The 72089-nt window shown below is 37.7% G+C and overlaps 1 protein-coding gene across 1 annotated transcript; it reads left to right on the forward strand.

Moving 5' to 3' along the window:
• Window positions 1–39089: 39089 nt before the first annotated feature.
• On the forward strand, window positions 39090–40491 carry LOC103450083 (protein transport protein Sec61 subunit beta-like). Its single transcript, XM_008389404.4, has 2 exons — window positions 39090–39273; window positions 40100–40491. The coding sequence occupies exon 2, from the start codon at window positions 40103–40105 to the stop codon at window positions 40352–40354; it is 252 nt and encodes an 83-aa protein (XP_008387626.1). The 5' UTR covers window positions 39090–39273; window positions 40100–40102; the 3' UTR covers window positions 40355–40491.
• Window positions 40492–72089: the final 31598 nt, after the last annotated feature.

The following is a 72089-nucleotide window of genomic DNA, read 5'->3' on the forward strand; positions in this document are numbered from 1 at the left end:
AAGGCGGAAACATGCTTGCATGCACTCAAAAACAAAACATTACCCATGAAATTCAAAGCCTAGTAGATTGGTGAACCAAGACTCAACTCAAAACAAAGTGAGTTGAGATTTATACCTTTGTAGATGAAGGATTTATTTTGAAAAACATGTTCATTTGAGCAACATCATATAGCATGCAATTAACAATTAAAAGGCGGAATCATGCTTGCATGCACTCAAAAACAAAACATTACCATGAAATTCAAAGCCTAGTAGATTGGTGAACCAATAATCAACTCAAAACAAAGTGAGTTGAAATTAATACCTTTGTAGATTCCTCTTTGCATAAGCAAAGGCTAATCACCCAAAGAGATAGGGCCTTCATTCCTTGCTTCTTAGATCCATGGATTTGGATGGAAGAATAGGTTTCTCCAAGTTCCCAAAATAGGGAACCTCTAAGTCTCTTCACCAAGGTTTGATTGTAGAAGAAATGAGTGACCTTGGAGTAGTAGGATTGCTAGATGTACCCTCCAAGGTGTTGGCCTCTTTAGAGAGAAAATGGAGAGACAATTCTCACCAATTTTCCCCCAAAATAAACCCTTTTTCACTTAATGAATATTTGGCTATAAAGTCATTTATATAGTCACTTCCTTAAGTGACCTAAACAACCAAAACCCTAATTCATACACATATGGCCGGCCATTTAGGGATTTATGGGCTTTTGGGCTTTAATGAATCTTTATTCATTAAATTGTCATACAACTTAAGTTAATGGGCTTGACGTTCGAAGCCCATTGGGCCTTAAGGTCCAAAACTATCCCGAAGTCTTTAACGAACTAATTCGTTTGATTAATTAACATATTAATTAATCCTTGCCATAAATAAATGATTAAACCATTTAATCATTCTTACTCATTTCCGTTTAATCTTCAATCTCTACCTTTTATGGTGTGCGATCCATTAGGTTCCTTTTAGCGAGGCAGTGGGCGATTAAAACAATTTTACATCGATTGTGAATTGAAACAATTTTCAATTCTCCCTTTAGTGGTTATACACGTATAGGGCTTCCACAAACCATGGTTGACGCCTAGCAGCATGTCATGGTTACCCAAGCTAATCAGAAGAGGTTAGAGAACCTATTCAGTTCGGGATTACAAATGCAATACGGTCCTTCTCTAATCTAATACTCTTGACCACATTGTTTGGTATGATAGTTTATTTACTCATGTCTACTATCCAATGTGAATCGTTTGCTTATATGATTTCCTTGAATGTGATTTGGAACGCATTCCCCAATCTCATTCATACTCTGGCCAGAGATTCCAAATCATATCATAGAGTATTCTCCCTCAACTGTTTGAAGGTTAGAGATCCCTTGTTGCGCATTTACTTGTCTCCATAGCTAAGTGGCTTAACCCCAACGATGCCGTGACACCCCTAGGGGGTGAATTAGACATAATCAAAGATTAAGGACTTAACCACAAGACAACTGTGATGCCTCAGGTCAAATGACTACTTTGCATTATCCCAACCATGAGTTCTCATGTGACATGGAATATAAGAACTCTTCGTTGATCACGTTCAGTGAACTCATTCTCTTATTGAGCACCTACGTACTTGTCTTGATGTCACACACACCAATGACTCGAGACTAGTCACTCTCCCTGAGAGAAGACACAGTACGTACTGATCTTAACGGACTGTCAATGCCCAATTGGTAATCCTATGATCAGGAACATTTAGGATGTGTCCACGAAAGAATGGTCTCATTAATCTAACTTCATTAGATTGCATTCTCCCAATCACATATTCCTTGGACTTTATCGTTTAAGCATATAACATTTATATGAGACGGCTCAAACAATAATCTTTGCCCTTTATATGTTAAACTAGATTAGTTTAACATGTGAAATGTCCGTAAAGTATCATCATATGATTGGCTTTAGAGCACATTTCCAACAATCTCCCACTTGCACTAGAGCCAATCAGCTTGGTCATCAGTATGATACCTCTTCTGTAGTCATTTCATAAATGGCTGAATAGTAGGCCTAGACAGTGGATATCTATATGTGTTATCCACAGAAGCAACCTTGAGAATAACGACGTCACCATTATACATGATTCTCAATCATGTGGTTCAGTCTCTCATTTGTGTTCGGATCTTGATGAGACCTTGATTCCCAGGCTTGAGCTATCGCCCCATTAGTGTCATACACTTTCTGGTTGGAATCGAATAGAGAGTTCATAAATGAACTTTCCCATCCAAACAACATTGTTGTAAACTTCTATATGGCAATATATCTTGCATTCATAATGGAACACACTAAAGTCATTACTTTAATGTTTCCATCCAAATATCTCTTTAGTCATAATAAAGAGATATTTGTTTATCTCTTCATTCATAATGAAGAAACATCCAATGATGAATTAGATTCATAATCTAATACATTTACGCTTCCATTACGTTACTCTAATTCTTCCTCATTCTTTGAGGAATCTATCCTTAAGTATTTCTTAAATACTTAAGGACTCACTTGACAGTTGCCACGGTTCTGATCCTGGGCTTGCACTGATATCGTCTTGTACCGTTCTAGGTACAACTCATATCAATGTTTTTCATACAATATGAAATACATAAATCACCTTTCTGCTTATGCATAAAGGATTCAATTTACGCATTATTTCTATGGGAGTCAAAGGGTACGTTCCCTTTGAGAAGGGCAACTTGCTAGTCTCACTAGAATCGTCCTTCTTATTGAAGTTTATCATCATATGAGAAACTTCCTAGCATCCATTGTCTATTATTAGGGATTGATATAATCCAATTATATCATGAAATATATCATTATAGATTTCCATCCCATGTATATAGACTATATCTCCCATATACATTCTATCTTCATATAATGTATTAAAGTCATAACTTTAATGAAGAAGTATTCTTTTCATTTCCAAAATTAATATATCATATATACTTAAATTTTAGGAACATGATTAACTCCCACTAATCTTTTGTAAAACTCGTAAACAAAAGATTCATTTACATCTTGATGAGAAATCAAACGATTTGATCCTTTTTCCTCATAAAATGCAAATAGCTCCCACTAACTTGCTAAGATCCATGATGGATGGATCTCTACAACTTACATGTCTTGTGATTTATAGTTTTGGACATATATTATCAAGACTATCTTAATAATGGTTTCGGAAACCCACATTATGTCAAAACATTGAATCACCATTTTAGTTGTAGCTAGCAATCTTCGAATTAATTGAAACCAAGCCTATATCAAAGATGGTTTCTTCAAAGTCAACCATTCTCTTTGATTGTAGTTACCTTAAGCTACCAATTAGCTATGAAGGTTTCATTATTTCGAGTCAAATGGTACTTTACCATTTCCTTGAGTATATATCGTATATGCACTCAATGTAGTCATAAGGATTTTCATTCTTATCGACTACCTTGGAGCTTGTGGTATAGGAACTAGGTTGTTATATTTGTTGATTACTATCTTGTCTCTCAAAGAACCCATTCTTTGAGTTCTATCTCTCGTTCATTTGCTTTTAGGCAAATCACATTGTAGAATTACAATGAACTACCCAACAAAACAACATTTGTTAGTTGGTTTATAGAAGCGGTATCCAAAAGTTATTTTAAGGATATCCTACAAGATTGTTATCAAACAAATATTGCTTATTAGCACACAACCCCAAATCTTTAACATGCTTAAGATTTGTCTTTCTTTTCCAACTACATCTTATGGAGTCATGAAAATATTGGAAGATCTTCTCATTGACAATCATATTGTTTTAGAAGTATATATCCTATATATGGGTAATAGATAACATTTAACGAACTAAATCTTATTCAAGTTCGTTCTTCTCCTAATGGAGAAATACATTATCTTATGATGCTATTTTCCTTGATATCTTTCAAGGAAACTTATCTAAAGTGTTACCTTTCTTTGGATCAAATCTAAGGAGGTAAATACTTTAGATATCTTACTCATCTATTTACATTTCTTGAATTCTTTGAAACCTTTTGCAAAGTATTCGGACTTGTGTTTATTCAAAATAAACTATAGTCCAACCGAGAGTGATCTTCGGTGAATGTCATATAACATGAGTAGTATTATGTTGTGGACAAGTGCCACTAACATCTAAGTGAATTAACCTCAACAACTTTGTGATTCTTTCTTCTTTCCAAAAGAATAAAGATTCGAACATTTCGCCTCTATACAATTTTAACAAGAAGGTATTGGATCCGGATCTATTGATCCAAAACATCCTTGTTTCACCAACTCGTAACTTATGTTTTAGAGGTATCACAATTTAGTTGGGATTAGTCACTACCTTGCAACCTTTTGGGTTTTAAGCATCATTATATTCTAAACAGTTAACACTACCATATCATCTCTACTATAGAGACAATTAATTAGATTACTATAATCCAATTTCTTTGGTAGTTCATATGAGGAAGTAAGTACTATCTGCTTTCGCAGAGATCTATATCTTATTCACGTTCCGTATGTGAAGCACCTTTTCTTCTCTCATATATCTTCTACTTCTTATTAGTCACACTTTTACAACGATTTGTAAAACATAGTTACTAATACGGAATCATACATTCAAGTAGAAGAACCAACTGTTTTGAACTATTCAAGAATAATTTACAACACCTTCGAAAGGTGTGTTCTTGACACTTGCAAGACATTTCTTGCAAATACCCCTTCCAATGTCCATCCTTTCATAAAGAAAGTTTGTTCCCTTGGAGTTATTTATCTTCTTTATTTGACTTTCACCTTTGACTACATTAGTCATGGTCCCTAAACTCCCACTATCTCTCTTGAAACCTTTTTCAATTGTGTTATACACATCAAACAATTTGGAGAGTATGTGGTTATTGTTCACTACATAGTTTACCATAAACTTAGTGAACCATTAGGATAGGGAAACAAAGGTAAAGTCCTTGCCTAGTTTCCGTCTCGTTAAGTGGTTTAACACTTCAACACTCAATGATTCAAAATCATCATAAGTCCATGTTAATGGACTATTTTTGTCAACCAACCATTATGTTCTAAACATAATTACAAACTTTCAAGAGTTGTACAAGGCAACTCTCATTTCTTCATACAACATTTGGAAGTGAAGAATCATGGCACATTAAGTGTCCAAGCCTTTGTGCTTTCTTCTCAAGTTCCTTGTTCATGTAACAAAGAAACAAGCACTAAGTGTTTGCATTGATTAAGGGTTGTTCAAAGCAACTCTTATTTCTTCATACAACAATTTGTAATTGAAGAATTATGACATTAAAAGTGTTGTCCTCTTTATAATAGACCTTTTCTAACATATTCTTCTAATGATACATTATCAATAGGAAGATTGTGAGAATGAGACTACTTAGGTACATTTACAAGCCATTAAAGACAATCTATGGTTTTGTAGTACCAAGTCCGTAAACTAAACGTTCGGCTTTTATTTGTCAAGTGTTGGATAGCGTTTGCAAATATATTGGTAAACAAATACATAACGTATATAAATTGATTGATTTTAAGCCATTTGATTCGGGTCTTTAAATCAAATAGCATCACCCACTATTTTTGGCAAATTCCATATCCCTCATTGGAATTCGAGAGTTTTGGATGAAACTCTTAGTAGGTTATGGGAGGCTCACTATTACCAAGCCCACCTCACAATGATATGATATTGGCTAGCATTAATAATAATGAGAGAGTACGCTTACTCATTTGCAACTAATGCAAGTACCCATCTTATTTGGCCTCTAGAGAATGTAACCTCACAATGATATGATATTGGTTCCATTGCACTTAGTTAAGTTCTTCCCACCATGCTTAGTGCGTGAAGGGGTTCAAGAATAGCCTCACGATGATACGATATATAGCTATCCTCGTTGCCTACACTCACCTCATCATATGTATATGGATTCCTCCTGAGGATAAGCATGCACTTTGTACTCCCCCATGATAGGGTGAAGCCGGTGTACAAGTCATAAACGATTGGATCCCACCACGGTGGAAGGCCACGAAGAGATATTCTAAACATCTCTCGCTTATCAACTTAATATTGGTTTGGTTGAGGGTTTTTAGGTCTCATCACATTTCAATATACATTTTAATCTCTATTAAAACAATTTTGGTCCTATTACAACTATTGGTCCATATGATTGTTTTAGTTGTACATAATACTCCCACTATACTTTTAAAACGGTTTTTAAAGCAAGAGTATATGTTACTACTAACATTAGGTTTGCATTCATTTGATGGACTATATAGTTGCCTTAGGGCCTTAGGATGACTATGAACCTTTGTTTAGATTCAACACGAGCCTTGTGTTGAATCTCGGTCTAGGGATGGAGATTGATTTTAGTTACGCGTTTAATCACATTAAGGCGTGTTGTCATAGAGGCGTTGGACCCAATTACTTCATTTTCATGCATATCATATAAAGCAAGAAAGAAATACTTCAAAGTAAAGGATGAGCTTATGCTCATTACAACATTTGCATAAAACAAATTACCTTAAAGTAAAGAAGGACTTATGCCCTTTTACAACATTTGATCAAATCAAATTACAACCAAAATCTAATCTACACATTCCCATGGTTCAAACAAATTTGAAACGCCTTTCACATAGCTCAATTATATTAGGCTTAGGTTCATAATCATCCTTTAATTAATTAACGCTTTAACTAATTAATTGAATGCAACATTTTCATTTGGTTTTTGTATCCATAAAATTGATTTAAGTGGAGCTAAACAAAATGAAAATCCAATTCTCATTTAAAGAGACAAAACAATTTTGTTCTCATCCTATTTGGGCCATCATGCAATAACCACAACTTTTTGGGCCATATTGCGAAAACATAAACTTTTGGGGTCACTTTGTAAAAACACAAAAGTCACTACTTCATGTAAATACAACTAGAACCCAAAATTTAAATAAATTCAAAAACTTCATTAAAGGAGCAAAACAATTTGTCCTTTAGCGTTTTTAGGCCTTAACGTCAAAACGTAAACTTTCGGGTCAAAGTACAAATACACAAAAGTATCAAAACTTTATGTAATTGCATAAAAGCCCCAAAAATACCCTATTTTATTAGGGTGGCCGGTTTTTAGGGATAAAAATGAGTGATGGGTGTTTTGATTTATTAGTTTTGTCAAAAACAATCAAGTAGTGCTTTCACCTTTCATAAAAATAATATATGTTTTGATGATTGATGTTTCCATCATCATTTATACAAATATTTAACACTTTAAATACTTTCATAAAATTAATATATGTTTTGATGATTGATGTTTCCATCATCATTTATTCAAATATTTAACACTTTAAATACTTTCATAAAATTGATATATGTTTTGATGATTGATGTTTCCATCATCATTTATTCAAATATTTAACACTTTAAATACATGATAAATCATTTGTAAAACATATAACATAAACTTTATGAAATATTCAAAACTTTGAATCAAAACACAAAACCTTTTTGTTCTTGGCAAGAACATCAAGAACAATGAAGAACATCCATGAAAACCCATAAGAGCTCCATGAATGTTTTCAAGCCATAAAACTCAAATTTTCACCATTCAAAATGGTGTTAACATCCTAGGGTACTTAGGGGTTCCAAAAGTCACCTTAAAACATTTTTAACAAGACAAACATGAACCCAAAAAATCACCCTTTGGATTTGGCCGAAAATCCCCAAAATCATGGCACCAAATTTTAGCTCCAATATTCATCCTCATATGAACTACATCTACAACATTTGAGATGGCAAATTTTCAAACAAAATTTACATTCAAAGAAACAAGAATAAAGCTTGTAACAATTACAACTTTTAAATCATAAACTTATGAACTACAAAACCCAAAAGGATTCACCAACTACTAGACCTAGGCTCTTGATACCACTTGAAGGATTTATTTTGAAAAACATGTTCATTTGAGCAACATCATATAGCATGCAATTAACAATTAAAAGGCGGAATCATGCTTGCATGCACTCAAAAACAAAACATTACCATGAAATTCAAAGCCTAGTAGATTGGTGAACCAATAATCAACTCAAAACAAAGTGAGTTGAAATTAATACCTTTGTAGATTCCTCTTTGCATAAGCAAAGGCTAATCACCCAAAGAGATAGGGCCTTCATTCCTTGCTTCTTAGATCCATGGATTTGGATGGAAGAATAGGTTTCTCCAAGTTCCCAAAATAGGGAACCTCTAAGTCTCTTCACCAAGGTTTGATTGTAGAAGAAATGAGTGACCTTGGAGTAGTAGGATTGCTAGATGTACCCTCCAAGGTGTTGGCCTCTTTAGAGAGAAAATGGAGAGACAATTCTCACCAATTTTCCCCCAAAATAAACCCTTTTTCACTTAATGAATATTTGGCTATAAAGTCATTTATATAGTCACTTCCTTAAGTGACCTAAACAACCAAAACCCTAATTCATACACATATGGCCGGCCATTTAGGGATTTATGGGCTTTTGGGCTTTAATGAATCTTTATTCATTAAATTGTCATACAACTTAAGTTAATGGGCTTGACGTTCGAAGCCCATTGGGCCTTAAGGTCCAAAACTATCCCGAAGTCTTTAACGAACTAATTCGTTTGATTAATTAACATATTAATTAATCCTTGCCATAAATAAATGATTAAACCATTTAATCATTCTTACTCATTTCCGTTTAATCTTCAATCTCTACCTTTTATGGTGTGCGATCCATTAGGTTCCTTTTAGCGAGGCAGTGGGCGATTAAAACAATTTTACATCGATTGTGAATTGAAACAATTTTCAATTCTCCCTTTAGTGGTTATACACGTATAGGGCTTCCACAAACCATGGTTGACGCCTAGCAGCATGTCATGGTTACCCAAGCTAATCAGAAGAAGTTAGAGAACCTATTCAGTTCGGGATTACAAATGCAATACGGTCCTTCTCTAATCTAATACTCTTGACCACATTGTTTGGTATGATAGTTTATTTACTCATGTCTACTATCCAATGTGAATCGTTTGCTTATATGATTTCCTTGAATGTGATTTGGAACGCATTCCCCAATCTCATTCATACTCTGGCCAGAGATTCCAAATCATATCATAGAGTATTCTCCCTCAACTGTTTGAAGGTTAGAGATCCCTTGTTGCGCATTTACTTGTCTCCATAGCTAAGTGGCTTAACCCCAACGATGCCGTGACACCCCTAGGGGGTGAATTAGACATAATCAAAGATTAAGGACTTAACCACAAGACAACTGTGATGCCTCAGGTCAAATGACTACTTTGCATTATCCCAACCATGAGTTCTCATGTGACATGGAATATAAGAACTCTTCGTTGATCACGTTCAGTGAACTCATTCTCTTATTGAGCACCTACGTACTTGTCTTGATGTCACACACACCAATGACTCGAGACTAGTCACTCTCCCTGAGAGAAGACACAGTACGTACTGATCTTAACGGACTGTTAATGCCCAATTGGTAATCCTATGATCAGGAACATTTAGGATGTGTCCACGAAAGAATGGTCTCATTAATCTAACTTCATTAGATTGCATTCTCCCAATCACATATTCCTTGGACTTTATCGTTTAAGCATATAACATTTATATGAGACGGCTCAAACAATAATCTTTGCCCTTTATATGTTAAACTAGATTAGTTTAACATGTGAAATGTCCGTAAAGTATCATCATATGATTGGCTTTAGAGCACATTTCCAACAGTAGATTCCTCTTTGCATAAGCAAAGGCTAATCACCCAAAGAGAGGGCCTTCATTCCTTGCTTCTTAGATCCATGGATTTGGATGGATGAAATGGTTCTCCAAGTTCTCAAAATAGAGAACCTCTAAGTCTCCACACCAAGGTTAGATTGGAGAAGAAATGAGTGACCTTGGAGGAGTGGGATTGCTAGCTAATCCCTCCAAGGGGGCCGGCCTCTTTAGAGAGAAAGGAGAGCTTTGTGTTCTCTCCAATTTCCTAAAAGAAACCCTTTAATGAATTTAGGCTATAAAGTCCTTTATATAGTCCCTTCAAATAAGTGACCTAAAGAACCAAAAAGCCATTCTTCTAACATGGCCGGCCACTTTAAGGGATTTGGGCTTTTGGGCCCTTGTGAATCTTTGTTCATTAAGTTGTCATACAACTTAATTCCATGGGATTTGACGTTTGAAGCCCATTGGGCCTTAAGGTCCAAAACTATCCCGAGGTCTTTAACGAACTTATTCGTTTGATTAATTAACATATTAATTAATCCTTGCCATAAATAATTAAACCATTTAATTATTCTTACTCATCTCCGTTGTTTCTTCAATCTCTACCTTACACGGTGTACGATCCATTAGGTTCCTTTTAGCGAGGCAATGGGTGATTAAAACTCTTTCAAATCGATTGTGAATTGAAACTTACTTTCAATTCTCCCTTTAGTGTTTATACACGTTTAGGGCTTCCACAAACCAAGAGTGACACCTAGCAGCATATCATGGTTACCCAAGCTAATCAGAAGAGGTAGAGAACCTATTCAGTTTAGGATTACAAATGCAATACTGTCTTTCTCTAATACAATACTCTTGACCACATTGTTTGGTTTGATAGTTTATTCATGTCTATTATCCAATGTAATTCGTGTGTTTATATGATTACCTTGAATGTGATTTGGAACGACTTTCCTAAATCTCATTCATACTCTGGCCAGAGATTCTTAATCATATCATAGAGTATTCTCCCTCAAACGGTTTGAAGGTTAGAGATCCCTTGTTGAGCATTCACTTGCCTCCATAGCTAAGTGGCTTAACCCCAACTATGCCGTGGACACCCTTCTGATGGAGTGACTTTGACATAATCAAAGATCAAGGACTTAACCACAAGACAACTATGATGCCTCTTGTCAAAGGACTACTTTGCATTATCCCAACCATGAGTTCTCATGTGACACGAATATGAGAACTCTTCGTTGATCGTGTTCAGTGAACTCATTCTCTATTGAGCACCTACGTACTTGTCTTGATGTCACACACACCAATGACTCGAGACTATTCACTCTCCCTGAGAGAAGACACATGACGTACTGATCTTAACGGACTGTCAATGCCCAATTGGCAATCCTATGATCAGGAACGTTTAGAATTTGTCTACGAAAGAATGGTCTCATGAATCTAACTTCTTTATATTGCATTCTCCCAATCACATATTCCTTGGACTTATCGTTTAAGCATATAACATTTATATGAGACGGCTCAAACAATAATATTTGCCCTTGACATTAAACTAGATTAGTTTAACATGTGAAATGTCCGTAAAGTATCATCATATGATTGGTTTTAGGGCATATTTCCAACAATCTCCCACTTGCACTAGAACCAATCAGCTTGGTCATCAATGATGATACCTCTTATGTAGTCATTTCATAAATGGCTGAATAGTAGGCTTAGCCAATGGATATCTATATGTTATCCATAGAAGCAACCTTGAGAATAACGACGTCACCATTATACATGATTCTCAATCATGTGGTTCAGTCTCTCATTTGAGTTCGGACCTTGATGAGACCTTGATTCCCTGGCTTGAGCTATCGCCCCATTAGTGTCATAGTGTCAGTACACTAGATACACTTTCTGGTTGGAACCGAATAGAGAGTTCATAAATGAACTTTCCCATCCAAACAACATTGTTGTAAGCTTCTATATGGCAATATATTTTGCATTCATAATGGAACACACTAAAGTCATTACTTTTAATGTTTCCATCCAAATATCTCTTTAGTCATAATAAAGAGATATCTGATTATCTCTTCATTCATAATGAAGAAACATCCAGTGATGGATTAGATTCATAATCTAATACATTTACGCTTCCTTTACATTACTCTAATTCTTCCTCATTCTTTGAGGAATCTATCCTTTAGTATTTCTTAAATACTTAAGGACTCACTTGACAGTTGCCATGGTTCTGATCTTGGGCTTGCACTGATATCGTCTTGTACCATTCTAGGTACAACTCATATCAATGTTTTTCATACAATATGAAATACATAAATCCCCTTTATGCGTATGCATAAAGGATTCTATTTACGCATTATTTCTTTGGGAGTCAAAGAGTACGTTCTCTTTGAGAAGAGCAACTTCTTAGTCTCACTAGAGATGTCCTTCTAATTGAAGTTTATCATCATATGAGAAACTTCCTAGCATCTATTGTCTATTATTAGGGATTGATATAATCCAATTATATCATGAAATATATCATTATAGATTTCCATCCCATGTATATAGACTATATCTCCCATATACATTCTATCTTCATATAATGTTTTAAAGTCATAACTTTAACGAAGAAGTATTCTTTTCATTTCCAAAATATATATTTAAATTTTAGGAACATGATTAACTCCCACTAATCTTTTGTAAACCTAGTAAACAAAAGATTCTTTTACATCTTTATGAGAAATCAAACGATTTGATCATTTTCTCATAAAATGCTCATAGCTCCCACTAGCTTGCTTAGATTCATGATGGATGGATCTCTACAACTTACATATCTTGTGATTCATAGTTTTAGACATATATTATTAAGACTATCTTAATAATGGTTTCGGAAACCCATATTATGTCCAAACATTGAATCACCATTTAGTTGTAGCTAGCTATCTTCGAATTAATTGAAACCAAGACTACGTCAAAAATGGTTTCTTCAAAGTCAACCATCCTTTTGATTGTAGTTACCTTAAGCTACCAATTAGCTTATGAAGGTTTCATTATTTCGGGTCAAGTGGTACTTTACCATTTCCTTGAGTATATATCATATATACACTCAATGTAGTCATAAGGATTTTCATTCTTATTTCTTTCGAATTAAGAGGTGCAACTCTATGACATAGTCATAAAGTTCAAACCATTCAACTGAGACGGTTTATAAATCCTTCTCGACTACCTTGGAGCTTTTGGTATAGGAACTAGGTTGTTTATATTTGTTGATTACTTTCTTGTCTCTCAAAGAACCCATTCTTTGAGTTCTATCTCTCGTTCATTTGCTTTTAGGCAAATCACATTGTAGGATTACAATGAACTACCCAACAAAACAACATTTGTTAATTGGTTTATAGAAGCGATATCCAAAAGTTAATTTAAGGATATCCCACAAGATTGTTATCAAACAAATATTGCTTATTAGCTCACAACCCCAAATCTTAACATGCTTGAGATTTGTCTTTCTTTCCAACTACATCTTATGGAGTCATGAAAAATTTGGAAGATCTTCTAATTGACAATCATATTGTCTTAGAAGTATATATCCTATATATATGGGTAATTGATAACATCCAACGAACTAAATCTTATTCAAGTTCGTTCTTCTCCTAATGGAGAAATCCATTATCTTTTGATGCTTCTTTCCTTGATATTTTTCAAGGAAACTGTTCTAAAGTGTTATCTTTCCTTGGATCAAATCTAAGGAGGCAAATACTTTAGACGTCTTACTCATCAACTTACATTTCTTGAATTCTTTGAAACATTTTGCAAAGTATTCGGACTTGTGTTTATTCAAAATAAACTATAGTCCAACCGAGAGTGATCTTCAGTGAATGTCATACAACATGAGTAGTATTATGTTGTGGACAAGTGCCACTAACATCTAAGTGAATTAACCTCAACAACTTTGTGATTCTTTATTCTTTCCAAAAGAATAAAGATTCAAACATTTCGCCTCTATACAATTTTAACAAGAAGGTATTGGATCCGGATCTAACGATCCAAAGCATCCATCTATGACCAACTCGTAATTTATGTTTTAGAGGTATCACAACTCAGTTGGGATTAGTCACTACCTTGCAACCTTTTGGGTTTTAAGCATCATTATATTCTAAACAGTTAACACTACCATATCATCTCTAATATAGAGACAATCAATTAGATTACTATAACCCAATCATTGATTAATAAAGAACAATGTTTTGTCAAACAAAACATTCATCCATCTCTACTATAGTGACGGAATTAAGTTCCTTAAAATTGGAATGTAAAGACAATCTTTGGTTTTTCCAATTTCTTTGGTAGTTCATATGAGGAAGTAAGTACTATCTGCCTTCGCAGAGATCTATATTTTATTCACATTCCGAATGTGAAGCACCTTTTCTTCTCTCATATATCTTCTACTTCTTATTAGTCACACTTTTACAACGATTGTAAAACATAGTTGCTAATACGGAATCAAGCATTCAAGTAGAAGAACCAACTGTTTTGAACTATTCAAGAACAATTTACAACACCTTCGAAAGGTGTGTTCTTGACACTTGCAAGACATTTCTTGCAAATACCCCTTCCAATGTCCATCCTTTCATAAAGAAAGTTTGTTCCCTTTGGAGTTAATTTTATCTTCTTCATTTGACTTCTCCTTTGACTACAATAGTCATGGTCCCTAAACTCCCACTATCTCTCTTGAAACTTATTTCAATTGTGTTATACACATCAAACATTTTGGAGAGCATGTGTTTATTGTTCACTACATAGTTTCCAATAAACTTAGTGAACCATTAGGATAGGGACATAAAGGTGAAGTCCTAGCCTATTTTTCCATCTCTAGAAGTGGTTTAACACTTCAACACTCAATGATTCAAAATCATCATAAGTCCATGTTGATGGACTATTTTTGTCAACCAACCATTATGTTCTAAACATAATTACAAACTTTCAAGAGTTGTTCAAGGCAACTCTCATTTCTTCATACAACAATTTGTAAGTGAAGAATCATGGCACTTTAAGTGTCCATGCCTTTGTGCTTTCTTCTAAAGTTCCTTGTTCATGTAACAAAGAAACAAGCACTAATGTTTGCATTGATTAAGGGTTGTTCAAAGCAACTCTTATTTCTTCATACAACAAATTGTAATTGAAGAATTATGACATTAAAAGTGTTGTCCTCTTTATGATAGACTTTATCTAACATGTTCTTCCAATGATACATTATCAATAGGAAGATTGTGAGGATGAGACTACTTAGGTACTTCTACAATCCATTTAAGACAATCTTTGGGATTGTTGTACCAAGTCCGGAAACTAAAGCATTTGGCTTTTCTTTGTCAAGTTTTGGATAACGTTTGCAAATATAATGGTAAGTAAATACATAACGAATATAAATTGATTGATTTTAAGCCATTTGATTCGGGTCTTTAAATCAAATAGCACCACCCACTATTTTTGGCAAATTCCATATCCCTCATTGGAATTCGAGAGTTTTGGAGGAAACTCTTAGTAGGGTATGGGAGACTCACTACTACCAAGCCCACCTCACAATGATATGATGTTGGCTAGCATTAATAATAATGAGAGAGTACGCTTACTCATTCACAACAACCTCTTGTGATTACCCATCTTTTTGGCCTCTAGAAAACAATGCCTCACGATGATACGATGTTGGCACCATTTCTCTTAGTTAAGTTCTTTCCCACCATGCCGGTTTAGATAGGGGTTCAAGTATGACCTCACGATGATACGATGTTGGCCACATTCGTTGCCTACCTTAACCTCATCAAATGTTTTAAATAAACTCCTCCTGAGTATAAGCATGCACTTTTCACTCCCCCATGATAGGGTGAAGGCGGTGTACAAGTCATAAACGATTGGAGCCTACCACGGTGGAAGGCCACGAAAGAGTGTTCAAAGCACTCTCATGCTTGTCAACTTAATAATGGTTTGGTTGAGGGTTTTAGGTCTCATCATATATAAACATACATTTTAATCTTATTAAAACAATTTTGGTCCTATTACAACTATTGGTCCATTTGATTGTTTTAGTTGTATATAATACTCCCACTATGCTTATAAAACGGTTTTTAAAGCAAGAGTATATGATACTACTAACATAAGGTTTGCATTCATTGATGGACTATATAGTTGCCTTAGGGCCTTAGGATGACTATGAACCTTTTAATTAGATCCAACACGAGCCTTGTGTTGAATCTCGGTCTAGGGATGATGATTGATTTTAGTTACGCGTTTAATCATATTAAGGCGTGTTGTTCCTAGGGGCGTTGGACCCTCTACTCCATTTTCATGCATATCAAATAAAACAAGAAAAGGAGTACTTCAAAGTAAAGAAGAGCTTATGCACTTTACAATATTTGAATAAAACAAATTACTTTAAAGTAAAGAAGAGCTTATGCTCTTTTACAACATTTGATCAAATCAAATTACAACCAAAATCTAATCTACACATTCCCATGGTTCAAACAAATTTGAAACAGCCTTTCACATAGCTCAATTATCGTAGGCTTAGGTTCATAATCACCCTTTAATTAATTAACGCTTTAACTAATTAAATTGAATGCAACATTTTCATTTGGTTTTTGTATCCATAAGATTGATTTAAATGGAGCTAAATGAAATGAAAATCCAATTCTCATTTAAAGAGACAAAACAATTTTGTTCTCTACCTAATTTGGGCCAATATGCAATAACCACAACTTATTTGGGCCATAAAGCAATTAACCTCAACTTTTGGGCTATATTGTAAAACTTTTGGGGTCACTTTGTAAAAACACAAAAGTCCACTACTTCATGTAATTACAACTAGAACCCAAACTTTTAATAATGCAAAAGCTTCATTAAAGGAGCAAAACAATTTGTCCTTTAGCGTTTTTGGACCTAAACGTAAAAACGTAAACTTTTGGGCCAAAGTGCAAATACACAAAAGTATCAAAACTTTATGTAATTGCATAAAAGCCCTAAAAGTACTCCCACTTGAGGGAGGGCCGGTTTTGGAGAAGGAAAATGAGTGATGTGTGTGTTGATTTGTGAGTTTTGACATAAAGCATGCAAGTGGTGCAAGTGGTGTGTGTGAAAGGGAATTAATCCTTTCACACCCACCATTATTTCTACCACCATTTAAACAAATATCTAACACATTAAATCATTTGAAAAAACATAAAACATAAACTTTATGAAATAAATCAAAACTTTGAATCAAAACACAAAACTTTTTGTTCTTGGCAAAAATGTCAAGAACAATGAAGAACATTCATGAAAAACCCAAAAATTTCCATGAACATTTTTACTCCAAAAACATCCCAAAACCATTCAAACTTTAGGGAAATAACATATAACCAAACTAGGGTACATAGGGGTTCCAAAAGTTACTTGAAAACACTTTTAACAAGTCAAACAAGAACCAAAAAATCCACCCTTTGGATTTGGCCGAAAATTCCCAAAAGCATGGCACCAAATTTTAGCTCCAATATTCATGCTCATATGAACTACATCTACAACATTTGAGATGGCAAATTTTCTAACAAAATTTACATTCAAAGAAATAAGAATAAAGCTTGTAACATATTACAACTTTTAAATCACAAACTATGAACCACAAAACCCAAAAGGATTCACCAACTACTAGACCTAGGCTCTGATACCACTTGAAGGATGATTTGTGAAAACCATGTTCATTTAAGCAACATCAAATAGCATGCAATTAACAATTAAAGGCGAAAACATGCTTGCATGCACTCAAAAACAAAACATTACCCATGAAATTCAAAGCCTAGTAGATTGGTGAACCAAGACTCAACTCAAAACAAAGTGAGTTGAGATTTATACCTTTGTAGATTCCTCTTTGCATAAGCAAATGCTAATCACCCAAAGAGAGGACCTTCATTCCTTGCTTCTTAGATCCATGGATTTGGATGGATGAAATGGTTCTCCAAGTTCTCAAAATAGAGAACCTCTAAGTCTCCACACCAAGGTTAGATTGGAGAAGAAATGAGTGACCTTGGAGGAGTGGGATTGCCAGCTAATCCCTCCAAGGGGGCCGGCCTCTTTAGAGAGAAAGGAGAGCTTTGTGTTCTCTCCAATTTCCTAAAAGAAACCCTTTAATGAATTTAGGCTATAAAGTCCTTTATATAGTCCCTTCAAATAAGTGACCTAAAGAACCAAAAAGCCATTCTTCTAACATGGCCGGCCACTTTAAGGGATTTGGGCTTTTGGGCCCTTGTGAATCTTTATTCATTAAGTTGTCATACAACTTAAGTCCATGAGCTTTGACGTTTGAAGCCCATTGGGCCTTAAGGTCCAAAACTATCCCGAGCTCTTTAACGAACTTATTCGTTTGATTAATTAACATATTAATTAATCCTTGCCATAAATAATTAAACCATTTAATTATTCTTACTCATCTCCGTTGTTTCTTCAATCTCTACCTTACACAGTGTACGATCCATTAGGTTCTTTTAGCGAGGCAGTGGACGATTAAAACTCTTTCAAATCGATTGTGAATTGAAACTTACTTTTAATTCTCCCTTTAGTGTTTATACAGGTTTAGGGCTTCCACAAACCAAGAGTGACACCTAGCAGCATATCATGGTTACCTAAGCTAATCAGAAGAGGTAGAGAACCTATTCAGTTTAGGATTACAAATGCAATACGGTCTTTCTCTAATACAATACTCTTGACCACATTGTTTGGTTTGATAGTTTATTCATGTCTACTATCTAATGTAATTCGTGTGCTTATATGATTACCTTGAATGTGATTTGGAACGACTTTCCTAAATCTCATTCATACTCTGGCCAGAGATTCTTAATCATATCATAGAGTATTCTCCCTCAAACGGTTTGAAGGTTAGAGATCCCTTGTTGCGCATTCACTTGCCTCCATAGCTAAGTTGCTTAACCCCAACTATGCCATGGACACCCTCCTGATGGAGTGACTTTGACATAATCAAAGATCAAGGACTTAACCACAAGACAACTATGATGCCTCAGGTTAAAGGACTACTTTGCATTATCCCAACCATGAGTTCTCATGTGACATGAATATGAGAACTCTTCGTTGATCGTGTTCAGTGAACTCATTCTCTATTGAGCACCTACGTACTTGTCTTGATGTCACACACACCAATGACTCAAGACTAGTCACTCTCCCTAAGAGAAGAAACATCACGTACTGATCTTAACGGACTGTCAATGCCCAATTGGCAATCCTATGATCAGGAACGTTTAGAATTTGTCTACGAAAGAATGGTCTCATGAATCTAACTTCTTTAGATTGCATTCTCCCAATCACATATTCCTTGGACTTATCGTTTAAGCATATAACATTTATATGAGACGGCTCAAACAATAATATTTGCCCTTGATATTAAACTAGATTAGTTTAACATGTGAAATGTCTGTAAAGTATCATCATATGATTGGTTTTAGGGCACATTTCCAACAACTTGGGGTGCAAGTAATCGGCTTAAGTCTACGCATTTTACATCTGCCATACTGAGATGACAGTGGCACGCCTTAGCACTTCATTTTGTTTTTATTGTGAGTCTCACGACCTATACTTAAGGCCCGACAAAGGCACCTTGCAGAATTAACTCTTTTATCTTCTTGCAGCTCGACGAACCAAGCGAGAACCCGACAGTCAACCAAAGTGCCAACTCCGTGGTGAGCTGTGTGCTCGAGCCAGGAATGCCCACAGGCGAAATTCCGGCTCGAACACTATCATGGTTGGCTTTGGAAACCTTCAGGCAACATTTGGCCACAAAAAGTGGTCCATCAGACAAAAGCGGGAGAAAAGTGGTCCAGAAAGACAAAATGATCCAGGAAAATAAAGTAAAGAGAACATGCAGCAAGTGAAAATGAAAAAAGGAACCAGAAAAATTAGAAACAGATGCTAGAACCATCCAATTCAAAAACAATGACAATGACAATCGCTCTTAGAAATAGTGCATCAGATTCAAAAAACAGTGCAAGAAAAAGTTGACAAACATCAAAGGAGACATCCACACTATTCATCTGTAAAGTTATTCTTTTGTATTCTAGCACCCACTTTCATATATATAAGAGGGATTTTCTTTCATTATAATACACACCTACACCTACACACGAATCCTCACTACTACACTTCAACCCATAGAGCATTTGAAGCCTTCCTTTCCTTTTGGTTAACTTTCATCTTTGTAATCATCTTTTGCGTATTAATAAAAGTTCAAGTGTACATATTCAAAGTATCCAATCTTAAGTAAGTTTTCTTTTTTTTTCTTTAGTGTGTTTGTTTAATTAGACTTCCAGTTTAAAACAGAGAAACATTATTGTAGTTATATTATTAACATGTTAAACCTACGACCATACATTGTTCGAGCACACTGTTATAGTTGAATGCTTGCCATACAAATAACTAGACATTAACCAGAGTACCTCTGAGTTCAACCTTAAGGCCTTGTACTTGCATTTTGAGTGACCGTCATGCTGAAACATGTTGAGTTCTATGTGCAAAGTTTTATGTTTAGTTGTTATAATGGTCATCTGACTATTTAACCAGGTCTTGCTTTCCGAATTTGGTATCAGAGCCAAGTTTAGCATTTAATAGTATAATTATAATAGTAAAGTACTTTGAGGATGGAAATCATCAACAAAACTGATATCACACACTTGTTTAATTTATATGAACACTTTATATTATTGTCCTTGTCGACCTTGACCCTATCAATCATAACCACCAGGAATTTATTGTCCAAGACACCCAACTATAACTAGCATAAAAATAAGATTAACATATATTTCTAAGAGAATTAGCAAGACTTTGAAGAAGCAGAAGTTTTGTCTTGGTTATCTTGAACACCCTTCATTTATTATTAAATATAAAACACAGAAGTGCAACATAATGTATTAGCAGCAAAAAAAGCAACATATCATAATTTAGAGACCTTGAGAGAAGAAAGAAAGTTTCTAAGAAATTAATTAGCCATAACCTTAGAGAAAGGTAGACTGTAGTTTATGAAAGATTACCTAAATTTAGAAACTTGTGAACCATAAAAGAGAAAAATCACTTTAGACCAAAATAGCTTTGACACAACCCGACCTGGGAAGGTCGAAGCATGCTGGCCATCACCGTGAGGTGACATAACCATAAGGGTAAGTGATGTAAAAAGTGAGTAAATTTAAAACTAATTAGAACTAATTATACTAAATAGTGAAAGAGTACCCAATAATGTAAAAGTGAAGTAAATACGCATTTATGGAAACTATAAATTTGTATAGGTATAAAAACAAATTGCCCACTCACAAGTACGTCGCTGGGTCGTAGCCCCCTAGCCTAGCTTAGCCTCGAACATCCTCGGGATACGTTTCCCCTATATGTGAAATAACTAAAATAGAATTAATTAAAGCACATATACGGAAACCTGAATAAACTCCCCATAGTTTGCTCAAACCTAGGGTTTAAATATACCATCGTGACCTACTTGACGTCACAAACATCCCCAAATTTTTAAAATAATTTTCGACGGCTCACGCGCCCCCACGTGCCATCAAGGGCATGGCCAGACATGCCTTATCGCGTAGGCTAGTGTCATCAGTTAGCCTAACGCCATTAGGAATAGTCCACGAAATATTCTATTAAATGCTAACAGAAGCTAACGGCGTTACTTGACGATGTCAGGAATATTCCGTCAAATCTAACGGAATATTCTGACTCTTTCTCCGGTTGTCCTCGCCGTCACCGTCGTCCGTCGCCGTCTGCAATTTGATTTTTTGCTCGTTTTCTGAAACATTTTCAAACCCACTATTTTCCTTCATTTCTCAACCATTTTTGACGTACTTTATATGGATTTGAAGCTAGTGAAGTGAAGAATCACGTTATACCTATTTGGAGTCCAAAAAGTGGATGGAGGTTGTCAAAAAACGCCTTGAAAATTCCAGCCAAAAGTGAACTCCTTGAAACTCGGTCGTTTCACGTTGACCTTCTTCCAAAACAAGCCTAGGACCCTTAAAATTTCATGTAGAACGCTTCCCATGCTTCAAAACTTCCTAACTCGCTCGAAAACACGTCGAACTCAGTTTGCCAGAGTTCGACGTTGAAAACTCGTCCATTCCAGGTTTCAAGAACATGGTTATGTTTGTGAGGATGAGATGAACATGGAAATGAGGTTCTTTGGTTCGATTTATGAGCTTTAAAGCTTGTTTGAAGGGTTGCAGAGAAGAAGAGAGTTTTGAGAGGGAAAGAGAGAGAAGGAAGAGAGAGAGAGTTCATTTTTTTTATTTCTAATTGGGTGTCGTGTAAAGGGAAGGGATGGGATTGGTGAGAGATTTGAGGGAGTTGATTGGTGAGAAAGTGAAATAATGGGGGAGGGTGCATGGTTTGGGTTAAAATGGTAGACAGGGATAGGTTTTCAAATTTTCTACTGTAAGGGAAATCAAAATCTATCCAAAGTAGATATTTCTACACTGGTAGAAATTCTCATACAATCGTAACAATAGGTACAATGTAAATGCGATAACGAGAAATAAAATAAAAGCGATATAACTACGTCCACGTCACTTGCCAATAAGGGCATAACCGATGATACACATACTCGGGGAGAATTACCTAGGAAATTAAGGATAGGTCGTCACAATCTACCTCCTTATAAAAATTTCGTCCTCGAAATTTCAATACTGACTACAAATCAAAGCCATAAAACATATGTGGTTACATATCTCACATACGCTCTTCAGTCTCCCAAGTAGCTTCCTCAACCGAGTAGTTCCTCCACAAAACTTTCCCCATCCGCACAGTCTTGTTCCTAAGAACCTTATCTTTCCAATCAAGGATAGTCACTAGAACTTCATCATAGGTCAATTCTGGATTGATCTCCAGTGGCTGAGAAGGGATCACGTGTGACGGATCAGAGATGTACCTTCATAGCATCGATACGTGAAACACATTGTGCACTCTCGCCAACTATGGTGGCAAAGCAAGTCGATAAGCAACTTCACCAACTCTTTCAACTATCTGGTACGGTTCGATGTACCTAGGGCTGAGTTTCCCTTTCTTACCAAATCGCACAACACCTTTCCACGGCGATAATTTCAAGAATACCCAATCACTAACCTTATAAACTCTGTCGGTAGAATGTCTGTCTGCGATACTCTTCTGCCAATCCTGGGCCGCTTTCAGGTTAGCCTTTATCAGCTGAATTGACATGTCCCAACCCTGATATTCTCTGAATACCCGGATAGGCACGTGATGGCCGACCCCTGAGGGTGACGAAAACCATTTATTGATTACAAGAGTAATAATTAGGAGGAAATATCCATGAATAAACATTAGAATCTAGAAGTAATAAACAAGGTTTAAGGAAAAGTCTAGAGTGCACAGAACACATTGTAAAACAAGATCACTAAAGGAAAGATCATTATAAGGTATCACACAAATGAGTGATAGATTTCTACTGGTAGGGGAATGTCTCGTATGTTGTGTCGTAGTCCTCGTTTCTAAGACCTGAATGGGGGCTCAAAACAAAAGTGAGTGGACCAAGGTCATATATACAATAAGAATAAAACAATTATCAAGATACTAACCCCCACAGTTTATATAAAGAAAACTACTAGCATAATAAGTGATAGGTTTAATGAAAAACCTAGCATGCCAAAGAAATTATCTTAAGAGATATATCGTGAAACACAAAATATCAAACGTCTCATAAATCGTCTCATAGCGTAATGTACTACTAGTAAGATCACTGAAATAAATATATCTCCCGGCCATATGCCAACACCATGGTTTTTGCACCCGTAGCCAGAGATTACCAACTCCTGGCCCAATGCCTGCTCCATGTCCGTCAACCCGTAGCTAGGGATTATTTTTCCCGGCCTAACTGCCAACACCAGATCCTCGCCCCACCTGCAATAGTGTCCACTAGGTACGTACAAATAGTTACGCCTCTCATAAATAACCACTTCATAATATAAAGTCATCCATCGTCTATACTATAAAGAGGGGTTTCTAAAACATGTTCTAGCATCCTATCGTCATCCATCAGATAGTCTACCAGTTCATGGTTTTTATAGAAAATATGATATATTAAAATATAGCTCAATATAGGCCAACAATTAATTCCTCACCAAAAACACGAGACGAAAATCAACATATTTCATAAACATGCTTAATATAAAATCAGTTCATAAACTCGTAAGGCATGCATTTAATTTATGCAATTAAACTATGAAATTATGCAAATTTTAGAAAGGGTCCACTCACAGATACTCCTTAGCAGTAGAGTTGTGCAGATAAGAATTAAGAATTTCCTCACTAGCAACTTCACCTAAGCACAAAAAAATGTAATAAATAAATAAAAGGATTTTCTAAAGGATTTGGGCTTGAACTAAATACAATAAAAGATTTGGGTTGCATGGTTAAAGCATAAAGGGTTTAGGGTAAAGGGTTTTGGTTTTGGGTAGGTTTAGGAATAAAAAGAAATGGTTTGGGCTTGAGCCCAAACCCACACCACACCCACACATATGCCAGCACACACACACATTCTTACATGCACAACACACGCACACACGGACACACACTCACAACATACGCACACACACATGGGCATAACACGCACACACGCACACACGCACACATACTCACACAACACACACACGCACAACATGCATGGCCCAAAACACACACACAACGCACACACATGCACGACCCATGTAGGGCACGGCCCACAAGCCAATTAACTAAAAGGGAACTGGGCTGGTTCAATTTAAGGGCTAAGGCCCGTGGGTGATTTTGAGAAAGCCTGAAATGGCCTGGGTGTTATCAGGAAAGAACACTGGAGCTGTTATAGCTCCGGTCGATGGCAATTGTGCAAACTAAAACCCAAACCAAGTACTAAAATGAAGAGGGAAGAGAGTGGAGTATTTTCCATACCCTAGCTTCACCGTGAATGGCCATGAGAGCTTGGAAAGAATCCTCGAAAGTCACGATTCCGTCGAAAAATACGGGTGAGTTTCTCACGTGCCGTTCCCGTCCTCAAACCTTGGAAAAACCACATAATTTTCATCACACAACGTCCATCAACCTCAATGGTAATTTAAAAAGGTAACAAACTTACCTAGCCAGAAAGAATGGAGAGATCCATCGGAGGTTCTTTCTCTGAGTTCCTTGACCTTATGGGACGGAGAGAGAAAGAAAGAGATATAGTGCAAGGGAGGTAATGAAAATAATCTACACTGGAGCTGCATGCAAGTCGCTTGCTTGGTTACGGTGCAGGGACTGAAATGGAGAAAAGAGAAAAGAGAAAGAGAAGTCTGAGAGGGAAAACTTAGGCAAAGAGGAAAAAGAAGAGAATTGAGGACCTGCCACGTGGCTGTTTAGGAGCAATAGGGAATCTAGATGAAGGGTTAGGATTCAAAAGTGATCAAGGATTAAATTGATAGATTTAAAAATGTTCTAGGGGAAAAATAGAAATAAAATGGAAATATGAGGGTGGTTGTAACATGAATGTTCTGCGTCGTCTCATCCACAATCTCAAGGCCCACCAAAACTTGTTCACTGACTTCAGACCAACAAAGTGGAGTACGACACGGTTTCCTATACAACGCTTCAAATGGTGCCATACCAATGCTAGAATGGAAGTTGTTGTTATACGCAAACTTTATCAACGGTAAGCGCTTATGCCAAGCGTTTCTAAACTGTAGAACTAATAATCTCAACATATCTTCCAAAGTCTGAATAGTTCTTTCTAACTGACTAGCAGTTTGAGGATGATAGGCGGTGCTGTAGAGTAATCTCGATCCCAAAGCTTCCTAAAACGCTACCCAGAACTTCGAAGTAAATCGGGCATCCCGGTTAGAAATGATACTAACTGGAACTTCGAGGTACCTAACCACTTCAGAGATGAACCGTTTAGCCAACTGACTTAACGAGTAATTCTCATGAACGGGTATGAAGTGCACTGACTTGGTAAGCCGATCAACTATCACCTAGATACCATCGTAACCATTTCACGTACGAGGCAATTTGTACATAAAATCCATTGTAATATCTTCCCATTTCCACTGAGGTATCGGGAGTGGTTGTAGCAATCCAAATGGCTTTTTCCTTTCTGCCTTAACCTGCTGGCAAATTGCATAACGACTAACATACTTTACAATTTCTTTGTTCATACCTGACCAATAATAGAAGTGTCGGATGGTATGATACATCTTGGTACTTCCTGGATGCATCACACAAGCAGAAATATGCGCTTCATCCAATATGTCTCTCTTTAGTTCCTCAACATTCGGTACATACTTATGTTCACCTTGCATAAGCATGCCGTCAGGATCTTTAATCCAGAGGTCATTCTTTTTCCCTTCTAACACTGCCTATATCAATTCCTAAGATTTTGTATCATTCATCTGGGCTTCGAGAACACTATCTAACAGAACCAGTCTGACCTGAAAACTAGCAATTAAGGCCCCCCGTCGACCCTTTTTTAATGCTACTCCAGTGGATCTTAGGTCAATCAAAAGAGGAATGCGACTAGCATAAAGAGCATTAAGTTGGCCATGAGACTTCCTACTAAGAGCATTAGCTATCGAATTGGCACGACTTGGGTGATACTTAATGGTGCGGTCATAATCACTGAGCAACTCTACCCATCTCTGTTGCCGAAGATTGAGATCTGGCTGAGTGAAGACATACTTAAGGCTTTTATGATCAGTGAAGATCTTACACTTTTCCCCATAGATAGTGCCTTTAGATTTTCAAAGCAAAAATGATCGCTGCCAACTCAAGATCATAAGTAGGATAGTTCATCTCATGGGGTTTTAACTACCGTGATGCATAAGCAATCACCTTATCATGCTGCATTAACACACATCCAAGACAATTCAAAGACGCATCACTGTAGATCTCGAAGTTTCAACCATCATCGGGAAGTGCTAAGACAGGTGCATGAGGGAGAAGGTACTTCAACTGCTGGAAACTGTGTTCACACTCATTATTCCATGCAAATGGAACGTCTTTTCTAGTCAATTTGTCAGAGGTAGTGCTATGGTTGAAAAGTCTTTCACGAAGCGTCGATAATAGCCAGCAAGACCAAGAAAGCTTCAAACTTCCATAACTGTTTGAGGTTATTCCCAATTCTCCACGACTACTACTTTCTGAGGATCCACAAGCACATCCTGAGCTGATACCACATGCCCTAAAAATGACACTTGATCCAGCCAAAACTGACATTTATTGAACTTAACATACAACTGATTTACCTTTAGCGTCTTTAAAACCAAATGCAGATGCTTGGCATGATCGATTTCATTCCTCGAATACACCAAAATGTCATCTATGAAAACAATGACGAACCTGTCGAGGTATGGATGAAATACTCGATTCATCAGGTTCTTTAAAGCTGCTGGTGCATTAGTCAATCCAAATGGCATCACCAGAAACTCGTAATGACCATATTGAGTTCTGAAAGCTATCTTCGGAACGTCGTCACTTCTGATCTTCAATTGGTAGTAACTAGACCTTAGGTCAATCTTCGAGAACACACAAGCACATTTAAGTTGGTAAAAAAGATCATCAATACAAGGTAGCGGATAACGGTTTTTAATCGTCACCCGATTCAATTGCCTGTAATCGATGCATAACCTCAAAGTTCTATATTTCTTCCTTGCAAACAGAACTGGAGCTCCCTACGGGGAAGTGCTTGGCTGAATGAAACCCCTATCAACTAACTCTTGTAACTGAGTTTTAAGTTCCCTTAACTCTGCAGAAGCCATACGGGAAGGTGTAAGGGAAATATGATTAGTACCTGGAAGTAGATCGATGGTGAACTCCACTTCACAATCTGGGGGTAAGCCAAGTAGCTCCTTAAGAAAAACATCGGGAAAGTGCCTGACTACTCCGACGTCTTCCACAGATGCAGTAATCTCTTCCGATAGCATAACATGAGCTAAGTAGCCTTGACAACCTTTATTCAACAGTCGTCTCGCTCTCATTATAGTGATAACTCCGTGCTTTAGACCACTACGTTCACCAACAAATGTGATAGTAGGCATGCCCAGTCGATCAAAAGTAACAACCTTCTCATAACAGTAGGCATGCCCAGTCGGTCAAAAGTAACCAATCCATGGCTAAAATAACGTCAAAATTAACGATATCCAAAGGGACAAGATTAGCTGACATAACTACATCTTCGACAAGGATGGGACATCCTTGATATTCCCAACTAACATAACAGATTTCACCCCTAGGCATTAAGAATTCTAACTCGTAGCCGAGTGAAGTAGAGTGTGGTTGAGTCGTTTGAGCAAACTTATGGGAAATAACTGAATGTGTAGCACCAGAATCAATTAAAACCTTAGCAAAATGGCCTAAAACATTCAACTTACCCATGATCAAGTCTGGATTAGCCTGAGCATCCTGTATGGTGATATTGTTAACTTTTCCCTGAACTTGATGCATGCCTCCACGACCCCTGTTTGCCTGAGTCTGATTACCTCGACCCTGATTACTTCGGCCCTGATGGGGTAGATTTACCTGTCTACCTGAACCTCCACTGCTAGACGCTACTTCTAGATTCTGATGTTGTCACCCAGTATACATATGTGCTCCACCACCCTGATATGGCGTATAGTCTCCCTAAAAATGTGGATAACCTCCCTAAGTCTGCTGATAGCCTCTCTGATAATAGGAAACCTCAGTTGTGTACTAGTATGGTCCTTCCTGATTCGGGGCTACGTCCTCTTGGTAGTGGAAAGCTCCACCGTGGTTTATCTGCTGACAATTACTAAGTGCTAGAAACTGCTGTAAGGGGACTACAGGTAGTAGATTAACAGGCTGATTCTTTTGATTTTGAGGACAATTATACGTCATATGCCCTGTCTATCCGCAAGTAAAATATCATCTGCTTCCTTTCTTACACTTGCCATAGTGATGGGTGTTACACCTACAACAAAACTGAACACCTGAATTGCTGGAGTTTCCTTGATTCTGAAAATGAGAACCACCAGCAGATTTGCCTCCTCTATGAGGTGTACCGGAGTTAGAAACCCCACTCGACGATCCAGAGCTGTTTCCACTCCTTTTAAAATTCTGAGCCCTTCTCGGGCCAAGTGACAATTACCCCATGTTACTGTTCCTCTGGGCATTCCTGCCAACATCCTTATCCTCATCGTCAGGAGCATTCTCTGAATCTTTAATCCGAAGCAAGACCTCGAAGAATTCTTGGTACATAGCACATGGAGTAAAGGTTGCTATAGTACACCATTTCTTACAAGTTTATCTCTTAAACAAACGAAACATCTCCCGGGGATTAGCAGCAGTCTCGGGGCAATAATGAGATAAGTCTGTGAACCTTCGATGATACTCAGTGACTGACATCTTACCTTGCCTCAGATATGTGAACTCATTATTCTTACTGTCCAAATACTCTGGAGGAACAAATCTGGTTTGAAGTATCCACTTAAAAACATCCCAATTCATAGCATCCTCATCAGATAATGATTCTGCTCCCAACCGAAAGAACCAGGTCGTTGTCTCGACCCATCTCTCTAGGGGAAGATTACCTTGCCTATGCATAACTCGAAAGGTCTTCTCAACGTGATCGAACCATATCTCTGACTTCTCTGATCCCTCATTACCAAAAAATCATTAATCTTTAGGTGAGATACAATATCCAAAGTATTCTTTGGGGTAGGACGGAATGAAGACTGAATTGTATTGGCGATAGCCTCACTAAACTGTCCAAAGTCTGGAAAGTTATTCTCAGCTGGAGAACGTGGCTTTCTACTAGGTGGCATGGTTCTGACATAAGAAAACAAAAGTTAAAACACACTAGGAAGTGCAAGAATGTCTAAACCTATGCTCTGATACCAAGCTAGCACACCCCGACCTGGGAAGGTCAAAGCATGCTGGCCATCACCGTGAGGTGACGTAACCATAAGGGTAATTGATGTAAAAAGTGAGTAAATTTAAAACTAATTGGAACTAATTATACTAAATAGTGAAAGAGTGCACAATCGTGGGAAGAACCCACTACAATTATTCAGAGTGTAATAGACAGTGAGACTACAGAAGAGTAGTCAAAGTAACTAAAGTACACTTATTACATAACAGTGATAAGTTCGTACGTCTAAATAGAAGAGAATGTTAGAACTGCCAAGATTCCTCGAGTGCCACAAAGAGTACAGTTATCTAGGTCTTAGAGGGGCGAAAAACAAAGTTAAGTGGGTCATCAAAACAATGCTTATACGAAATCCTTTATTTTCGAATATACTAACCCCTCGCCGTAAAACAAGTATAGTTTCCTTAAAACATACTACGTAGGTATGTAAACAATAAATCAACAATATTATAATAGTATTATAACTAGAATATGCCAAGCATGATTTATCAAATGCCACAATAGTATAATCATGCGACAATCAAGTATAGCTAAGTGCTCATCCATCTAAGTTGACACATGAATTCGAACAGATAATTTCTGACACGAATAAAACTGGGTGTAATCAATATGCTCTAGTAATACGATCACGTAAAGGCTGGGGCAGAAGCACAGTCACATACAAGTCGGATTGCCTAGTGCAATCTACCCGATAGGATTGGCACCTAACTTGGATCCAAGATGAGCGAACGATGTGATGTGAACATACACGTTAAGGACTGGCCCTGACCCTGGGCAAGTACTAACACCAGTGCAGCAAGATGAGCATGTACAAATATATATATATGAATGTCATGACAGTAATATCCCTACCATATAGCAGCATTTATCACAATTAATATGACAAGAATGATATTTGGCAAAATAAACGTAAAAGTGAAGTAAATACGCATTTATGGAAACTATAAATATGTATAGGTATAAAAACAAATTTCCCACTCACAAGTACGCCGCTAGGTCATAGCCCCCTAGCCTAGCTTGGCCTCGAACATCCTCAGGGATACGTTTCCCCTATATGTGAAATAACTAATATAGAATTAATTAAAGCACATATACGGAAACCTAAATAAAAACCCCCATAGTTTGCTCAAGCCTAGGGTTTAAATATACCATCGTGACCTACTCGACGTCACAAACATCCCTAAATTTTTAAAATAATTTTTGGACGACTCACGCGCCCCCATGTGCCGTCAAGGGCACGGCCAGACACGCCCCCATGCGCAGGCCAGTGCCGTCAGTTAGCCTAACGCCGTCAGGAATATTCTACAGAATATTCTGTTAAATGCTAATAGAAGTTAACGGTGTTACCTAAGACCTTCAGGAATATTTCGTCAACTTTGATGGAATATTTCGTCTCCTTCTCCGGTTGTCCTCGACGTCGTCGTTGTCTGCCGCTGTCTGCAACTTGATTTTTCGCCGGTTTTCTGGAAAATTGTCAAACCCACTATTCTCTTTCATTTCTCAACCATTTTTGACGTACTTTATATGGATTTGAAGCAAGTAAAGTGAAGAATCACTTTATACCTATTTGGAGTCCAAAAATTGGATAGAGGTCATCGGAAAACACCTCGAAAATTTTAGCCAAAAGTGAACTTCTTGAAACTCGGTCGTTTCACGTCGACCTTCTTCCAAAACAAGCCTAGGACCTTTAAAATGTCATGGAGAAGCCTTCCCAAGCTTCAAAACTTCCTAACTCGCTCGAAAACATGTCGAACTCAGTTTGCCTGAGTTTGGACCTCACGAGTTCGACGTTGAAAACTCGTCCATTCCAGGTTTCAAGAACATGGTTATGTTTGTGAAGATGAGATGAACATGAAAATGAGGTTCTTAGGTTCAATCTGTGAGGTTTGAAGCTCATTTGAGGGTTGCAGAGAAAGAGAGAGTTTCGAGAAGGAGAGAGTTTCGAGAGGGAGAGAGAGAGTTCGTTTTTTTTTTTTTTCTGATTAGGTGCAGTGTAGAGGGAAGGGATGGGATTGGTGAGAGATTTGAGGGAGTTGATTGGTGAGAAAGTGAAATAATGGGGGAGGGTGCACGGTTTGGGTTAAAAGGGTAGATAGGGATAGGTTTTCAGATTTTCTACTATAAGAGAAATCAAAATCTATCCGAAGTAGATATTTCTACACTGGTAGAAATTCTCGTACACTCTTAACAATGGGTACAATTTAAATGCGATAATGAGAAATAAAATAAAAGCGATATAACTACGTCCACGTCACTTGCCAAAAAAGGCATAACAGACAATACACATACTCGGGGAGAAATTACATAGGAAAATTAGGGACGGGTCATCACAGCTTAGTCTGTTATTTTCTATTAAGAAAACATTATCATATTTTGCATAGTGAGGAAAATTCACAAGCTAATAATATTGTAAATCTTATAATTAGTCAAGTAGAAAATATAAAATTAGAAAATAATAAGCATAATTATTTATTGAACCAGTTATTAGAGAATTTTCAGAAAAATTCCATAGAAACAGTTAAACTAAATTTAGACTATATTACATCCCAACTAGAAGATAATAATAAAAATATTCAAAGGTTTCCTTACAAAAGAGAAATAAAAGAACTTATTGACCTTATAGATAGTAAGCCTAAGCAAGTAAAACTTAGATCACTAGAAATAGTTGAGCAATTAAAGTTAGAAGTTCAAAAAATTCAACTAGTACAATAAAATTTGAGTGAACAAGTAGATAAGTTGTAACATCCCACATTGCCCAAAGGAGTGGATCCTATAACCTTGTATGTATCTCTACCTAGCACTAGACCTTTTAGGAGCTCACTGGCTTTGGGTTCCATCGGAACTCCAAAGTTAAGCGAGTTCGGGCGAGAGCATTCCCAGATGGGTGACCTATTGGGAAGTTCTCATGTGAGTTCCTAGAAACAAAACCGTGAGGGCTTGGTCGGGGCCCAAAGCAGACAATATCGTGCTATAGAGGAGTCGAGCCCGGGATATGGTGGGGGCCCGAGCCGGGATGTGACAATTTGGTATCAGAGCCAATCCCTGGTCGGAAGTGTGCCGACGAGGACATCGGGCCCCTAAGGGGGGTGGATTGTAACATCTCACATCACCCAGGGGAGTGGATCCTGTTAGCCTGATTTGTATATTCCCATCTCTACCTAGCACGACATATTTTGAGAGCTCAATGGCTTTAAGTTCCATCAGAACTTTGAAATTAAGCGAGTTCGCGTGAGAGCAATCACATGATGGGTGACCCACTTGGAAGTTCTCGTGTGAGTTCGCCAAAACAAAACTGTGAGGCCTGGTTAGGGCCAAAAGCAGACAATATCGTGCTACGGTGGAATCGAGCCCAGGATGTGGTAGAGGCCCATGCTGGGATGTGACATAAGTTACATAATAAAATTGATAGGTTTAGTTTAATGACCGATTCTAGAACTAATAGAAAATATGTTCAAGTCTTGAAAGAAATTAGTAAGTTAGATAAAGAACTAATAGGTTTAATAGATTTTTCAACACAAGTAGCTAGTAATAATATCTCTATTAAACAAAATAGTTTTACTCATCCAATTAGTTTTAAATTTAACAGAAAAATTAGATCAAGTCGAAGAACAAATAGCAAAAACAAATAAAGTTTTACATAACACATTTCATATATTGCTTCCACCATCTTTTTTGCAAAAATTAAAAAATTTAATCTTGAGTACAAATAATCATATTAGAAAACCTAAAACAAATTCTTTTCATAATAGAAAATGGAACATTTTAGAAGAAAATGAAAAGAAATAGTTAGAGCCGAATATATTTATCCAAACGAAGAAGAAGCACAAAAGTTTACTAGAAGATGTTTTAATAGAAGTAGAATTGTACGTAACATCAATTAACATGAATTTAGTTGTATTAATAAAGAAGTAACACTTAATTTTCTTAGTAAAGAAGCAGTTAATCACTTGAGAAAGTCACACTTTAATCAAATTCATATAGGAACAATTTTAATTGGAATTGCATGATTAACTAGAGCACAAGTAGGTACAGAAGTTTTAGTGCACATATATCATGATAGATGAGACAATCACCAATAAGCCGCATTAGTAACAGCTGAGGTAGACTTAAATTTAGCAATCATAGGTTGTATTCCTAATTGTGTTATGACAATTAATGAATGTAGTAAATTTATTAAAGTAAGCATAAGAATAAAAATTTATAATATGAAAGTGAATATAAAAATTTAGGGTAAATTACATAAAACTACCTCAACTATTCGATCATTAACAGTTTCATACCTCGTCTTTAAAAAGTTTCAATGTCATACCTTATCTTTGAATTTGTTGCAATGTCATACCTTCCGTCAGTTGTTTGTCAATTCCTCTGCTAAATAATGACGTGGCTTGAAACGGGACCTATTTTTATTAAAAAATTATTAAAATAATAATATACCTAAAAAAAACCCAAACACCATCTTCCCCGACCCCCCTTCCCTGCAACCCCTGACCCCTTCCCAACCCATGCCAACATCTCCCCCCCCCCCCCAATCCACCTCCTCATTCTCAGTTGCCCACTCATTATTCGTCTTCCCACATTTTCATAAAAACCAAATGGCGTCGCATTGGAAATGAAAAATTCAACAAATGCTAGGAGAGAGAGAGACCTGGCCTCAAACTGGTTCGTGCAAGTTCCAGAAGACGTAGGTCTTGATCATGTCCAAGCCTCCGTCTTTTAATTTCTGAATAAGGTCCGGCCACATCGGCAACCAAAGACACACAAAGCAAAATTCAGACAGAAAAAAATGGATAAATGGAAAAACGCGAGGAAGAAAAGTACCTTGGGAGTGCTGCGAGGATAGTGAATGGAGCCAGACACCAAAACCCTACGCTTCCCGGCAATCACCAGCGCTCTGTGGTCGTACGTTACCTTCGCGTAATATGACGCCATCGCCAGAACTCCGACCACCAAAACCACCATTTAAATCCTCATCTTCTTCAATTTTGAGTTCGTTTATGTATAGAATCCTTTTATATATATAAAATTTCATTTTTGGAGTACGATTTCTTAAGGTAATTTTGAGGTTTACCATTATCGAAAACAACGAGAACTTTGTCGTGGGAAGTCGGGTCTGAGATGGGGATCTTCGATTTGATGGCTTGGGGTTTAAAAATCACCAAGCAAAGACTTGGGTTTTGCTCCATGAGAAACATTGGGTCATGGTGGTGGTTTGACGTCAATGAGGGATGACGGTGGAGCCGCTGTATGAGTCGTCTGAGTGCGTCGGGTCGTTGGAGGAGACGATGAAAAGTGGGGGTCGGCGGCAGAGAAAGAAGAGATGGGTCTGGGGGGGAGATGTTGGCGTGGGTGGGGAAGGGGTCAGGGGTTGCAGGGAAGGGGAAGGGGAAAGGTCTGAGTTTTGGATTTGGGTTGCAAGGAAGATGGTGTTTAGGGTTTTTTTTTTTTTTGGGTAAATTATTATTTTATTAATTTCTTATTAAATTTTTAATAAAAAATGGGTTCCGCCTCAAGCCATGCTAGCATTTAATAGAAGAATTGACAGACAATTGACAAAAGGTATGACATTGCAACAAATTCAAATATAAGGTAGGACATTGAAACTTTTTAAAGATGAGGTATGAAACTGTTAATGACCCAATAGTTGAGGTAGTTTTATGTAATTTACCAAAACAATTATGTATTAGCTTAATATACATAGGAATATTGTTTGATAAATATAATCATAAGTTGAATTTAGAGTTCCAAAATTTAGTTTAGACATTTGGTAGTAAATATATAAATATGATAGAAGCAAAACCGTAAATAATAACACACCTATAAATATTAGTTTTTGAGAAGGAACTCAATGGACATTACATAATTTACAAGTAGCAAGAAATAGGCAATCAGATAGTGTACAAATATATGAAACTTGTACAAGAGAAGTAGCAAGTAAATTTAGTAATTACAAGCAATTAGAAAATTTAGAAGAAGATGAGAGTGAAAATGAAAGTAATCGAGAAAGTATACATATGATTTTTGATAATTTAGATATTAATTTAGTTAAGCAAAATTTTGATCATATTATAGACAAGCTTATGGAAGATATTAATAATTTAATTGAAGAACAATATTTAGAAAAAGATAAGATATATGATTTAGGACTACATAGGATTTCAAATGAAGAAATGAAAAAAATAATTGTAGATATAGGAGTAGAACGTATTTTAGGATCAAAAGAATATAATAATTTATAAGAAGTAAAAATTGAAATCCAGCATAAGAAAGTTGCATAAGAAGTACAAAATAATTCAAGATATGTTGCAAGAAAAGATCAACAATTTATAAGACAAAAAAATGAACAATATAATGAACAAGGAGAAGTAGATTACATGGATGAAAAGAATGGTGAGTCCACCTAGAAAAAATTGGATACCTTACTTAAGAGGAATAGAACAAATTAATATCCAAGTTCTAAAACACGCTAGGGGCTAGTCGGGCAGCGGGTTGGGGCCTAATGCCTAGGCAGATAGTAGGCGGATTTAAGTAGATCTATTATATTTCGTGTAAATAAGTGTTTGTTTATACTTCAAATATATATAATTTCATCATAAACTATAAAATAGAATGACATATATATTATGAAGTATTGGAATATAAGGAAAAACATGGGAAACAAGCATATAATGTGTATTCATTTAAGTATTTGATAAGTTTCTTACAATTTATTGAAAAAAATAAAATACAAAATGAAAGTTATCTATTTTCTGTCTAAATGAGTCGCAACCTAAGCGGGTGTCTAGGCAGTCCAGGAGGGCGCCTCAGCAGGTCTAGGTGTGATTTCTTAATTTTCAAATGCTTAGGCATTAATCGGGGCGGTCACCAATTGCCTAGTGCCTAGGCGGCGCTAGGTGGGGATTTTTAGAACAGTGATTAATATAGCATGAAATATATTAAATTTATATAATGTGGATCCACAAGATTGGGTAAAAACAACTGAGATGTTACATTTCTTGTGAAGCACAATACCAATATATGAGTATTGGAATGAAATGAAACTTACCTATTGTTGGGGGACTTTTAAGTCGAGGTGGACTTGGGCTTTGAGAGTGTCCTCTTGTCTGCCTTGGTGCGGATTCGTACCAAGTCTTGGAATATCTCAAAATAGTTAGCTTGTCTTAGAAAATACCCCGGTAACATCAAAGGCTCGAAGATAGCATGACCGATCAAGATAATGACTATTTCAAGTGAAGCATGGTGTGGAAGCTAGAAGATTATCGGTTTAACATGATAGAGAAGGGATTTACATGGTTGCATGGCATTCTTCACTGGATAATCTGAGCTTTCCTAGGGTGGTAGTAAGGTTTCTAATGGCTGAGATCTTTAATGGAAGGTTGTGGAAGTTACTAAGATTGCATGGATGATGATGCTTGAGGCTTGGAGTATGTTTTTGGGCTAAATGAAACTTTCTGGGCTTATTTCCTGGGTGGTTCTCTCTATCTCTCTCTGTGTTACCTCCCAATCTTCTATCTCCCTCTCTCTAATGGCTTCCCCTCCTCCTTATGTAAGTGAAGGGTTATTCTCTAGGCTTCAAGAGAAGCTCCCTTTATGGCTTCGTCTTCCCTTCCTTTCTCCCTAGCCCTCATATTATTCACCTTTTGGTGTAAGGTAGTTGCATTGTTAAGACTTGTAGTCTATTTCTTCCCGAGGCGCGGGTTTCCCAGGATGGCTTTCCGCAAGTTCTACTTCTGGTAGCGCGCCTCATGGCTTTTGCGCATTGGTTATCTGTGAAAACTGGGAAGGGAAAGTCAGCATTAAATGCCTAACTTGATGGCTTAGCATGCATTTAATGCAGGAATTTAGTTTAGTCCTAACTAAGAGGGTTGACTTGCTAGAGAAAGTGGGTAAACTAGGCTAATTCTCTCTCAATGTTGCCTACGTGAAATGCAAAAGGTATAGGCTTGGATCCTTGGGCTCCCAAGCAACCCAAAGTCTTCCAAAACCCTGATTCCACTTAGGCCCAATAACCTTCCGTAACCATCCACACCACAATCCACTTAACAAGCCTCGAATATGTGACTTGAGCTTAGCATGAATAGTGAGTAGCATAAGGAAGAATGGCGTGATGAATAGGTATGAGCATGGTGTGAATATCCGACTTAATCGTTGTGACATGGCATGTTTGTATATATATTTCTCATCAATCCCGCACCTTGGCATGCATTTAGCTTGAATGTAGGCTTTGCATGACAATTGGACCTTGAGAGTTAGTTGGATTGGTGTGTGACATTTTTGGGCCCCAACACCTATTTATATCTTCGAGAAAACATGTGCTTGTTCTATTCCAATGAACTCGCTAATAGGCATGGTCTTATTGGAAAATCAAAATCTGAATCTTTCTCTCACTTGGATAAATATTGCTCACAAAAAGAATTAAGTAATGGAAAGTGGAGAAACGCATTCAAAGCTATGGTACACAACCTCACCAACTATCTATCAAAGTTCTACTTCAAAAATTCAAGAATTGCACGACATGCATCGACTTGATGACTTGTTAGTTAATCCAAGATCAAGGAGAGATATCATCAAGGAGAGCGTTATTAGAGAAGTTCTAGTGAAGACAGTCAATCAAAAACTTGTGGTCATCTAAGGGAGTGTTATAAAAGTAGATGAACCACTTGAAGAAATAGGCACCGACAGCCAATAGATGTTGAATTTGTGCTACCAGCCTCATGTAACATAGCATGTGCTACTTTCACAGTCCTTAGTTTTAACATGGAATTATATATTTTGCGAAACAAGGGTCTATTCTCTCCCACATATAACATAGAGAAGATGCACAATCTATTATTTTCAATGGGGGTGTGTTATCCACACACCCCTTTTTACTTCATACACACCCTCTTAATTTACATCCGTCAGATCGACTAAATTAAAGAAGATCACAGGACAAAAATTAACTAGAGGTATTTGAGAAGTAAAAAAGAGTGTGGATAGCACACCCCTTTCCATTGCTTTTGTAATTTCATTTTGATAATGAGAAAGATTACTGTTACTGCCCCGATGACGTAGGCACACTTGTTGAACCTTATGAATATTGTGTCTTATTTACTTTATATTTAACTGCACACATATCATCTATTTCACAACATTTTGAAATGATTTCTAGCCGCACGATGTATGATGAAGGTCACGATCACGAGATCCCTAGGATCCCTAGGAAAAGGATTTGGCGAGGATCCTTTTCCAGGATCAAGATCCTCTCCTGAGCTAAGGGTGAGGATCCTCCTGAGCAAGCCTATCGGGCCGTTCAAATTTTATTCAACGGTTACAATTATTATAACTTTTAGAAGGGCTCCCTGCTTGTAGCCGTTGGATAAAATTTGAACGACCCGATGAGCTTACTTAGGAGGATTATCACCCTTAGCTCAGGAGAGGATCTTGATCCCCTTTTCCATTCTTGGCAGGACTGCATAAGCGATATTCCACGTGGCCGAAAATAATTGGTTGAATCGGCGTGGAAGCCCTGTAGACAAAAAGAACCGCGTTTGCACTCCCCAAATAAGGATAAAACGGATTTTTCAGCTCATCGGAGATCTTCGAACTCTTAAACCAGCAGCTTCGATAAACCTTAGTATTCCAACTCGTTCTCTCCACCGGGTCGACTCAGGTTCGTTCCCCTCTCCCTCTCTTTCCATTTGTTCGTATGCGATCATAGATCTACTGCGTGCAATCTTCAATTATATATTTTTATGTGATTTAATTTTGCGAATTCTTTTGTATTGCTTACGTAATTGTATCTTGGATCTGATTCTCGGATTTGAATTTTTGTGCATATTTCAAGATTTGCATGGCTCAATTGAGTATTAGAGTTTATTTTATTAATTTGAATTAGAAATTGATTGATTAGATGAATTGTGATGGTTGATTTGCAACTTAAATTATATTTTGATGCTTCAAAATTTGATTTTTCATTTGAATTCGTCAATTCTTTAGATCTCTGGATGTTGTTACCATTTCTTGTGGTTTGAATCACAGCTGGGTGCTTTTAGTTTAGACTCTAGATAGTTAGATATGGAGTTGGTGGATTTTGTGTAGAAAATTTATCAGCACTCAAACGGCTTCGCTATTTTCTCTGAAACCCTAATGACTGTCAATAAAATCCCAAATGTCTTTGTTTATCATTGATCGGGTCTTTAATTCGGTTACGAATCAAATCCAATGCCATTCTTTCTTGTGTTACCCAACTTCAATTAGAGTACATTCTTCGATTTTGCACATGTAGAATCAACCTATGTTGCTTTTTCCGAATGAGGTACTATAATTTTTTTTCCCAGCCAAGCGAGTTGAATCTGGCTTAAACTCCTTAAGTTTTCTTTTTCCCGTTGCATATTTCTTATTCTTTTAGTTTTTTTTTAATTATTTTAATTATTTTAATTATTATTATTTTTATCAAGTATGTTGAATTAAGGTTATAATTCGGTTTGGTGTTACAGAAAATGGTCCTAGGCGGTGGAGCTGCTCCCCCAAGAGGAAGTGCCGCAGCTACTGCGAGCATGAGGAGGAGGAGGATGACAAGTGGTGGGGCTTCAGGAGGTGCAGCAGGGACTATGCTCCAGTTCTACACAGATGATGCCCCGGGACTCAAGATCTCCCCGAATGTTGTTCTCATCATGAGCATTGGTTTCATTGCCTTTGTTGCCGTTCTTCATGTCATGGGTAAGCTCTACTTTGTCCGCAGAGAGGCTTAGAGAAGGGTGCTGCGCTAACAATAGGAAATCAAAATCTTATATGGTGTTTTATGGATCATGGATCAATATACTTTTGTTTTATAAGGTTTCTTTGTACTTTGTGAATGGTTGAAGCAAAGTTTGACATTTTTGGTTCATAGGTTGCTTTACTTGATGGAACTCTTGCCCCTCATCTACTACATTTGATCACTTTTTTGAATGAATTTTGGCTCTTTGCACAAACGCGGTGAGAGTCGCAGGCTCAAAATTCTACATAGGGTTGATGATCTTTGCGCACCATCTCTTAATTCTAGCCATTGATTCTTCTTTGACTTGTTTAATCAAATGGTTTGAAGAATAAAAAGGGTGTGCAAATAGTGAAAAGGGGCATGCAAAAATCATTTTCCTTGTACATGTTTTGCATTATAAGGTGTAGAAGTTTGAGTTCGAGTAATATTTATTTGATGGTAAATCAACACCAATGCTTTCCCAAGGCTTTTGTGGGTTGTGCCATATCTTGTAGTTACCTATCTTAGGAAAGAGATGAAGCGTGAATTCGCACCCAACTGAACTTCCGTCTTACGTCGTCTAGGTATGGGATTTTAACTCAAAAGGTCTCGGTCTAACATTTAATTTTCACCACGAACCATACGAACTTCTATCATTTGAGCATTGGTCAGGGCAATTGAGCAAGCCCAAAGGAACCCAGCAGTTCAAGAGGGGCCCTGTCAAACCACCTGCAAAGCTACGAATACACGTGCGTTGAGAGGATGGCATATCACGCCAAGCACAAAAGAAATTTTTCGTTGTGTCCGTAACACAATTGGTACACTACGTGTTATTAAATAAGTGGTGGGAAATTTTACTTTTAATGTTATTACTTTTTTAACACAAGAATCTCATCATTTGTATAGGAACATCTAATATACCACCTCGTGTTTCGGATACATTGAAAAATCTCCGTACACAACTCATTGTCTCCAACCCATGACATGAGTAAGACCAGTTCCAGTTAGTAAGGCCCCTTCGGGCTATAGGCAACTCACTCCCCTTGAATAGTAAGGCCATCACCAACTGAAGGGGTTATGTTTAGCCAGTATTTTAAAAATCAGCCTAAACATCTCCTAGGTGTTAGGCGATGAAGGCCCACCCCGGTTTAGTGCTAATCGTTTCGAAAAATCGGTCTGGAGCTAGGTGGTTTGGTTTTTTTATTTTTTATATATATTTATTTTATTAATATTGTGCTTTTTTTCTTTTTTTAGTTTCATGGTGGTATACTTAAGGAAATGGTGTGCCTAATTTGCAAAGGATGGATTGACAACAAGTTCATCCAATTGTGAAATGAATTGGAGCACTTTTGAGGGGATACATTCAAAGAAAAGAAATAAACTAGATGCAACAAGGTTAAATAATTTAGTCTAAGTCCAATCCAATGCAAGGATCATGAACAAGAAGTATTTAGTGTATCATCCAAGAATATTCCTCATTATGATTATATGCTTACTGTTTTTTAAATATTGAGCTTGTTGGATGGATGTACTTTGTGTATTCTTCTACTTCTATTTTTGCATTTTATCATTCTTTTAATATCCATACAAGTATAGTTTTATTTTTTTATTATTTTATTATTTTATTATTTTTATTATTTTTATTATTTATTATTATTTATTATTATTTTTAAGTGTAAATAGGCCCTTATCTACAACATATACAATAAATTTACATAAATCCGTCTAGGCGCTAGGCCCTTACCCGCCGTCCAACTAGCGCCGAGTGTTTTTAGAACCTTGTGTTTAGCTCCCATCCAAATTATAGCCTTGCAAGAAATTATTTTTTTAATGAATAGTACCATACCATATTTATACTATCTCCAACCGAATGTGGCTATTTTTTAGCCTCCTCAATAATTTATTATTTAAAGTTTTTTCTTTAATTTTATTGGTTAATTGAATTAAACTACCATTTTTTTCAGAGAATTAAATTATCATATTAAAACAAGGTTTCCCTACATGTTTTGAGAGTCAATTATCGCTAATGAATAAGCCTCTGGATTATCTTGATATAATCTCAATAATTTTTCCAATAGGATTTCGAGTGACACGTGTCACTAAAGTGAGTAACTCTCCATATTTCTTATCTTTATGTAATCTTAATAAATTTTCAAATAAAATTTTCAAGTGCCACGTGTCGAGATGTAATTATTTATGAAAATTTCAAATAGGATTCTTATCTACGTGGCACTTTTAACAACCCATTGCTAATTTTACGATTTTATTAATTTTAAAAGAGTGAATTGACCAAAATGCCCTTAGAGGCAATAATTTTGACTTTTATTGACCATCGTTTAGAGAGACATATGACTCATTCTTTTAGTGTATTTGTGTAGTACTCAACAATACAAACACGTGGGCACAAGCGGAATCGAATTTGGAGCTACGATAGAGATTTTACGGACTTACAAATGTGAAGGGTGATTTGGTAATTTCATGTTTAGAGATATTTTGTGTCTTGTGTGAGCCACATGGGGCCCACACCCCACTCTTTCCTTGTTCCCGTGCCCCCTTTCAGATCCCTTGGATCCCTTGCTGCCATCTCACTTTGTCTCTCTCTCGGCCCTCTCTTCCCTCAGCCTCTCTCATTTTCTTATCTCTTTTCGTCATTTTCTCCCTTTCTTCGAGCACCCCACAACCATTATTGCAACCACCACTCGCCACTCCTCTGGCGAGCTTCACCACCCAGACCATGGTCAAGAATTGTCGAACATAAATGGGGGAAAAACACCTCCAAGCTCCTATGATCACCTTCTCTGCTTCATTTCATCGAGACACACCACCCTCGCCCTTGCTAGCTCCAAGGACGGCAACGAGTCCCTTACTCCTCCTCATGTTAGCTTTGACTCCTTCTTTGTACTTGTTGCACATGAACATCAGGTTGTGACTAGCCATCGCCTTCTCTGGTGATTTTGATTTGGAACTCAATGAAATCTGGATTCTAGCGTGAACCATAGGTTTTAAATGATTTTTTCAGCCATCTTCGGCCACGGCGAGAGACCATGACGGTATAATCACATTCCTTTTCTTTCTTATCTTTCTAGCTTCAATTTGACTATTTATAGGCTAATTTTAGTTGAGATTCGAAGCTAAACGAAGCTCGGGAAGTTTCCAGGCCAAACCAACCAGTTTCGGCTTTCTTCTTTATTGTGAAAATTACTTGACACACAAATTAAACCCTATTGTTCACAATTGTAGCAAAGATGTAAGTAGGGATCGTTCTAGACGGGGGATTAACTAGGGCTGCTAATCTACACAAATATGACTCAAAAATACCAAACTAGACTTAGAAACACTCAACTAGACTCAAAAACAAAAAACTAGACACTTAAGACTTAAAACTGACTCAAACTACTCAAAACAGCAAAACTAAGTTAAAAAGACTCAAAACAAACTCTAGGGAGTTATTTGGATGAATTTAAGACTAGTAAGACTCAAAACACTAAATTGGACAGATTTAAACACTTTTCTAACTAATCTAAGACACTTAATTAAAAAGGGGATTGATTTTGATGAAATTTAACTAAACTAAACAGATTCCAAAACAAAGTAAATTAGGTGATTTGAATGGTGAAAACTTAGCCAGAGGATCCTTCTCCACATATGACATATGCATATGAACCAATTTCCAATATTGTTCCCTTAGACCATGAATGACAACACCCCAAGTTAACCGTGACAACACAAATTAACAATCAGATTTTCCTTAACTCATTGAATTGGATGGGAAACGCATCACAACCAAATTATCCTTATCAAGTTCCCTAACTATGAAAAGCATGATAGAAAGACATATCAAAGGTCATTAAGTTCTTTGAAAACCATAAGCATTGACGAGACATTCGTAACTATGAAAAGCATGATACTCCTGCCTAGGATTCACTTAACACAATCATGACTAGTGACTTTTACTACTTGTGAATATAAGTTCATAACGATTAGGTGAAACTCCCTTATACTCTAGCATTAAGTTCATGCATGCAAATCAAGTATGCATCCTCAATTAACATACATAAACAAGTTTTGATAACGCAGATAAGTAAATCACATTCAAGACACAAGAAACAATAACCGAATGTAATCAATTCATATAAAACATATAGTCATGGCTTCGAATTCACCTCCAACTAAAAAGAAATTAGTTCCTCATGTCTTTGAAAACATAAAACCAAATTAAAAGCAACATTGAAGCAAATCTAAGAATAGAAAAAACCAGGAACGTACCAGCAACTCCAATGGCAGATTCGAACCCTCATTGGGTTGCAAGCCACTGCACAAAGCTCATTCTTCTCCTTCCTTCCTTGCAAGCACTTGATGAATCTCTGTGTTTTGGCGTAAATTGTATGGTAGATGGTGATGTCGAATTATGTGGAGGGTGGTGGTCTGATTTGTGCAACATAATGATGTATTTATGGTCTATAACTCACGGCATAAAGGTAGCATAGGAGAGGGATTTTAGCACTTCAAATTCATAAAGAAAAAGGTTAGGATTTAGCAGAAACCAAGGGGATAAAGGATTACACATAAAAAACCATCAGGAATAAGGATATAGGGTGCGGCACAAACTAGGAAAAGGGATTCTAGAAAGGCTAAGGTGCGGCACCAAAATAGGGTTCTAGAAGAAACATGTTGTGGCAGGTTTCTAAAAAGAACACAAGGTCTTCTAGAAAGGAATGAGGCTCCACCTTTGTAGGATAGGGACAAGACTTCTAGAAATCAGGTAGTTAGTTCCCCTTGCAGCTGGATTTAAGGTATGATAAGATTAGGATAGGATAAGATAAGTTAAGGTTAGTTTGGATAAGATAAGGTTGGATAAGGTTTTGGATAATGTTTCTTTCTTTTGAGTTGATTCCTTATCTTCTTTGTCTTGAATTTATTTTCTTCATCTTTTTAGCACATTCCTAGCCTCTTGAACTTCAAAAACATCCATCCACCTTGCTCCATGCATGTGCTATCCATTCTTGGCCCAAAACTGCTCTAAAATGCTCCAAAATGCGCTTTCTTGCCAACTTTGTCATTTGGACCTACAAACACATGAAAATAGCTTAAAACACTATAATAAGTAGAAACTAGCTATGAAAATGCAAGAAAACAAGCTAACTAAGTCGCATAAATATGCTCCTATCAAATTCCCTTACACTTAGCTTTTGCTAGCCCTTGAGCAAAACAAAACAAACAAAACATAACCTAGACCTTCCAACATTCACCTCAAGGATTTCCAATGAAACATGACACGTTAAAAATCACTACTCCCACATATTTTAGTTATCCTTAACCTCGAGCACACACTTAATCACAGTCACCACTCACTAGCTCGCATTTAATCAATTAAAACAACATTTTAAATGTATTAACATGCCTTTGAGAATTCCCTCAATTCCTCATCGGATATACTCTTTATTTTCACACAGATTTTCTGACTACACTCCCTATACTAGGTATATGTGAGAAGATTAATGTAAACTTGTAGATTAGCACTCACATATGTTATAATCAAAGAAGGCACTTTTTGGAATTATTAATGCATGTATATATATATGATCTCATGAACGGAATGCCACTACTTAGACGAGAGAACCAGGGATACGATATGCTCATACCAATCCCAAAGTCCACATATTGAAACACACAACAACCAAGATTAAAGTCTAAGGGTTGTAACGGGGCTAAGGGTATTGGCTAACAAAGAAAGGTAAGGATAAACAAAGGTTCTTAAAGCAATAGTAAGCAAAGTAATGAAATCAACTTAGAATTCACTCTTGAATGCAGCAAATAACTCGAAACACTAAGGGGATTTCGTACATACTTAGGTCATATTCAAACTTTTTGGACCCTTTCTTCAACAACCAATACTTGTTATTTCTCACTTATTTCACAACTTTTTTCTTTCTTTCTTTTTCCACTTTTTCTTCTTTTTCACGTTTTTTTTTTCTTTTTTTTTTCTTTTTCTCTTTCTACTCGTGTACATAACTTTCCCACACACTTGATTTTAGCAATATGTTTGATCAAAAGGAATTCTCTCTAAGTCATGCTCCATTATACTTTAAAAACAAGGGTATTGATAGTCCTATTCTAGGCTAGGTTGGGGTAATGTGGCTAACAACGAAAATAGGCTAAATGAGGCTCAAAGAGGTTAAACCTACAAAACAAATGCATGGGATGAAGGCTTTTTGGCTCTAGTGGTAACTACTAAACAACTTCATCTTGTTATATGTTATGCATTCAATTTTAAACTTTGAATGAAATGGGCATGAGTTCTAGTATTTGGAACTAAAGTGATAAAACGCATTCCAAGTAACAACCAAGCAAAGAATAATGAGATCATGCAACGACTTTAGAAAACAAGAAATCATAGAATAATAACTCTCCAAATAACATTTAGGCTCAAGTCTCTCAGTGTTGTAGCGTTAGTTTGAGTTCCTTCCTTCAAGCATGTTACAAAAACTAAATTTTTCCTTTGTGATTACATGTGAATTCGTAAACGACAACTATAACCAAGCATAAACCAAAGAGCATAGCAAACTTCCATTCATGTTTGTAATTTTGTTTAACAGTCATGTAATTAAAAACCAAATCCTCATCATTGTGTTGGAAGGTACCCTAAGACACAAACACACAAAAACTTTTCTAAAACGACTCTTTTTGGGTTTTTCAAAACGTTTTCTATTTTTTTTTTCAAATTTTCATATTTTGATTTTTCTTTCAAAACACACTAAAAAAACTTAAAAATAGTGAGAAACAACTCTAGTGGTGCTAAGTGATAAAAAAACCCACGAATTTTCAATAAAAACACTTGTTTACCCCCCCCCCCCACACTTAAACCAAACATTGTCCTCAATGCTTCAAACATAGACTCACACATAAACAAGCAAACGACACAACGAACAAACATGACAAACATGGCAAAGTAAAGCAAGAAAGAGTAGAGTTTAAGAACGCATATCTGGTTATGATGCCGGAGCTTCCTAGTTCTTCTTTATTCGCATGGGTTGCCTCCCAAGAAGCGCTTGCTTTAACGTCTTCCAGTCAGACGATACCTCATTTTAAGCTTCATTAGGGCTCACAGCATGGAAGGGTACATCCTCCATGACATGCTCCTCAAAACTTCCATGCATTGGATCTATCAACGGAAGGGGATAGTGATCCTTCCTGATTGTGGCATTGAACTTCCTAAAGTCAATGAAAATGCTCCCACCATCTTGGATTCGATTGGATACCTGCACCAAAAAGGTAACAACCTATTATTTGAAATGGGAATGGGAATTGGAATAGGTGGCTCACCAATGTGTTGCAATGAAGTGGCAGCACAATTAACAGATGCACAAGGGGTGCTCTCGGCCAAATTTGATGGTTTGAGGGTTGGGGCATCTTCCTTATGCTTTACTCCAATTCCTATTCGTTAGTGGTTCTAGATACATCCTTCTTGATTGGTGCTGCTGAACGTTCTTGCCCTAAATTTTTAATCACATCTATAGCAAAACAAGAACGAACATCATTAGGATTTGTAACAGATTCAGAAACTTTAAAGTTAATCATATCGCCACCAAAATCTATAGTTAAGGCTCCCTTGGCCACGTCAATCTTGGTGTGGGCTGTTTTCATGAAAGGTCGTCCAAGTAAGATTGGCTATGGTGGAAAGTGGCCTGAGTCCTCCATGTCAAGCATGTAGAAATTTGCAGGAAAAATCAAGTGGTCTACCTGCAGCAAAACATCTTCCAAAACTCCTTTAAGGTATGCATTAGATCGATCGGCTAATTGAATAATAACACCATCATTTTTAAGCTCTCCTAGATTTATAGATGCATAAATAGAATATGGCATGACATTAATGGAAGCACCTAAATCTAGCATAGCATGTTCAAACCTTGTATTACCAATTACACAAGGGATAGTGAAACTACCTGGATCTTTGCAACATTGCAGAGACATTCTCACTTACATGTACCACTTTTTTCTCCCAAATCCGTTTCCTTGTTGTACAAAGCTTCTTCAAAAACTTGGCGTACTTCGGGATTTGCTTTATAGCATCAAGGAACGGAATATTGATGTGCACCTTCCTAAGCGTCTCCAGAATGTCTTTTTTCATCCTCTCCGTTCCTGGCTTGCATAAACCTGCTAGGAAAGGGCACATTTAGTGGAATAGATCTATAAAATTCAAATTTGTACTTACCTTGCTTGTTTTGGACAACATAAAGGGCTTAGGAGGCTGCAGCAAGGGTTGTTCTACCCTTGCCATGGGTTTGTCCAATGTTTCATCTTCTTCCTGCAACTTTTCATCCTCCTCTTGGCTAGATTTTGACATTTTGGGGCTAGTTCCAAACGCCTTGCCACTTCTCAATGTGATAGCGTTTGCGGTTTCAAATCCTCCATTTGGATTCATAACAGTTGAACTAGGAAGTTTGCCTTGTTCTCTAAACTACCTAAGGAACTCTGAAATTCCTCTATTTGCTTCTTCAGTCACTCATATCCTTAGCTTGATTTTGTTGGCCCTGCGTTAATGAAGTTAATAATTGAAGAAGTGTATCATTATCTAATAACGAACCTGAGTTTGTTTGGGCAGATTGTGGATGAGGTTGAATTGGTGCGATTGGTCTTTGATAGAGCCCGAGAAGTGGCTGTCTATATCCTCCTTGTTGTTGAGGTTGTTGAGGTTGTTAAGGCTCCCTCAACTTGAAGTTTGGGTAATCTCTCCAGCTTAGATTATAGGTGTTAGAGTATGGATCATTCCATGGTTGATTTTGTCCTTGATAGCCCATGGCATTTGCACTTTCCCATCCTCCATTCTTTATCAATTGAGGGCATTGATCATTAAGATACCCCTGTATAGAGCACACTCCACATATGGCCGCACCTTGCACTTTCGATCCATCGACAACTTGTGACAAAAGAATAGTGAGATTAGCCATTTGAGATTGAAGTTCGGAAATTGTACTTACCTTCGAAAATTGTACTTACCTCATTCACTTGTTGTTACCGTGGGATATCTCTTTGTCCAACACCTTCGTATTGTTGTGCATTCAAGGCTCAGTTTGCAATTAAGATCTTGGCAGCCATCGGTGTTTTGTTGACCAAAGCACCTCCCGCTAAAGCATCAAGCATTTGTCTCTCGATTGGAAGAAGTCCCTTGTAGAAATATTGAAGTAAAAGTTCTTCCTTCATTTAATGTTGAGGGCACGATGCTACTAACGTCTTGAAATGCTCATAATATGCTGGAAACGATTCTTCTTGGTTTTGTTAAATGCCATTAATTTTCTTCCTCAAAAGAATAACTCTTGAAGTTGGGAAGAATTTCTCCAAGAACGCTCTCTTCATGCTTTCCCAAGAAGTGACGGTTCCAGGCGATAATTCGTAGAGCCAATCTTTAGCCTTGTTCATAAGAGAGAATGGAAAGGCTTTCATCTTCAGAATGTTCCGATCGACATTGATGGGTGTCATGCTCGAACATACCACTTCAAACTCCTTAAGATGCTTGTTTGGATCTTCCATGGACAGCCCATGGTATTTGGGAATGTGATGCAACAAGCTGGACTTCAATTCAAACTCATCGGTATTTCCTTGGGCAGCCACGAGGTATTGAATGCAAAGGGGCAAGCCATTGTCCAACCTCGAAGCTGAAAGTACTTTGATTCTACGATTGTCTATAGCCATGGCTTGTTCTTCTTCTTCAAATTCAGATTTGGCCTCCGAACTTGAACTAGGTGGATTAGGTTCTGGTTGCTTCCTTTTTCTTCTCAAAGTTTGTTCAAAGTCGTCATCGAACTCCAAGATGTTTACATTAATAGGTTGAGAACTACGAGTCATAAACTAGTACCTGAAACAAGGAACAAAAACAACTCAGCAACCAAGAAAGAGGCATGGCAAAGATAAACACAAACACACACAAACACACGGACACACGATACAAACAAGGGAGATTAGCAAGTTTGCTAATCTCCAGTAACGGTGCCAAAATTTAATGTGAAAATTACATGACACACAAATTAAACCCTATTGTTGACAATTGTAGAAAAGATGTAAGTAGGGATCGTTCTAGACCAGGGATTAACTAGGGCTGCTAATCTACACAAATATGACTAAAAAATACCAAACTAGACTTAGAAACACTCAACTAGACTAAAAAACACAAAACTAGACACTTAAGACTTAAAACTGACTCAAACAACTCAAAACTGCAAAGCTAAGTTAAAAAGACTCAAAATAGACTCTAGGGAGTTATTTGGACGAATTTAAGACTAGTAAGACTCAAAACACTACATTGGATAGATTTAAACACTTTTCTAACTAATCTAATACACTTAATTAAAATGGGCATTGATTTTGATGAAATTTAACTAAACTAAACAAATTGCAAAACAAAGTGAATTAGGTGATTTGAACGGCGAAAACTTAGCCAGATGATCCTTCTCCACACATGACATATGCATTTAAACCAATTTCCAGTATTGTTCCCTTAGACCATGAATGACAACGCCCCAAGTTAACCGTGACAGCACAAATTAACCATCAGATTTTCTTTAACTCATTGAATTGGATGGGATACGCATCACAACCAAATTATCCTTATCAAGTTCCTTAATTATGAAAACCACTATAGAAAGGCATATCAAAGGTCATTAAGTTCTTTGAAAACCATAAGTATTGATGAGACATTCGTAACTATGAAAAGCATGATACTCCTGCCTAGGATTCACTTAACATAATCATGACTAGTGACTTTTACTACTTGTGAATATAAGTTCATAAGGATTAAGTGAAACTCCCTTATACTCTAGCATCAAGTTCATGCATGCAAATCAAGTATGCATCCTCAATCAACATACATAAACAAGTTTTAATAACGCAGATAAGGAAATCACATTCAAGACTCAAGAAACAATAACCGGATGTAATCAATTCATATAAAACATATAGTCATGGCTTCGAATTCACCTCCAACTAAAAAGAAATTAGTTCCTCATGTCTTTGAAAACATAAAACCAAATTAAAAGCAACATTGAAACAAATCTAAGGATAGAAAGAACCAGGAACGTCCTAGTAACTCCGATGGCAGATTTGTACCCTCCTTGGGTTGCAAGCCACGACACAAAGCTTCTTCTTCTCCTTCCTTCCTTGCAAGCACTTGATGAATCTCTGTGTTTTGGCGTGAATTGTATGGTAGATGGTGATGTCGAATTATGTGAAGGGTGGTGGTCTGATTTGTGCAACATAACGATGGATTTATAGTCTATAACTGATGGCACAAAGGTAGCAGAAGAGAAGTATTTTAGCACTTCAAATCCATAAAGAAAAAGGTAAGGGTTTGGCAGAAACCAAGGGGAAAACGGATTACACATAAAAAACCATCAGGAATAAGGATATAGGGTGCAGCACAAACTAGGAAAAGGGATTCTAGAAAGGCTAAGGTGTGGCACCAAAATAGGGTTCTAGAAGGAACATGTTGTGGTAGGGTTCTAGAAAGAACACAAGGTCTTCTAGAAAGGAATGAGGCACCACCTACCTTGCAGCTAGATATAAGGTATGATAAGATTGAGATAGGATAAGATAAGATAATGTTAGTTTGGATAAGATAAGGTTGGATAAGGTTTTGGATAATGTTTCCTTCTTTTGAGCTGATTCCTTATCTTCTTTGTCTTGAATTTATTTTCTTCATCTTTTTAGCACATTCTTAGCCTCTTGAACTTCAAAAACGTCCATCCACCTTGCTCCATGCATGTGCTATCCATTCTTGGCCCAAAACTACTCTAAAATGCTCCAAAATGCACTTTCTTGCCAACTTTGTCTTTTGGACCTACAAACACACGAAAATAGCTTAAAACACTATAATAAGTAGAAACTTGCTATGAAAATGCAAGAAAACAAGCTAATAAGTCGCATAAATATGCTCCTATCATTCTTCTTTAATTCGGCGATTGCAACCCAAATCGGGTTGACCTGACCCGATTAAAAAAAAAGACCCAAACCTGTATTCAAGCTTGGATCTGACTTGGACGAAAACTTGGCAATCTAACATGTCCGACCCGACCCATTTCCTAAACCAGATCTGGAATATTCCCTTGTTGACTTTTACGAAATTTTTCCAAGAATCTTCCTTGATTAATTTGGATGCCCCGAGTCCATTTTTGACATCCATTTAGTGAAATTCTAATGTTTTAACGTAGTTGAACGTCAGGGCGACTCAGTTGACTTTTTATGAATATTGCCTAGGACCTTTCTTAGTGTATTTCGACCCCTTAATTCCAAATCCGCACTCTGTTTTACCAAATTTAATCTTTTTAGTGGAGTTTTACTAATACGTCCTAATATTATGGTTAGGTGCTATTACTATCAGAGACTCTGGTGTTCCTAGTGCGAACGAGGGTCCTTTCTTTTATATAGTACATATATTTGTTTATTTTCCATATATATATATATATAATTAATGGTGAATTTTCTACGTGTTTGTTCACATCGCACCGCACACTCACTTTGGATCCATTATAGGTGCCAATCTTGTCCTAGATTGCTATAGGAAATTAGGACTCGTATGTGATGCACATGGCGCCAGTCTTCACGTGATTGTAGTACTAGAGCGTAAATCATTATTACAACTAGTCTTGTTTATGTCAGAATATCTTTACATGAACTCGTGTGTCATCATATGTTGATGAGCACTTGATATGATATGTTTGTTTATGCCAGATTATGTGATAGCGGGCATTATGTGTTTATTTACAAAATATTGTGACATATTGCATTCTTGAGATATTGCTGGCTACAGTAAGTATTTCCATACTATACGTAGTACGATGTATTGGAAACTACATTTGTCTTACAGCAAGGGGTTATTATGTTTTCAAAAAGATTTTACAAAGTTTTATTTTTAGGCCTACTCATCCTTGTTTTTTCGCCCCTCCAGGTTTTAGTGGCAGAGCTTTCACATTGACGAGGATTTCTCGATGGTATAATTCTTCTTTCACTCTTACTGTACTATGCTTATGCTCTGATATCATGTGTGAAATAGGTTCAATCCCACTCACATGCGCATTCTTTCATTTAGTCACCTTTATGTTTAAATTTATTCACATTTTCCATATCACCATACTTTATGGCTTCGTCATATTTATGGTGTTGGATAGCATAGCTCGATTCGGAATCCAAGTGGACATTCCGAGTCAGGGTGTGTCACACTTCTTATCTTCAACTTCCAATGTTAATAAGTTGGCTGGATATTGGGGTAGAATTCGCACACCTTTATCTTTGCGCTCTCTAATATCTCTTGTCATTGTCTAAAATTTGTCATTTCACTTCAAGTTTGCAATAAATTCCAAATTTAGATCCTCTTCACATTCCAACTAGGGGTCCTCACCCAATACCGAATTGGAAGATAAATGGGCGGGGCTGAGATGAGAATATGAGGTGTCCGATGAAGACGATGAGGAATGGCGCAACACAACATTTATGGCAGCAATGGCCGGGACCATGGAGTGTGAGGAAACTAAAAAAAAAAACGTAATGGGGTGGCTCTATTGTTGGTCGCTCTTACAAACCACAACAAAGAAAGATCACACATGAACCTCTGATGAACAACTACTTGAACTCTAGCATGGTGTACACAGAAACGGATTTCAAACGTCGCTTCCAGATGAGGCATCATGTCTTTGAGCATTTGCTTCATGATTTCCAACATGTTAATCCATACTTTTGGTAGAAGATTGATAGAGCAGGTCGTCTTGGTTTCTCACCTCACTAAAAGGTTACTATTGCACTCCAAATAAGTACCTACAATGGGATCTTGTTGCACATCTTAGGGCCAAAAGAACAATGGAGTAGTACTAGAGTGGAGATTGTGTTGTTGTTTTAAATTTCATGTTGTTCAAGTTTCAATAACTCCTCGAAGTAGTACTAGGGTGGAGATTGTGTTGTTTTAAGTTTCATGTTATTAAATATTTTAATTTTACTTGCATGTTAACAACTTAAACATTAAATGAGGTAATAGAATGTGAAGAATTAAAATAAAATGAGGTAAGATAGTATGGAAAGGTGAAAATGATGTGAGAAACGGCTTAGGTATTTATAGGGAAAAAAATTAGAATTTAATTTTTTTTTAAATTTTGTCTTAAAAAAGAAATTTAGATTCCAACTACTACATGACGTCATGTTACCGTTGGAAGCATAGTTGGGCCTAACAAAACGGGCTGGCTGGCTATGCTTGCCCAGCCTGCTAGCCATAAGGCTAGATTTTGGCCCGGTGGGTCCCAAGATTTTTGGGCGCAGACCTCCATTGGAGATGAGTTTTGTGTCAAAACGAGCTATGCTTTGGCGTATGGCCCTTTGGCCAGCTTGGTTGGAGAAGGCCTTCCAATGTAGTAAGGCCCCCTCTGGGCTATACTCAACTCAATCCTCTTAGTGAACAGTAACTGCCCAAGTGCATTTCCACCCCTAAACTAAATAGCCTAAACAAATCATATTAAAATATTATTATTTTCTTTTTTATAAATGATAAAAAAAATTTTGGTTTCAGATAATTATAATAAAAGATTGGTTGAAAGTATTTGAAAATAACATGGTTAGTTATTTATAGAAAAAATATTATAAGTTTTTATATTTTTAATAATTTTTTATAATTTTAATAATTTTTTTTATTTTAAATGAATTTTTTTGTATTTTAAATTTCTACTTACTTCATTGTGACGATCAGCATTGCATCACATAAACCAGGCGCTAAGCTTCTCGATTTCTGTCTGGGGGAGAAATTGGGCTCCCTAGGAGCCTAGTGGAATTGGATATGCTGGAGCCTCTTTTGTTGGCAGGATGGCCAATCCCCTAGTGGATTGGTTCACGGTGGAAGTGCTCTAGTGTGGGGCTTTTGCATGCTTGGTAGCATGCATGGAGTTGACAAATGAAGGCACCACTTGAAAGTTGAAAAAGTGACATTCTTGTCTTTTTCATGGAATCAAGTGTAGAGTTAACTCCTATTTGGCCACTCCAAAGGGCTGACAACACATTTATTTCCCAGATCTATTGGGGTTTGAAGGGTTTTTTGGTGCATTTTCGTTGAATAATTTTCAATGGTGTTTAAGTTTGATTTGATCACCTTTCGTTTTTAGTTTTAAATATTGTTTAAACGAGGAAAACGAAGGAGTAGTAAAATGATAGGAGAGATGTAGAAGAAATGTGACACACCCCGTCCCGAAGGAGGGCATGCTGGCCGTCACGTGAGAGTGACGTAACCATTTACACAGTTCGGAAGCTTTAAAAAAAATACAATTACTAAAATGAAACACCCGAGGGTGAGTCCTACTTTTGTGAATTCTGTCAGAACACCGCTGGATTCCTCGTGGCCACAAAGCTCTGCTATCTAGAACCTGGAGGGGCGCAAAACAAAGTTGAGTGGGTCAGTAAAACCAAGTTTTTCGAAAACATTTCAATTAACACATTTCTAACCCCTCGCTGTAAAACCTGTATACTTTCCCAGAAATTAACATATATATACCATATATAATCTCAAACTCAAATCTCAAGTCTTTAACACTTTTCAAGAAAATATGCCATGCAATGCATCAAAACATAATAAAGATGCATCAATATAACAGGTGAAATAATAAATCAACTGGAGACCCTACAGTGGTCCTGTACGGCTGATTCTATAGCTCACTATCCCATCCAGCCGGAGTCACCAACTGTGACCTGTACAGCCCTGCCGGAGTCACCAACTGTGACCTGTACGGCACTACACTGCACATAAGTCGAAACTACCTATAGTAGTCTGTACGACTAAGATGGTGAAATAATACGCTCTAGTGCTTCTCTCATCAATCATCTGTGCACATAATCTAAGGTCACCTACCAGTCGGAACCCCTCTAATGGTCTGTACGACTGGCATGTCGGAACCACCTCTAGTGGTCTGTACGACATCCACCTACTTGGATCCAAGGCGAGCGTGCGGTGTGGTGACTAATATAAGCACTATCACCTAGGGTGTAGGTTATGAGCTTCCAATGCAAATCACATCATCATTAATTCATATAAACCATATAAACTCACCTGATACTCACCTGTGCGTCCACAGCACCAATTCACACATATATATACATCAATTATCAATTCATATATTTCATAATGTGCATGCATGGCATTTTAAATCATACTTTCATTTAAATTCAATTTCTGGGAAAAATCAATAGTATATAGGTAAATACATAAAATAATGCCCACTCACCTAGAGTTCGCCCTACAACTCCCTAGCACAATACATCAAGGCGTTATCACGATCGGCGTCTAGAACAATAATCAAATCCAACCTCAGAAATCATATCGATAGAATATAACTTATATAAAACATGTCACTACGCAGTTCGATCCGGAAGATCTGCAACTCAGATTTCCAATCCATAACTTCCAAAGGTCCACAATATACCTCTAGGACAACATCCTAAAATTTCATTACCAACCAACGGTCTGATCTCCGTCAATTTCCAAAACTAAGTGACGGTTAACATTCTATTTTATGAACTTACAACTTAAATTCCAGAAGATCCGTAAATCGGATTCCCAATCCGTAAGTTCCTATAATCCTCAAATATTATGTACTACGACATATCAAAGTTTGGTGACGATCCAACGGTCGGATCGTAAATTCACATTTTCACCTAACCACGAATCGTAACGAACTTAGGTTCAATTACTCAATTTACGTCCATCAATTATCAAAACTGAACCTAGAGCTTTAAACACATGCTAAGAATGACATTGGCGGGCCACTGGCCATGCGCCGCCGCACGGGCCGCCGCGGGTGGCTGTTGGCCACCCCGGCTCGTCGGAAAATCCAACTATTTCCAAAAATTCTCAAAAAAAATACAGAATTGAATATCTCAACGAGTAGAGCAAACTTTATACCTGAGGCCAAGGCCAATTTGGCCTGGAAACACTTCAATTTCACCAAAATCCGTGCGGAACCCTAGAATTGGGTCAGTTCCAATTCGTCTTCAAATCAACTCCGTCGTCCCAATCAATGCTTGGGCTTTGTTCTAGGCCTCAAGAGGAAGCTATGGGTGGTGGCAATTGAAAGAATTTGCTTTGGGATTGGGTGATTCGAAGCCAAAGTCGCCACACCCCTTCTTGCGGTTTTCTCCATTTTCAAGGCCAAATGTCTCCAAATTTGAGATGGAATGGATATAGGAGAGGTCATGGAGAAGTTTCCAAGTGATTTCTTGAAGCAATTCGCCCGAAAAATGGTGGAATTTCGACGGAAATGTGTAGAAAATCTGACAGGTCGTGCGCGGGTCGAACTGGGTCAGGCCGATCCCCTCCTTTTCCTTCTCCCTTCTTTCCTCCTTTCCCTGATTCTGATTGGTCCTTCCCTTCTCTCACTGTTCCGATTGGTCCATCTCCTCCTTCCTTGGTTGGGCAGCCAATCCCCCTTCTTCTTTCTTTTATTTCTGATAGGGCAGTCTACCTCTCTCCCCTCTCTAACTGGGCAGCGCCCAACCCTTAATTCCCCTTCTTAAAACTGAAATTCTACCACAAATAATTGAATTACTAAAATGTCCCAAACTTTAAACGTTAATATCTTCTTCGATATAACTCCAAATTACGAACCGCTTGCGCCCACGCTTCCGTAGCGACGAGTACTACAAGGATATGCTAAGAAAACAAATCTTAGATGGCACGACACAACGATTAACCTCGAACAATGCGTGTGCCTCAAAGGGCATTTTTTTTTTTTGTAAAATCCTTTATTAAAACTTTAGAAACTCTTAAAATTAGGGACGGGCTGTCACAAATGCACAAGAAAAGAGACAAATTGAAAATTGAAAAGAAAAATAAGAAACTTCTCAATTTGAAGATTTCATTCATCTTTAGGTTTCCTCCTCCTCACCACCCTTCACATCCTTCTCATCCTTTTTCTATATATTTTCCTCATATCTCAAGCACATAATGAAACTAAATTTTTTTTATTTTTTTATTTTTCTTATCAATGTTGTAAGACTATTTTACTGAGCGAAAACAATGGGAAAGAGCTGGCGCCATATAGGGAGAAAAAGACAATTTGGTGATTCTGTGGTGGTGATTTTTTACCTTGTTATGCCTTTATTTCATTTCGATTTTTTTTTTCCATTCCGTTCGGTTTTCTCCATGAAAATTGTTATTTTTTATTTTTTTGACATCTGGAGCTTGAAGCACATGTTTCCCTTGTCACATCCCGGCCCGGGCCCCTACCATATCCCAGGCTCGACTTTGTCGTAGCACGATATTGTCCACTTTGGGCCCTGACCACGCCCTCACGGTTTTGTTTATGGGAACTCACACGAGAACTTCCCAGTGGGTTACCCATCATGGGATTGCTCTTTCATGAACTCACTTAACTTTGGAGTTCTGATTAAACCCGAAGCCAGTAAGCTACCAAAAGGCCTCGTGCTAGGTAGAGATAGGAATATGCATATAAGGCTTACATGATCCACTTCCTTGGGTGATGAATTATCACATCCTGGCCCAGGCCCCCACCACATCCCGGGCTTAACTCCGCCGTAGTATGATATTGTCAGCTTTTGGCCCCGACCACGCCCTCATGGTTTTGTTTATGGGAACTCACACGAGAACTTCCTAGTGGGTCACCCATCATGGGATTGCTCTCGCACAAACTCATTTAGCTTCGAAGTTCCGATGGAACCCGAAGCCAATGAGCTCCCAAAAGGCCTCATGCTAGGTAGAGATGGGAATATACATATAAGGCTTAGAGGATCCACTCCCCTGGGCGATCTGGGATGTTACAATCCACCCTCTTTAGGGGCCCAACGTCCTCGTCGTCACACTCGCACCGAACGGCAGAATGGCTTTGATACCAAATTGTCACATCCCAACCCGGGCCCCCACCACATTCCGGGCTCGACTTCGTCGTAACACGATATTGTCCGCTTTGGGCCCCGACCACGTCATCACGGTTTTGTTTCTGGGAACTCACACTAGAACTTCCCAATGGGTCACCCATTATGGGATTGCTCTCACGTGAACTCACTTAACTTTAGAGTTTCGAGGGAACCTGAAGTCAGTGAGCTCCCAAAAGGCCTCATACAAGGTAGAGATGGGAATATACATATATGGTTTAGAGGATTCACTCCATTGAGCGATATGGGATGTTACAATCTACCCCCCTTAAGAAATTTTCGTCCTCTGAAATTTAAAATAACTGGCTAAACGTAACATACTCAAAAATAGGAAGAAAATATGTACGTAAATATCGTGCTACGACGGAGTCGAGCCGGGGCCCCTACCATATCCCGGGCTCGACTCCGCCATAGCACGATATTGTCAGCTTTGGGCCCCAACCACTCCCTAACGGTTTTGTTTCTAGGAACTCAAACTAGAATTTCCCAGTGGGTCACCCATCATAGGATTGCTCTCGCATAAACTCGTTTAACTTTGGAGTTATAAGGGAACCCGAAGCCAATTAGCTCCCAAAAAGCCTCGTGCTAGGTAGAGATGGGAATATACATATAAGGCTTACAGGATCCACTCCCCTGGGTGATGTGGGATGTTATAATCCACCCCCCTTATGGGCCCAACCAATGTTGTCATCGGCACACATCCAACCAGGGATTGGCTCTAATACCAAATTATCACATCCCGGTCCGAGCCCTACCACATCTCGGGCTCGACTCCACTATACTGCGATATTGTCCACTTTGAGCCCCGACCACGCCCACACGATTTTGTTTTTGGGAACTCACACGGGAACTTCCCAGTGGGTCACCCATCATGGGATTACTCTCGTGCAAACTCACTTAACTTCAGAGTTCTGATGGAACTCAAAGCCAGTGAGCTCCCAAAAGGCCTCGTGCTAGGTAGAGATGGGAATATACATATAAGGAGTAAAGGATCGACTCCCCTAGGTGATGTGGGATGTTACAATCCATCCCCTTAGGGGCCCGACGTCCTCGTTGGCACACTGGCACCTAATGGCAGAATGGCTTTGATACTAAATTGTCCCATCCTCGCCTGGGCCCCCACCACATCTCGGGCTTTGGGTGAGGCCTATTGGGAACTCACTAGCTTTGGATTCCATCGGAACGTCGAAGTTAAGCAAGTTCGCACGAGAGCAATCCTATGATGGGTGACCCACTGGGAAATTCTCGTGTGAATTCCCAGAAACAAAACCGTAAGGGTATGGTCGAGGCCCAAAACGGACAATATCGTGCTACGAATGGAGTCGAGCCGGAGCCCACACCATATCCCGGGCTCGACTTTGCCGTAGCACGATATTGTCAACTTTCGGCCTCGACCACGCCTTCACGGTTTTGTTTCTGGGAACTTACATGAGAACTTCCCAATGGGTCACCCATCATTGGATTGCTCTCGCGCGAACTCGTTTAACTTCGGAGTTCCAATGGAACCCGAAGCTAGTGAGCTCCTAAAAAGCCTTGTGCTAGATAGAGATGGGAATATACATATAAGGCTTACAGGATCCACTCCGCTGGGCAATGTGGGATTTTACAATCCACCCTCCTTAGGGGCCCGACGTCCTCGTTGGCACACATCCGGCCAAGGATTGGCTATGATACAAAATTGTCACATCCCAGCCTGGGCCTCCACCACATCCCGTGCTCGAATCCATCGTAGCACGATATTGTCCGCTTTAAGCCCTAACCACGCCCTTACGATTTTGTTTTTGGGAACTCACACGAGAACTTCCCTGTGGGTCACCCATTATAGGATTGTTCTCGCCCGAACTTGCTTAACTTCGGAGTTCCGATGGAACTCGAAGCCAGTGAGTTCCTAAAAGGCCTCGTGCTAGGCAGAGATGGGAATATACATATAAGGCTTACAGGATCCACTCCCCTGGGCGATGTGGGACGTTAAATCCCTGCCTTGAGCACCCTCAGTGAGAAATCAACCTGCAACATCAATTATTAAAATTAACAAACTTGTAGTCAAATCCATGAAACTTTCCTATAATGTGAAATGAAGCATTCCTATCATACTAGTCATCCAATAAAGATCCTCACACATTCAAATTACCAAAAAAATTAGAATTTAGATCAGAAAGCTTTAATTTTTTATTAAAAAAAAAAAAACCCTATAATTTATTCTTTTTTCTAGTTCACCCAAAAAACCAAGATTTAAACCTTTACCTTCATCTTGCAGATCGAAGAAAACTCGTTTGGTCAAATCCAATGAACTTGCAAAGGAGAACAAAAAAAAAATGTTGAACTGTTGAAGGATAACCAGAGCACTTACCTCGCCGAGTGGAATCGTTCTAGCTGCAAGGTGTCCACCATGGTTAATTTTTCCAAGAAATTGGGTAGTGATTTCTACCGATTTGACTCGAAAATTGAGGGGAGGTGGGAATTGGAGGTTGGGGAAGTGGGTGAGCTTGATTTTTGAGGTGGGATTTCTAGGTTTTGGGTGTGTTCGGTTGGAGGGAAGGAGGGAGAGAGAGAGAGAGATGGTTTTTTAGGCAAGGGTATAATTTTGGGAGGGAGAGAGGGAGAGAGAGAGAGAGATGGGAATTGGGAAAGATGGTTTTTTTCGGCTAGGGTTAAAGAAAAGTTGGGATTTGATGAAAGATGGGAATTGATAACCTATTAAACAATTATGATCCAATTTTTTATAAATATACTACCCATAATGGTATTAGCAAGAAAAAATTTGTTGTCAAAATGGTTCAAGGGAAAGATACTCAACCAAGTGGGAATGGGTTCGAACTAGACCCAACAGTTTCTGACACGACACGAAAATAACAGGTTTCGGGTCAACATGATAACTTATCGGGTGACCCGTTAAGAACCCGTTAATAACGGGTTCTTAACGGGTATACACGCCGGTAATACGTGGATAACCCGTTTCAACCCGTTAAGAAAAAATTTATTTTGATAATTTTAAAATTTAATTACTAAATGATTTATTATAAAATACAATAGCCATATTAATATATACAATATATTCTATATTAAATATATAGTTTTGTATTATTATTCTATATAAGTTTTAAAAAAAAGTTTTAGTCATTATTTATTTTTATTATGAGAGTTCCTTATTATCATTACTATGATAAATTTTACTTAACATGTTGTTGTCCAAAATTAAAATAAAATATTATAGTATTTGTATAGGCAAGAACTAAGAAGACATACATACAAGTATGAAAAATGTGAAAGAATATATAAACACTCGTGATTCATGATTATTCCTCCACGAGTAGATAATAGTTACACTTACATTATCATTTAGATTTTTAAAATCATCCAAACCTTCATGAATAATGTTTTTTATTTGAGGGAAAAATTAATAATAATTATTGTAGAAGTGTAAAAAATGTAAAAAAAATATACAATCACTCATAGTGACAAACTTTACAACTTCCATGAAGGGGTTAGCTTCGAAATCCAACACTATAATTCATAAACCTTAAATTTATATTTAACCGTCGATTGCCATTTACGCTTTATTCTTCTTACTGAATTTCATTTTTAAAATTTTCTTTTTTTAAAACATGATCATCTGGCAGATGTAAGAAGATGAACGGTTCAGATCTTTGATATCATATTTCAATATTTACGATTAACTGAAATATGAGTCAATATCATATAGTTTGTAAATAAAAATTTCAAGATGTTTGAGAGGTTTCGCGTAGAGCGAGGGTTTGCGCAGGGCAGTTTGTGTGTTATGTTGGAGGTCTCTTTTCCGTTGCCACTGTCTCTGTATTTATAAGGACATATGTTCGTTGGTTGATAAACTGATATAGGCTTTTGTCATGTATTAGAATTGTTCCACTGATTGCGTCAGATAAGCCTTACTATTCCCAAGACTCTGAACTTAGCCAAAAATGCAACCCAATGCAAGCCTTGTGCTTAGCCTTATCACATCAAATCCCAAGATCACGTTGCTTGGATAACCTTCACCTAAACAACCCCAATTATATACATACATACATATATATATATATAGTTTGCGCCTTTCCCATGGCATGCAGACTACAACCTATACGACAACCACCAAATATATATATATATATATATATATATGGTAGCCTTTCACACGGCATGCAGGCTAACCTTCTGCCACATCACATCACCATTTCATTATCCCACCTATAGGCTAACACCTATCATAACCTTCACATCCCAGCCATGCCACGTGATAAGAATCTCAACTCGAACTGTGTTGTTTACTACCAGATCACAGATATAGTTTGCATCTTATTTATCTTGGATAAGAAAAAGCCAAGATAATTCATATTAAAAAAAAAATTATTATGATAAAAACCATAATATTATCCTTTAATAATAACAAAAAATTATCCCCACTTTTCCATCCGACGGTTGAGAACTATGCTTACTCAACTGCCTTGATTACACAGGCCGATGGTGTAAATTTAGGTCCAAACATTGCCCCCCAATTTCCTTGAACTTTGTCTCGTAAGCCAAATGGTTAAGGAAATTAGTCATCAAACATTCTTCTTCGGTGAGGCTTATAAATAAATAAGCGTCATGCCCAGCTCGGCAATTTCCTAAGTATCCATTATTGACGAACCACCTTGGCTAACATGTGTACAAACACAACTAATAAAAGTGGCTTAGGAACAACATCGTGGCTGAGGACATCAGAGGGTCTTAAAAGTGGCCGAGGAACATGTAGTTGGCTATATATGCGTGGTCGGCATATATATTACTTGGAAAGTATACCTCAAAAGTTGGCCGAGCTCGGCCTTAAAAAAAACTTTTTCTATTCCCCAATGGTATTCTGACATAACTTGGAAGCAAATCATGATTCCTCATTCCAAACATGTCATAGGTTGAAGCCTACTACCTCTTTTGTCTTAATCACATCACATTCTGAAGCAAGCATAGAAGTATTGGAACCACGTGAAGGCCTACCATCTAATAAAGGTGGCCTTTTCCAAATGGCTTTGTTAAAACCAAGGCTTTTTGTTTATATATATATATTCCACCGAAGCCTATATGTTTGATGGCCGAATCACCAAGTTTCTAGCACCAAGGCTCTAAAGCCGGCCTCAATCTGCCAATCTTTTATTTGGCCTTTTTTTTTTTTTGTGTACGAGGGCTCAATGCTTGTTACCCCCTTATTTTCTTAAGTATCGGCCAAGAGGCCGAATGGTTAAAAAAAGAATTTAGCAAATGGAAATATAAGTGGCCGAACCATAAACAGGAGGAGGCCAACAATGCTTTATTCCAAGCCGAGATCTTTTAATATCAGAATTTTCAAATTGATTTCGCTCTAGGCCAAATAAAGAATTTTCTCCAAATATTTTTGACTTGGCAAAATATTTTTCATTTTCAACTGCCAAAAGTGTTGAACAATTATGAAGCCCCCTGGGCATAATAATTTCATCAATTTCGGCTTTCAACTCGAACAACTTAGCCGAATGGGATTTCTCTATATCAGCTTTATCTCCAATATCATATCGATTGGCGTAGTTTTTTCGGCTAGGCCTATGTCTTGGCCTTGTTTGTCATTGGAGCACTTTTCTGACAAATCATTTTCTAAGTCGATTTGTGGCTCAGAGACTTGAATTTTTTCTTCTAGGCCTACCATACTTTTAGTCTCAACTGAAACAACAAGTGGCCTAAGTTCTTTGACCGTCTCGACAATGTTTTGGGCCCAATTTTGATTATGGCCAGAGTGAAGCCCCCCGGCCTCTAGCCCTTTTTTAAAAACTCTACAGTACTCCTCAAGGAGTTTTGTTTGCTCCTCAACATTTTCCTTTAATAAGTGCCAAATATCGCCCTAATTGAGATCTTGATATATCATGTGAACTTCATATTTTTAGCACTTGGTCCCACTGGGCATGCCAAAATGTTGACCCTAAAAACTACCAAGCCTACGTGGCGTGCAGGCTGAGTAACTAATGAGTTAACTACGTCCTTCGGTTGATGCAGGGGGAACCAACTCGCCGGCCGAGCTCGGCCGAGGAGTAATATGTGTTAATGTTATCTTGAGCGCGCTGCTGAGTTCTTGATCTTGCGACTGTGGTCGAGGAAGGAACACTCGGCCTTCGAGTTCTAAAGCCTGAAGACAATGCTGCTAGTTTTGCGAAGTTCAATATCAAATTCGGCTTTCAATGTGCCAAATGTAGTAACTTGTAACACCTCACTTCGCAGAGAAGGCTAATGAGATGACCTCTGCCAATAAGGATTCGAAAATCCTTCTCGACCGAGACTTGGATAGATAACCAGTCGGCCTCAACGCAGTGCTGTTTATCCAAACTGAAAGTGCTCCGTTGTCGGTTGATTCTACGGCAATAATGCTATTTATCCAAACTGAAGATGTTCGCCGGTTGCCTTCATAGTGCTGTTTATCCAAACTGAAGATGTGTTGGCGAAAAAGAAAATAAAAATCTCAAGATGTTTAAGAGGTTTCTCGTAGAGTGAAGGTTTGCGTAGGGCAGTTTGTGTGTTGTGTTGGAGGTCCATTTTTCGTTGCCTCTGCCTCTGTATTTATAAGGACATATGCGCATTGGTTGATAAGCTGATATAGGCTTCTGTCATGTATTAGAACTCTTCCACTGATTGCATCAGATAAGCCTTACTATTCCCAAGACTCTGAACTTAGCCAAAAATGCAACCCAATGCAATCCTTATGCTTCACATCAAATCCCAAGATCACGTTGCTTGGATAACCTTCACCTAAACAACCACCAATTATATACATACATACATATATATATATAGTTTGCGCCTTTCCCATGGCATGCAGGCTACAACCTATACGGCAGCCACCAAATATATATATATATGGTAGCCTTTCACACGGCATGCAGGCTAACCTTCTGCCATATCACATCACCATTTCATTATCCCACCTATAGGCTAATGCCTATCATAACCTTCACATCTAGCCATGCCACGTGATAAGAATCTCAACTCGAACTGTGTTGTTTACTACCAAATCACAGATATAGTTTGCATCCTATTTATCTTGGATAAGAAAAATCCAAGATAATTCATATTAAAAAATAATTATTATGATAAAAACCATAATATTATCCTTTAACAATAATAAAAAATTATCCCCACTTTTCCATCCGATGGTTGAGAACTATGCTTACTCATTGGCCTTGATTACACGGGCCGATGGTGTAAATTTAGGTCCAAACAGCTCTTCATGAAAGTTGTAAAGCGTGTTGTTTCGAGCATTTATATGTTTTTTTTTCTATATTTTTTACATTTCTACATTAATTAAAAAACTATTAAAGACTTTAGGTAAGTGAAAATATACTTAAAAGAAAAATGCGTTTTTATGTTTTGGATGTGACAATATGGTATGTATATACTTATTTAGTATTATGTTTTTCATTTGATTATTTATTGGTTTAAAATATATTTTCCTTAACGGGTAACGGGCCAGGTCATATTACCTGTTAATATTATCGGGTCGGGTCATTTTACCCATTTATTTTAACGGGTGTTACACGACATGACCCGTTAAGATATTGGGTATGACACAAACACGGAAAACACGACATGAATACCAGGTCTAGTTCGAACCCCTTTGGGTATAATATTTTTTTTTTTGTGTTTATTATAATTAAAATATATTTCAGTTCGGTTTTTGAACCTCAAAAACTGAAATCGAACTAAACAGATTCAGTTCATTTTATTCGGCCTGAGTCTAATTTTTTTTTTTTGGTTTTCGGTTTTTCGAACCCACCCCTAATTTTCCGACCAATATAAATACACTTCTCTAGGGTTTGCCTCTGGTAATGCAATCATTGCACTCTAATTCTATTGTCCACTGCTTTGAGTCTTATACTTTCTTACTAACTTGATCATTTGAGAGTCTTTGGCTGGTACACCCCCCGTCGGCGGGCGAGGTTTTAAGCTTACTCAAATTTGTGCATCTCTACAACCTGCAGCAATGCACGAATTTGGTTTCAATAATTGGTGCTTTCATTAAGAGCGAACTCAGATTCCACTTGACCAAATCATTTTACCTCTATGGAGACCCCTCTTAAGCTATCATGATGCAATTTTCTGTCTTCTCGCACGATGTCGACCTAGAGAACGATGAAATTTCTGCCATAGACCATATATGGGACAATCTGATGCAAATATCTGTATTTTTTTTAAGATATCCAAGAAAGCTCGCAATCTAAGGAAAAAACATGACTCGCTGACCTCAAAATCGTCTCCCACTTTAAGAAGCCAATGGTCCAGGCAACATCTGCTCATATCCTAACAAAAATCGTTGATCTAAGCCCAGAAATGCAGCTCTAACGACCTGCTCCCGAAACGAGATGTAAAAAGTCTAGAAAGATTCGAGATCTTTATCCAGTCTAATGCTCTAGGAAATAAACACTTCCCAGAGTCAACTACATATAAGGGGAATAGTAGTATATGGGAAGGACTCGAAAGGAAAAAAATGAGGCATGCAAAAAGCCTCAGATGGTGGCCTCGATTAACAAACCGCTAACCATCAATTCTAACATCCTTATGTTATCTGACCAAGATTTCGAAGATGTTCACTCTCCCTATTATGACTTTCTTCTCATCAAGGTGCAGATGTCTAACATTATGGTTAGCCGAGTCCTGGTGGATAATGGATAAGGAGTAAATGTCCTTGATAAAAGCATATTTATGTGACTTTGTTATCTTATTTCTTTGCATTTACTTAGTTAATTTCCATTTATTCTAGTAATTTAAGTTATTTTCGTTTTATTGTAGGTCCAATTGGTAAAGTTGACAACTAGAGATCAAATGGAGCAATTTGGAGCAGTTTTAAACTTTGATTGAATAGCATGCATGGATATCATATGGGCTGAACATGTTTTGTCACATCCCGCTCGAGCCCCCACCATATCCTGGGCTCGACTCCGCCATAGCACGATATTGTCCGCTTTGGGCTCCGAACATGCCTTCACGGTTTTGTTTTTGGGAACTCACACGAGAACTTCCCAATGGGTCACCCATCATGGGATTGCTCTCGCGCGAACTCGCTTAACTTCAGAGTTCCAATGAAACTCGAAGCCAGTGAGCTCCCAAAGGCCTCATTCTAGATAAAGATGGGAATATACATATAAGGCTTACATGATCGTCACTCCTAGGCGATGCGGGATGTTACAATCCACCCCCCTTAGGGGCCCGATGTCCTCGTCGGCACACTTCCAACCAGGGATTTGCTCTGATACCAAATTGTCACATCCCGCCCAGGGCCCCCACCACAGCCCGGGCTTGACTCTGCTGTAGCACAATATTGTCTGCTTTGGGCCCCGAACATGCTCTCACGGTTTTGTTTCTGGGAACTCACACGAGAACTTCCCAATGGGTCACCCATCATGGGATTGCTCTCGCGCGAACTCGCTTAACTTCGGAGTTCCAATGAAACTTGAAGCCAGTGAACTCCCAAAAGGCCTCGTGCTAGGTAGAGATGAGAATATACATATAAGACTTACAGGATCCTCAACCCAAGGTGATGTGGGATGTTACATAAAATAGAACCCTAGTTGGAGTGAAACATTATCTTATCCTTGGAGTCCTCAAAATAATTCAAAACGACTAATCCATTTCCTCCTTGGATTCAGCCGTGCCATAAATATTAAGTGTCATGCAATGTTTTACAAAAGTGTGTCTTGCCTATGATTCATCTATTGAAGTTGCTGGAATTCTCAGAGTTCTTTCTATTTTTGTTTTAAGTTCAATGCTTATTTTAGATTTCTTTCAACTATGATGAACACGTGTAACTAAGTTTCTTTTTAGCTAGAGGTGAATTCGAAGCCATGATCATATGTTTTATATAAATTAATTACATCCAGTTATTATTTCATAAAACATGAATGCAATTTACTAGAGAAAACTTATTCTTGTATGTTTATTAAGGAAGCGAATTTCACTTAATCGTTATGAACTTATATTTGCAAGTAGTAAAAGTCACTAGTCATGATTGAATTAAGTAAATCCTTGGCAGGAGTATCATGCTTTTCATAGTTCCGAATGCTTCATCAATGTTTATTATGATTTTCACAAAACTTAATCATCTTCGAGATGTATCTCTATCATGTTTTTCAAAGTTAGGGAACTTAAGAAGAATAATTTGGTTGTGTCACTAAGTCCAATTCAATGAACTTAGGAAAATTTGAGAGTTAATTAGTGTTGTTCACGATTAATTTGGGGCATTGTCATTCATGGTTTATAGGAAGAATAATTGGAAATCAATTTGTATGCAAATGTTTCATGTGTGGAGAATAATACTTTACCTATCTTTTTAACCATATGTCATTCACAACTTAATTTACTTACTGTCATTTACTTATGTTTTAATTAAATTCATCCAATATCCCCCCAGTCACTGTTTTGTTGTTAGTTTAACTTAGTTTTCAGTTTTATTAGCTTAATTTGTGTTGATTAGCATCCCTTCTAATCCCCAAAATAGAACGATCCATACTTACTTGTACTACGATTGCATAATTTATAGGCTTTAATTTGAGTGTTAGTTTGTACCAAATCAGTCCTCTTCAAAGATGCAGCTGAGAGAGTGGGCATTCTTGATTGCATCAATAAGGAAAAACCCATCCTCCACACCTTCAACGAGGCCCTTGTCTGGTCTTTAGGTATGATGAAACTTATGGTTCAAGCAAAGCCCTACAACCACCTGGTGACCCTCCATGTTATGTACTACCTGACTTCTCACAACGACATTCTTGGTCGAAACTGGTTGTACAAAATGAGAGTCATTCCCTCAACCTACCACCATCTGCTCTGCTACCCAACTCCGGATAAGGTAAAAGAAATAAAAAGAGGCCAAGCGCTGGCAAGCTGTTGCGCTATCGAAAGTATGAACATGATCCAAAAGGGATAGTTGAGCTTTAGCATTCCCATGGACGAGTCAGCATAGCAATCATAGCTGGGGTCAACAAACAGTATACAAAGAATTTGACCTAGTTATTGACCCCGAAGATGTTAACACCGAGAAAAATAGTTGTCCACTAACTTCCTATAAGTGAACAAAGATGTGTTCTCCTGGTCTAAAGACATGCCCGGATTGATCCATCCGTGATTTGCCATCGCCTCCACCTGGACCCAATTAATAGACCAGTTATCCAGCATAAGCGAAATCAATGGAACTAAGTGAAGCAAGACTATATATGCCGAGATCGACAAGCTCAAGGACGTTCATCATCGAAGGTAAAGAGAAGAAAGACAACTTGACCCACCCCCAAGAGGCGTTTGATTTACTCTAGAAATACAAGATGAAGTTAAACCTTAAGAAGCGCACCTTAGGGCTATCATCAAACAAGTTCCTGGGATACATAATCACCAAACGTGGAACTGAAGCTAATCCAATCAGATCAAGGCAATCATTGAGATGAAGTCGCACAGAACCATGAAAGAGATACAGAGCTTGATAGGAAGAGCGACTGCTCTCAGTTGGTTCCTCTCACGATGCAAACCTTTCTTTTCCTCAATAAAGAAAAGCAAAAGCCTACTTTGGATAGATGTGTGTAAAAGGACTTTATGAAGTTAAAAGAGCACTTGTCCAATCTCCCATTGCTGTCCAAACTAGTGGATGGAGAAGACTTGTACTTGTATCTGGCGGAAAAGAAATCAGTGTACTATGTATCAAAAGAAGTCAGTGCAACTCTAATTCGAGAAGACTTAGGGGAAAAGAAATCGGTGTACTTTGTATCGAAAGCTTTTCTCAAACCAAAAATTAGATACTAGAAAATGGAAAACTCATCCTCACATTGGTGATAGCAGCCAGAAAGCCTCGATCGTACTTCCAATTATTCGGAGAAATTACATGACAGAGTACCTGATGCGATCCATTTTGCACAATCCCAACGAGTCATCCAGAGTCACCAAATGGGCCATGAGCTAGGACAACACGAGATTATCTACTGGCCCATGACTTCTTTCAAAGCCCAAGCGATGGGCCAACTTTGTGACAGAATTCACTCCGGCCGCCCAAGATACATTGGGCACGGCAAATTCCCGAGGAGTACCTGAGAACCCTCACCTTTGGAAACTCTATGTGGAAAAATCATCGAACCTGAATGGGGGAAGGGCACATAACCCTTATCACCCGCATCACCACGACTTCCATCACTTTTCAGCACCTTAACTAATGCCAGCCACGAAAGGTATCAGCCCCACCACTTCAACTTCCACCACTTTCCAGCGTCTCCTCTCCTCCTCCTCTCATGTTCTTTCTCCCTCCCCTTCCATCGTTACCTCTCACTACCTCCTCTTTTATGTCTTTCTGTTGTTTAGACAACATTCGAATATGGCAGCCATGAAAGGGGTATTAATGCTTTTGAGTTTGATTTGAAGTTCCGAATGGCTTTGGAGTTTGAGATTTTATTTCTATAATTGGGCAACCATGGAAGAGAAGCATCAAAACCCTATAGCTGGAATAAATTCTCAACCCACCGCTGGATGTGGAAAGAGATATTTTTTTTTTTCAGTTTTATTTCAGACTAACATAGGAAATTCAAGAAGGTATTTTTAAAGTTGGATTTGGAAAGAGATTATTTGGGTTCGAATAAACTTTCCTTAAACAATTATATACATTATAATTTATATTGAAAGTATTTATTGACTTCTTGTTTTGCAAACTATTTGGTGATTTTTCATGGCTAATATGCTATAAGTTGATACTGCGATATTATTAACAATAAGGAATAGTGAACTAAGCCACACAATGAGATGGTCAAAAATATTACTCCACCCACCAAACAAACTGATAAGGTCAAGTGTTGGGTTTCCCCTTACTC

The sequence above is a fragment of the Malus domestica genome, chromosome 02 (genome assembly GCF_042453785.1).
Source record: "Malus domestica chromosome 02, GDT2T_hap1".
NCBI lineage: Eukaryota > Viridiplantae > Streptophyta > Magnoliopsida > Rosales > Rosaceae > Malus > Malus domestica.

What these genes read in the sequence shown, in the direction of transcription:
- LOC103450083 (XM_008389404.4), top strand. Translation starts at nt 40,103, where the DNA reads ATGGTCCTAGGCGGTGGAGCTGCTCCCCCAAGAGGAAGTGCCGCAGCT.